Genomic DNA, 72,089 nt, shown 5'->3' with positions numbered 1-72,089 from the left:
TGATGGATATGATATGATATGATATGACTGCAGATAAATCTGAAATGAAGTTACAATTTTTAATTGTATTAGACGACTGCAATTTTTAGCTTTTCATTTTAAATTTAAGTCTGATTTACCAGAAGTGTTCTAATGTCCACAAAATACACAATTGTGGTCCCAAGTAAAATTACAATGTTTTATTCAGCAGTCAAGGATTTGCTTCATCAGAATGTTTCTGGAATAATCAGGAGAGACAGTTTCAGTAAAGAGAGCTTGTTATAGCGAAAAAGAATGTAATTAAAATTACTTATTTTTTAAATATTGAAATTGAAGATATTTGAAACTCTGCTTGAGTCAAATATAAAATTCCTAAAAATATTACTGCTATTTTACTCCAATCGTAGTTACATTCCTTGTAAATAGAGTGAAAGTTACATTGCAGTGCTTGGCTGGTAAACATGAAATAAACAGTGGTACAAATAGTATGATGATAATACTATGTGGTTTAAAAAAAAAAAATCAAGCTATTTCTTTCAATTTTAATATTCACTGTACAGTTTTAAAGAGAAATGGTAGCTAAGATGCAGGAAATCATGTCTATTTCCTTTTTGGTGCAGCCAAAAACTGCAGTAGCAACACCACAGCTTGTCATCAGCCAAATTATTCTCCTAAATCTGGCTGCTTATCTAGAATCAGTTTGTAGTTCCTTCATCCTTTGATTACTATTTTCAGCATTATGGAAAAGCAAAGAAATTAATATTATTCTTATTTGATGCCTTCTGTAAAAGAAAGACCCAGATTGGAATCTTCACGTTGAGAGGAAAAAGGAGGCCATTCAGGAAAAAACAGATGGAGAAGACACAAGCAAACTGACCTAGCCAAATCTGCATCCTCCCTAGTAAAGTATCTTTCAGATTATTATAGAAAACTTTTTTTTTTTCAGTTCAGCATGTGTCATGGGTTGGCACAATTTCGTTTTTAGGAAGGAAGGAATGAAGAGTGTTTTTCCCTGTCAGGACCTTGGAATTGTTTTTGAAAGGACAGGGTCCCATCAGAAGGCTAGTTCAGGATATTGGCATCTGTTTTGATCACTGAGAAAATTAAATGTGACTTTGGGAAGTACCCATATAAACCCTGGTTTTGTGCAGGTCAGTCTTTTTCCTCCTGGTCGGCTGTGATATATGTTCTAAAGTTAATTCGTGTTAATAAGATATAAAATGTAATACAAGCCATATAAATATAAGTTTTGTATAAACTAGCATGTTATAAGTTAAGTTTTGTTCAAACTAGCACATTGTGAATTAACTCAGGGGAAGGTGGTTCAACAAAATACAGGAATTTCTCTAGCCCGAAAAGGCATGGGAGGGACACGAGGAAAACATAATTGGAATTACCAGAAAAGGTGACAAAAAAATGCCACTGCCGAGAATCCTTAAACGGGAACAAAAGGCGACAGAAAATGGAGATGATAGCCCAGAGAACCAGATGATTACCTCAGATCAATATCTAGATCGTCCCTGTCAGGAATTAACATCTCCACACCACACCTGGACCCAACCATTAACAGTATTGTCCTCCTCCGCCGATCTAATCAGACTCTGGGAACTGAGACCTGCATGATTAATGAAGATGCCTCGAAGGAAGGACCGTCGAAATCCCGAGCCTCTCTCCATGATCCAGTGTATAAAAAGAGACTGCTGCAAACCGAAAATGTGAACTGGGGGGATAACAGACTGGCAGAGTGTGTTATCATTGTTCACCCAGCAGCGATCCTGGGCTCGACGCTGTCCTTTTAATTGTGGCTGTCCAAGACTGTTATTTTGTCTCTCAATAAAATTCCAAATTTTGATTTATCGAATTTGGTCCATTTTATTTATAACAGGCTGAACAGGTAACACCGAGTTGGGCCTGCTGCTTCCCGCCTCCCTTTTGGGGAGAGCTGGCCCTGAGGCCTGGCCGGGCTCCATCAGCTCCCAGCAGGGGAGGAGAGGTTGCAGCGTAACATCAATTACTTTGAAAAAACCCTCCCCGGAGCAGGGAGGGATCTCCGCCGGGCCCCTGATAGCAGCCATGGGCCTGGTTGGGCTGAGGGTGCCCCGATTGTCACCGAGGGGTGGGCAGAGTGCTCCCTGCCTCTGCACAGTGATTCCAGACGGAGAAAGAAAAGAGTGGAGGGGAAACCCGACTGATCAGAGGTGCATCAGAGTAGACACTGCCGTCCTGCAGAAATCACATGGCCACTGCAGGCCTGGGCAGATTGAACCCTTTCCTGGCAACATGCAAAGCCTAACCCTTCCGTGAGAGAGAGAAGACAGAGACAGAGTGGACACAGAAAAGGCACAGCATGAAGTCAGTGGAGCAAGAGTGAAAGAACTGATAAAGATTATTGGAAGGAGGGATTGAGGATGTGGACATTTTTAACTGGACTTCTCTGGTGTAAACTATGGAGAAATGGACTGTTCCTTGTAATATCCTAATGTTGTTTGGGGGAATGCTGGTTCTAGTCAAACTTGGGGAACTGATATGATTGAGATTTAAGTCAGAATCTCAAAGCCCCCCACTCCTGGGGAAGAAGGAGGTCTCAGGCTCTGAGACGAAGATGATTTTAGAGAGAAAGTAATTTGAAGTCCTCTGCTTCTAGGGTAAAAAGAGGTCTCTATGTTTTTTTGAGACAGAGATCATTTTAGAGACAGGAAAAAAAAAAAAAAAATCCTTGTTTTGTACTAGAAGAAGCATTCTTAAACAGTACCCCAGATACACTGAGAGGCCCATGAATAGCCAGGGGAAATACTGCTAATGGGTGGGACTGCACAATCTGCAAAAATTCCAGGCGCTTGCAGATTTGTGACATTGAGAGACACTAGGCTCTTGTAGTCTTGTGGTGAGTTTCTCCATGGGACTCTAGAGAGACTCCTCTCCCAAAGTGACGAAAGATTATGTTTAAATGGTGAAACTGACTGAAAATCACAGGTTGTGTCTCTATCTTTTACATGTAGCAATCTGATACATATAGTGGTAATGAAATCCAGCCCAGAGCACCAGACTACTAAGTTTAGGCTTTCTTCTAAAGCATTATTAATCAAGAAACATCTAACACTTAATGTGTGGTCTGAACACTAATATAATCTGACAATGTGTTAAAAAGCAAACATTTATTGAGGCAGTAAGAAAGATGAGCAACAATGCACCCTTAGAGTGATCAATGTCAGGAAACGGGATTGTAAGTGATGCCATGGCTCTGGTGGACTGACAGGGACACTTAGTGTCTGGGTCATTTGACACCAACAGTCAATCATAAAAAAAATTTCTTGAATACAGGTAGGAGCTGTGCAACGTCTTGGCTGTGCCAAAACCAGTGTGATTAAAGGCTTGTTTACTTGAGCAATGTGGGTAGCATCTTGCCTCTGCTGACTATGTCAGTCTGGTGGCTGAGTATCAGAATTATGTTGACCATCTGTCTGTGCTGCTGATACTGATCCAGGGAGGGTGTGGAAAGACAGCGTGTCACAATGTTAGATGTTATAACATCTACTGTTAATACACTCTTAATACAGTATCTAGGTGTTCTTCATAGCTTTGCTTAGATCGCTTATATATTTCATTGCTTATCCTCCTTGAAGAGAGATACCTATGTAAATCATGTTACTGAATATCAGAGCTCTACTTTAAAGATAAGGAATTAGAACCATCCATGTTACTTCATTTATTGTCTTATTCAAGACAATGGGTAAGGAAATATTCAAGATGGGTAAGGAAAATGGTTTTCATTATGTATAGAAGGGAGAGAAGACTTGCAGTTGCCTTCAGGTGTTACTTGTTGAAACAAAAGACTAAACATTACGGTTACATTGCTGAATGCTTCCTTGCTCTCAATAGCATATGCTCTATTCTATTGACTTGTCTTCCACAAAATACATACACAGGGAGTGGCTCTCTTTACCAAAGCATCTTCATTAAAGTTTCACATTTGAAGCTAGTTTACTCCAGCAGCATGCAATAACAACTCTTTAACATACATTGCTGCTGTTTCAAATTATTTCACATGGCTTACCCTTTCAGTAATTGCAAATTATCAATTAAATGTAATAGATGTTAACTTCACTCTTTTCTGATTACTTTCTCAGGCAGCAGCCTACAATATTTTTCATTAAAAAGAATTTGGTTGGAATCTGTTTCTATGATTTTATCCATATTTTCAGCATAACAAATTTATATTGTGCATGTCTTTCTTACCATGGTATAAATGTTTTACTTTTGTTTGGTATTTTCTGTACTGCTTCTTACTAAAGGATTGTTTTTCCATGCTTTCCTGCATCCTGTATGTTACCATTACTGGTGTGTAAAGTAAGCCCTTCCGCAGGTTTTTGTTCCTCATATTGGTCAGAAAAGGTCCTTTTGGAGTATACGTTTCTCACAGCCCCCTTTCTCACTTTGTTCTATGTTTAACAGATAAACAGTTATGATTATCCAGTAACAGCTGAAAAAGTTAGAACAACTTGTGTGATTTAGACAAAGATGCAATACCTAGGAGCATATCACATAAATTTCAAAATCAGGATTGGGAAAGAGTGGTAACTTTTTGAGTTCTAGGGTTTATTTCTTCCCTGAAAAAGTATTTCAGTTTTAATAATTTAGTTGAATGAGAAACTGAAATCATACACTTTTAGCTTATTAAAGTTTATGAAAAATCCATCCTGGCACATGCAAATGCTTTAACTACATTTTAAAATCTGATTGTTTGGGTTTATAATTTTAAACAAAGAATGCAAATTGTTTTATGCCCAAAAATGAAATAAAATAAGCTGAATATTTTTTCTTACAGTTAAAAAGAAAAAGACACACAGATAATCTTCTGAAAATATGGTCTTATTTTTAAAAATAATTCACTTTAGTCATGCTTTTATTTTACTGGTGTCCTAAAAAAAAACCCCAAAATTATTTTCATTCTCTAAAAGTCATCCCTCAGACACATACACCTTATTTTTTCATCTTTATTGTACTTAAAGGTTTTGCTTCCTTCTTCTGGTTTGATTATTTGTAATTAAGTTACATAGTTTTAAAACCACAGCATATGTACTGAGTTAATTGCAATAAATGATTCCTCCTCAAACCTTAGACAGGAAAAAAGCTCTTGTATTAGTTTAAGTTCTTCACGGTAAATAATTCAAGAGTTTTTTACAATAACAAAAATATTCTGCAATCTGCCAGAATTTACATTCAGTGGATAACATCTACATAATGAATAATTAACTTATAGATGTTTGAGTAATCATGGCATTGATACATTTTCTCCATAATCATAGCCCTAAATCTGAAAATGTTTTTTGATATTACTGCCAAGGACTAAGTAGTTTTCAACATGGAATCTATAAAGATATTAATGCAAATTATCGATTTTTAAGCTAATATTGAAGGAAAAAAAACCACCAGAGTTGTCACTGCACTGACTTATGTATTTCAAATTTAAAACCAAACCCCAATTTTTACAGTAAATGAAAAGCAGGGAAGAATTGAGGCAGGAGTATATTACAAGTGTAAACTTAGTGAGATTTGTATCTTTAAGTTTAATGTGTTGATATTTGAACAAATGTGCAGATATGCATTTAAATGCTTGCTAATTAACTTGACTTTTTCATTTTATTTATTTATTTATTTATTTATTTATTTATTTATTTATCTATGTTTCACTTTATCTTTTCAACATGAGATGCCTTAGCTAACTCTGGTTCTCCTTGATATCTTGCAATATTTGCTCATAACTCCTGTAGATTAGACTCTGAACAGTTGAAATTATAGTTGCCTTATGTTGTATAGATTAAAATTCAAGGTAACAAATCATAAAGATAATTTAAAAATATATATTTTCAATACACAAACCATTGGGTTTCCTGACCAGTCAGAAAAGCCAAAGGTTTTGCTGATGAAATATTGATTGTTGCCAGTCCTATGACAGTGGCATCACTTAAGACAGTGTAAATAAGCAGCAGTTCCAGGGTCAAACTCACCAATATTGAAACAGGGATGTCACAGCCATTGATCTGGGACTCATTAGGGTGCAGAATGAACATTACTGTGCAATCGTGCTAGTGAGATGGATCACCATTTGCAGATGGAGCATGCAGAGTGATTTTACTGTCTTTTCCGGAGAAATGTTTGCGGCTTTCCAACAACGGGGAGATTTGTGGGTACACAAATCAAATCTATTGTAGAAAGGACATTTGTCTTGGAGCTTCGAGTTGCTTTCACAGACTCTTTGATGATAAACTCTGGAGTAAAATAGAGGCAACGTGGTTACATTTTCTATCTGCAGAGCTAGAAATTGTAGCCCAAAGGTGGGATTTGGTCAGACTTTGCTCCTTTCCATAATAGTTGTTAGGATATTATTTCTGTAGCATGACGACTGTCAGGAATTCATAGGTAAAGTAATTTTTGAGTGACCAAAAGTTATTGAGGAAATTTAGGCTTATTAACCTATTCTTACTGTATATATAAAATTAATATAGTCTCAGACTAATCTGGAAGAATGTAGGGATGTGGGAGTCAAAATATCACAAACCAGTCCTCTGAGAAACCTGTGAGAGTGTAGAAATATTGAAGATTAGCCAAAAGGCAAAACCTATAAGACAGTGTCAGTGAAGACAAGAATTCAGTAGCAGGGTAGCCCACATCCTGTACAAGGGGCATAGCAAACTACACTTTACTTTTTCATTTGTATGAACATTGTGAGGGAAATAACCTTTACATCATTAAATGACTTAAATATTGATTTACTCAGAATTCTGCTGAATTTGTGGCACTTCCAAATTTTTTTTCTTTTTTCTTTCTGATACGGCTCATAGCTCCTTGCAAGCATGCCATAGATAGCCTGAGGGAGTTCTTTATTGAATCTTTGACTAGAGAAAACAATTCATTCCCAATGGAAAAAAGTAATAGCCTGCCTGATGTTCAAGCAATGCTCTTCTACAAGAAAGCCAAATCTCAGCTGCTGTATTTCAACCGAGAATGTTCAACCCTGTTACACTGGAACTGATACAAAACATTCAATTATTCACTTCTATACAATTCTTATGGGTTTGGAGTTTTTAGTCTTTGACTTAAACTATGGTAACAAGTCTCATGATGACTAATTGAAACTGATTACTTCCTAGAACAAATTAAAGGGGGCAATTTGAGAGAGGGGAAATTAAAAAAAAAAAAAAAAAAAAAAAAAAAAAAAAAAAAAAAAAAAAAAAAAAGCCTTCTGTAGAATGTGTGAGTGGGTGTATTGTGCCTGAGCAGCTGTGTTGCTAAGTACTGTGAATGCTCCCTGAGATCTTACAATTCTAAAAATTCTGAACATGTAATCACACATGTAATTGGAGACTTATTCTTCTGCATGAAGTTTAGGATTAATCCACAGTTGTTTTGGTGTTTCATCATGAATTCATTTTATTTAATCATTACTTTCTAGAACAGATCATTGGAAAGCAATAAGACTCAAAATGTATATATATATAAGTAAAAATCACCAAAAAATTAAGGGTTTTCCCAGAAAAGGTAATAAAACACTTCAAAGTTTTCCTATTATTGCCTTTTCTCCTGATCTGTTCTAAAAAGGACTCTTTCTTGGCCCCTGATGCTGATTTTTATAGATATATAGGTATATTTAAAAAGCATCACTCTTCAGTTAAATATCTGCCTGAATGGCAAGATTCAGAAAAAGATCATGTGCAATCATCCCAAATTTGCGAGACATTCTCAAATAGTCATGTTTTTCTTTAAAACGAATAATGAACATGATGAAATTAGAATGAAAGCCTGAATGTAACAGTATTTTACTGGGGATTTTTATTTTATTTTAGATCAAATTCCATATTTTTAAACATACATCACTAGAAAATACCTCCTGCCTGACATTATCACCAAGCAAATTTAAAAATAACAAGCCTGACAGTTAAAAAATTAGCATCTAAATTTTCAATGTCAACACTGTCTAATCAAGCAAACCAGAAAACAAAATATGGAATTTTTGCAATAAGAGATGGATTTTTTTTTTCTTATTGTTGCCTGCTTATCTTCACTGACTTGTTTAAGCAATACTTTTCTTGTATATTCTTCACTTATTTTATATTCCATGACAGTGTAGATCATTGGTAGCAAAAATCAAAAGAAGCTCTTTTTTAGCTAGATTTGTTGAATCCACATTTTGCTAAATCCTATTAATTTTGCATAGAAACATTTTATAGAACCTATACATTAACTTGTTAAGACCAAGTGGTCTTTTCAAATGACAGAAGATATCACAGCTCTATGTTTTTTGAAGTAGGCTGTTTTTACGCTTCACTGTCTCTCTCAGAACAACCTGTTCTTGTACAGAATACTGCCGTTGGGACTCAAGTATTTCTTCTTAAGTGTCTTCAGCATTCTTTTCTCTTTGTATCTTCATGCTCTTCAAGTTCTTAATCCTTCAACTCCAAATTGTTCATGACAGTATAAAATCAAATGGGATGTTATGTTCATAATCACTATATTTTAAATAGTGTGGCTGGTTCTGTCCTTGCACCGGGCGGACGCTGACCTCCGGCTAGCTCAGGTCAACACAGCCACAGATATTCCCAGTTCAGATGGGCACGCAGGTTATTTTTACCTGCTGGTTCAGCTTCTCAGCAGCAGCTGGACCCAATAGTGTCATGACAGCAGCGGCAGTAGAAGAAAAGGCTGGCTCTCAGCTTTGTAGGTTAAAATATGTTTATTCAGGCCCAGCTGCAGGAAGTCCGCAGCTGGTCCAAACCTCAGGCCAGGGGGGCCAGCAAGCGAGAGAGAGTGAGAATCTCCCTCCTCCACCTTATAAGCAGGGGAGGGGTTCCAGGGGGATTACAAGAAGACAACAAATCAGGGGATCCGGGGGGTAACAAGGTGTGCCCACACCCAAGCCTCGGACCACAAAAATCCAGAGCCAAAGGAATTCCCCCAGGCTACCTATCACCTGAAGCCCTCTCCCTGAGATTTTGCAATCTGGGAGGGACCCCAAAGTGATAGACGGGCTGCCCCAGAGCAGGGGGGGGTGGGTGGTGGGGCATCAGAGGGGATGGACAAGGATAGGTGGGGGGTGGGATGATTGACACAAGACACCTTATTATACAGAACACACAAAAGGGTTACAGAATTGGGGATACAGTGGAATGAACCATAACATAAACTTCTTATAAAAACCTAATAAAACAATTCTCGCACCACCACAAAATAGGTTTTTGTTCAATACTAAAAAATTAGACACGAAATAGTAGAGGAGCTATTTAATATATTTTAAACAAATATTTTAAGGATTTTAATAATAACATTTTATCAAATACCACTGATACTACTGAAAATACACTTCAAAATATTCAGTTGAGAGTGGGAATCAAGAGGTGCACAAAGCCTTAAAAGCCCTGTCTTTTTAGGATTGTAGTTTACAAAAGCAAGGGTCATTGTGGTTACGTAGGCTAATGTATTTAATTTAGTGGAACCCAGGTAGAAAAGCACATGCAACATTCATGCTATATGATTGCAAAGTTGTACCAAATTCATCAGGAATTAATTTATGCTTACAGTTATCTCTCAATGTCCCTCCAAAGAAGATTATTCCTTCTCAATAGATCATACTCATGTATGCTTGGCATTAATCATAATCCCTAAGAACCCCTCTGGCACTGCACAGTTTCTGCTATTGTTGCATACTCCCTTCCATTTGAATGTTCTTTTTTGAGGCAGTGCTTGACTTTATAACAACAGTCATTTGTTAGTATGTGCATGCACATACTTTACATCTAAGCTTTAATCACTTTCAAGGCTATGTTTTTGTTTACTGGTCTTCAGAAATTAATCACTGCTGGTTCATTGTTAAAAAGAAAAAATGAGGCATTGATGAAGTGACAACAATTTGTGTTCTCTGTATAAAAATCAGTTTATGCAGAACTAAATCAAGGACTTAAAAGATACTACTCAAAAAAGCTCCTTTCCTACTTTGCAATGCAAATGGCCATGGTTAAAGATGCAGTAATTATCTCTTGGTAATATCAAAAGAGGGGAACACTTTAGTAGATACTGGGAATATCTGCATGAATAGACCTAGCACAATCTTCAAGAAATACTGACTAAACAAGGCAGCTCAAATACGCTTTTTTAAAACTGTGATTATAAGTGAATGTTACTCTATTTTCTGTGAGAGCAGTGACAGCTAAAATCTTCTCTCCCATTTGGTTGGGTGTGGTGGTGCAGAACAGTTTTATTAGGTTTTTATAAGAAGTTTATGTTATGGTTCATTTCACTGTATCCCCAATTCTGTATCCCTTTTGTATTGTCTGTATAATAAGGTGTTTTGTGTCAGTCCTCCCACTCCTCACCTGACTTGTAACATCCCCTCTGCCCCAACCCCCCTCTCTGGGGCAGCTTGTCTATCACTTTGAGGAGCCCTCCCAGGTTGCAAAATCTCAGGGAGAGGGCTTCAGGTGATAGGCCCCCTGGGGGGAATTCCTTTAGCTGTGGATTTTAGTGGTCCAAGGCTTGGGGGTGGGCACACCTTGTTACCCCCTGAATCCCCTGATTTGTTGTTTTTTGTTGTATCCTCCCTGGAACCCCTCCCCCACTTATAGGGGGTAGGAGGGAGGAAGAAACTCTCTCAGTGTCTCAGCCTCTGAGCTCTCAGCTCGGAGCTCTGAGCCTCTCTGCTCCTCAACTCTGGAGCTAACAAACATCTTTTAACCTGCTAAGCTGAGAGCCAGCCTTTTCTCTTCTGCTGCTGTCGGCTGTCACAACACAGTTGGGTCCAGCTGCTAAGCCGGGAAGCCGAAACGAGCTGGGACCTTCTGTGGCTGTGTTGACCCGAGCTAGCCGGAGGTCAGCTCCCGCCTGGTGCGGGATGGAACCAGATACAGTTGGGGGGTAGGATTGTGTATAAAAAGGCTTAAAATCCATATACTTAAAAATGTTAGAAATCAGGACAAGAGATATTTGTGTTAGAAGGGAAGAAAATAGTTGTAAGTGTTGATCTTTATCTGATTCAGAATTTATATATTTTGAACATATCATAAGCAAAAAAGAAGAAGAAGAGGAGGAAGAAGAGGAAGAAGAAGAAGAGGGAGGAGAAGGAGGAGGAGAAGAAGAAGGAGGAGAAGGAAGGAGAAGAAGAAGAAGGAGGAGGAGGAAGAAGAAGAAGAAGAGGAGGAGAAGGAAGAAGAAGGAGAAGAAGATGTCATTCTCAGAACAGTCACTTCAGAAACACAGAAAATTGATTTCTCCTTCAATTTCTGTAGCTGTAGTGTTGTAGCAAGGTCAAACAAAAATGTATAGAAATCAATTTTGTTTATTAAATAAAGGGAAAAGTCTCAGTCAGTTTCTCTTTTCATTGTCCCAGAGTCCTGCAGTAATCTCTCTTCTGGAGATAAAGAACTTGCTTCATTTTTTAACAGTAAAAAGCCAGAGGAAAAGATAAAATTGGGAAAAGACAGTGAGAGTACTGAGGGGAAAAAAAAAAAAAAAAAAAAAAAAAGGGATCCTGGCTAGTTCGACAGATTTTTTGTAGACTGCACACCTAAAAATTTGTGTATGTGGTATTGCTATTATTTTTTCTCCCAAAAAGTAATTTAAGAATTTTGTCTTTTTTCCTACTGGGATTGGGACCACCTTTATCTCATTAATTCATACTCTTTCCTGGGTGTTCCTCTGGGAACTGCACAAAGCTGAACATCACTTTGCTCCCTTAAATAAGCTATTTGTGAGAGTCAGGCATTCTAGCTTCTAGTGACAGGAGATGCTAGATGAATAACATTTTCCATCTGTTTATCCTGCATCAATGTTTCTATGCCAGATATTTTTGTAACAGAAACAGAATAACAGTTCTGTGATCATATTTTTCATTTGCCCCCGAGCAGGGAAGTAAACAGACCAGTTACATGGAAGAATACTAGAGTACTCAATTGGAAAATTTCTTTCATTTTTTATGTTAATTTGCACTAAATGAAGAATTAAACAATAATAATAATTGAAAAAGCCCAAAACCACCCCCCCACCCCCCCCACCCCCCCCCCATATTAAGAAAACCCACCCATCTCCTCCTAATATACACCCAGAAATACGAGATATGGAATCCTAGAGTTGACATAGTTTACTCTCAACAATTTTCCTTAGCGTCTTTTCCTAAAAGTCTGGTGATTCCATCAGGATGGTAATAGACTACTTGCTTCTGACTGAACCCACAAGAAGTAACAGAATTCATTGTACACACACAGGTAATTTTCCTCTTCTGCCTGCACTTACAAAAAGCAGTACTTTTCTGCATTTGCTGAACATTCATCATTTTCACAAAAATCACTTCAGGATTACATCTCTCCACACAGTAGAATAAAAAATGCTTCATTCTCAAGGCTGTTGAATAGACAGGTAAGAATTGTGACTAGACAACAGCAAAGAGGAATACAAGGGGTCATTTAGATGGGGACTATATGACAGCTAAGTCACAGGAACCAGTGCCCTGTAGAGTGAACATTGTAGATACATATATAGCCTGACATATTCTCCAGCTGAATTTGCAACCTAAATGGACAAAGTATAAAATGAACAAAGTTAAGGATAATGCCCTGGTTTTGTTTCCTTCTTGAAATAACATCTCATACAACCGACGTCCTGTAGAATTGAACTCATGCTCCAAATCTTGCCTAGCATAAGATATGCAATTCTGTCTGATCCTCGTTGGAGGGACTGTGTAGGAAGAGAATACCATTACAATCTTTTTCTCTTCTTTGGTAGCAATGCCAGTCAGAGTCTGGCCCAGGGCCTGTTCTGGGGGAAGAACAGTCTTGGGATCTGGCTTGCTAAAATCATTAGTCTTCTTGGTCATACTCCATACATATCTGTAAAATAAAACTGATGAAAGTACTATAGAACTTCTTGCCAAGACCCCATGGGAATATCTGGGGACATTTTGAATTTATGTAATGAAATTTGCTTCAGGGGGAACAGATAAATTGTGAGCAAGAAAGCAATAGTGCTCTGTTGGCTGAAGTGAAGTGACTCAATTGTGCTCTTTTTTCTTTTATACTGGGTAAGTAAGGCAATAAGATACGAAAAAACAGAGACCTAAAACCAGAGTCACAACAGTGTTTTACAGCTGTCTTGGACTTGCTCGGACTTCAAATACTGTTGTAATTCACTGTTTGCCTGTCATAGTGCAGAGAGAGCCATCTGTTTGTAATTATGTGCTTCTGTTACTAATAATAGTCCTAGGTGCCTTAAAGGACTCTGTGGTTTTAGTTCACAACTTCCAGATTTATCTTTGGTGAAACACTTCTGCTCCTTATTCCTCTTTTTGTTTTGGTGAGTCATATTCCCAGAATAAATGAACAAGCAGAAACTCACTATAATTGATTCAATTACTGCTTCAGAATCTACAGGACAATACATGGGCTCATATGTGAGATTATACATTAATAATTACAGACTTAAAAATAAAATACACCGTTCTGTATTTGTCCTATGTATAAAGGGATGTAACAAGGAACTCAACAGAGGAAGAAATGATGGTACTTTGTCACAGATAGGAGCCAGCAGGATCTAATGAAAACAAAATAGATTGTTTTAGGATTAGTGTTTTACAACAACAGAGTGATGTGGAAATGGGAATCACAGTGAATAAAGTGTAACTGAAAAGCATGCAATAAATTTATTTTTACTAATGAACTAAACATTGCAAGTGGGAAGGGCATTCAAAAGCTGGTTAATAGATATCAGCATGATTATGATCTCTGTGGACCATTAATAAATGATATAAGGCAGTAGAGAAACTGCAAAAATTTTCTAAGTTAGAAAAAAGGATATAGACATCTTTAAAATTCCTATACATTTTAAAATCAAAGAAGTCTATATAGAGGTTTTTAAAATTCCTATAGTCTTTAACGTCAAAGAATTCAATATAGACCTCGCTAAAATTTCTATACTCTTTAAAATCAAAGAAGTTCATCTAGATAATGAAAGCTAAGACTATGAGAATCACATGGAAGGAGAAAGTAAGAATCTAAAGTTGGGTACGAAGTGAATTGGTCCTGGCAGTGCAATGGTGTGTCAGTGACAGACCATGCAGGTCTGTTTGTTCTTCTGCAGATAACTTATGACCCTGTGCTTCCAGAAATGGTCTGACCTTACCGACACATAAAGCTCCCCACACCTTTGTTTCTTCTGTTTGAAGTCTATGACCTTAACTCAAACTACAATTCCCTCAAGGACTATAGCAATTATATTTGTTGGAAAAAGGAAAGGGAAAGGCTTGGAGGAGAAGAAGACCAGCAACAAAACCAAAACCAAAAGGAACAGACCACTCAGGTGTATTTAACTTTATTTCACTAAAGGCCTTATTGCCTTCGTGTCCATAACTTTATTGGGAGTGAATTTCATATACTGAGCTGTCTTGTCAATTGCCAGTAGAAGATAGTTTCTTAAATATACTTGTATTAATTATTGTCCAGTTTTAACAATTAATCGGTTCAGCATCCATCCTGGTGTGAGAATGGAATTTGAATTTCAGAAGAGTAAAACTTTATATTAATTTCACCTGTTTTTGTGTTGGATAAACTGAAAATTTTTCCAGATTATTTGATATTTCTTTGACAAAATGAGAAAAAAGAGCATATTTTAAATTCATTGCTTGTTACTCTTTCAGTCAGCAAAATTAAAAAATTTTAAAATGGAACATCACTGGATGGACAAAGAGAAAATAGAATATTTAATAACAGAGGATGGAATTCCTCTAATATCTCTTTTTTGTTTTCTTATGCCAAGCATCTGACCTTCCTAACACTTCTCTGTTAGATTAAAAATAAATTTATTTACAAAATATTTAGATTGAAACTTCTGTTTCTGAAATAAGAAAATCCCAAACTGATTGGTGTTCGAGACCTTGTTTTTATATGGCCTCTGCATGACAATGGAAGCATCCTTAAGTATGTACAACAGATAAAAATAAATCAGAAACAGAAATCCCGTTCCCGCCTTCTCAGTTTGACCATGTCAGACTTTTTACTGAAATCTATTTCATTCATCTTCTTTACCACTGCGACTTTCCTTAAAGGACATGAAAGACTTAGTTTCCTTTATGTATTTGCCTTTTTGAGTCCAGCATTTTACTATTCTCAGCCCAGTACTATACCAGTCTTTATATTCACTTGTCATAACATACTGGCAAGAGTGTTACCATGTTAGATTCCCTTTATACTTTGGAATGGTCTGAGAGGTGGCTGGCCTCATTCCAGTCAGGATTCATTCTGTGTTGTTGACAAGAAATTGCATATCTAAGGATACTTTCTGGTTTCATTATATTAACATAATTTAATGAGAACTTAAGGATTTATGGATTTCCAGTAAGTTGTCTCGTACTGATTGCAGCTTCATCAAATGAGACCTTAGTGCTCTGTCTTTACAGAAATTACTCAGACCAAAAAAAAGTAACAAAAAAGAAGAAATTAATTGAATTAGCAAAATGGAAGCAAATGTGACATTATGTAAACGCCACTATTTCTGTTCAGGTTTTCTAAGATTGTTGGTTGGTGCTTTTAATTTGGTTGATTGGTTTCTTGGTTGGATTTGGTTTTGGGTTTTTTTGGTTGTAGTTATAAAATTTTGAATAGCTAGTTGCACTCCGAGACCTTTGATGAGACGTTCAGATAACTCACTTAAGCTGGTATTTATGTGCTTCTGAGCTTTCCTTCCTGTGCAGTTCTAATTTTTAACTTTCTTGTCTCATATCCAAGAGCAGTAGCACAAATGAGCTCTATAAAATAAACAACCTCTATTTCCTGGCACTCAAGGAAGCCAGAAACCATCAGCTCTTTTTTATGAACAGTTTTAAAGATACTCCATTTAAATACAGATATTTGACCATTCACTGCATCAGAATAAAAATATATTATTTTTCTTTATAATATCAAAGGAAACCAGAGGATTAACCATGGACTTTTCTTGAGATAAAACTCCAACATTCACTTCTGAAAGGGCTTTATAATTAAAAACAAACAAACAAACAAACAAAAAACCACCCCAAAACATTAAATTTAAGAAAAGAAAGTCTGGTATAATTTTCAAGCAAACTTAATTTTCATTTTTTACAATAGTAAGAAGGATTCTTTCACATTCATGGAAAGTGAAGGGGGGTGGAATGCTCTTTTTATTAGAGGGGAAAAAAGAGAGCATTTGGCCTTCCTTTAAGTGATATATCAGCACATACTGTAAGAAAGACATGAAAGTCTTTGGATATTTCTTTTTTGTCACTGATACTTGGCCTGCTTTTCTATTATTGTATTGGGATGAGGGAACAAGTCAACTACAGCCAATGAAGTTGCATTGGTTTTCATAATGAGACATTGCAGCAAACATTTCTCTAAACAAACTTTATTTTAAGCAAATGGTTTTATTTACTGTTTATTTTGGTGCAGTTGGGATTTTCTTTGGTTATAGCTAATAAATGTTTCAACATACTTGAGCAGCAATGTTGTCAATACATATACATATTCTGCATAGTCAAGAGACATTTTGCCACATCTTTAAGGTTTTTTGTTTGTTTGTTTGCTGATTGTGGCTCTTTTCTTTTCTTTTCTTTTCTTTTCTTTTCTTTTCTTTTCTTTTCTTCTCTTCTCTTCTCTTCTCTTCTCTTCTCTTCTCTTCTCTTCTCTTCTCTTCTCTTCTCTTCTCTTCTCTTCTCTTCTCTTCTCTTCTCTTCTCTTCTCTTCTCTTCTCTTCTCTTTTTTCTTTTTTCTTTTCATCTTTCTGAAGGCACTATCCAGAGAGAAAATCTATGCACAGAATAATATTTTAGGTGTAACTTCAATATCTAAAATGCACTGTTCAGCATAACCCTTTTGACCCGACATCTTTTTATACACAAAGGAAAATAAAATCTTACATGCTTCTTGAAATTTTAAAATCCTGGTAAGGATGAAGGAACTGCATTATATTAAAGATCTTTGCACATTCATCCATAGCTGCTGACCATGTACTCTAATATCCCTGAATTCAGGTGCCAGCATTGGCAGCTTCTAAAATGGCTGTATTGATTTTGTTTCACTTCCTCGGATTTTAGACTAACAGTTTGAATTGCATGAATGGACTTAAATCAATTTCCCCAAGCTGTGGAGGATCTGGAAAGCATTCTCATTGTATCAGCCTGTTTTGCTCTATAACACACCTAGAGGTGTTGGAATCAGAGGGAATCTAAACAGTGCATCCAGAAGAGAGTTAATTTCACAGTAATACCATTCTTAATTCCATGGCATAGATTAATATTTATATTGTAGACCATTGGAAAGGAAGCAAACATTGAGCCTAGATTATGAGTTCCAGGGAGATCTGTACATATCTTTTACTGAAACATCTTCGTGTATGCCATCCCTTTGTGGTATCCCACCATGTAGGAAGAGGCCCACAGAAGTCAGTGGACTGCAGTTCAGGAGTGATGCTGCAAGCCAGACTCCCCACAGTCATAATTGACATGAAGGCACCCTGCACTCCCAGGCAGACAAATTCCAGCTACTAACTACTCCAGGATAACTAGCTGTGTGTCTCCGCACACCACTGCACTGTACTCTGTGATGCCATTTGTTCATTACTATCACACAGGTGGCAGTGAACCATGAACTAAATTACTACTACCACCATGTCTGTCATGCTCATGGGAATTTGCCAGCCACATAGGTGGTCTACTGCAGCTTTATTCATCTTGTTAGTTAAGCTTGGACAGTACTGAAAATATGTTGTCATAAGGCATTTTGATATGTTGAACTTTCACATTACTAGTTTTCAAATTTTCACTCGTTATCTTATTTTTTGAAATAGGAAATACGGAAAAATTTATGAACTGCATGGCTATCAAGAATTTTTCGTATTGTTTGATGTGTTGCAAATTCAACATTCTCAAGAATGAGAAATCTTTGATACTAATAAAAATAAACACTTCAGAGAAAAAGGAAAATCTAGGTAGTTGTTTAATCTTAGCTACAGAGCCTCTCAAATTTCATGGTATTTTCCTCTGCCTTCTTTCAAACAATCCTATATAAACAGATTTTGGAGAATGAGAAGGAATGAGAAGCAAGAGAAATTTGTCAGTGGTATCTACCTTTTAAAAATTTTTTTTATTTTTTGTGGGTTTTTTTTTTGGTTTGTTTTTTTTTTTTTTTTTTTTTTTTTTTTTTTTTTGTGTGTGTGGTTTTTTTTTTACATATACACATACATCTCTGTAGCACAAAGATTTCCCGTTGTTGGAAATACTACTTTTGCTTTTTTTTCCTGCTAGGAGCAGATTGTATGCTATAGTAAAATCAAAAGTGTTATTTTTTAAAAATTACAAGATAAGCAATTCTGATCAAAAAACCAGATGTGTAAATGTTCGATACGCTGTATTGTTAAATGCTGCGGCAGAATCTAAGGCTGTCTAGTATTATGGCACTGCCCTAGATTCCCTTGTCTTTGTTCTAGCTATGCATCATTTAGAGCTCTCTTGGGTGAAACTGTAATACTGAGCAAATGGGAAGGAGAAAAGGATGAAGGAAAAAAGGAATGAATTCCCATAAAAAAAGGAACATAATAACTAGTGCATTGTATATTGTATATATCACCTGTATGTGTTACATACAAAAGCACAGGGCTTATACAAAACAGCCATGCAGCATTTTGACACACTAACAGAGCCTTCTCAAGCAAAAGTGGAACATATGTTTTTATAACAGAATTCAAAGCTCACAGTATATGGAAAATCAAAGTGCATAGGTATTTTTAGAATGTTGCCATTTTAAGGTATTTTCAGTACTGCCTTTTCTAACCTTTTCTTTTCCATATATAGTAGGGGGCCCTCTTCTCCACTGAAAATAGGGTTTTGCCTCAAATAATTTTTACATATCATATTGCTCTCTATTTTCAATAATTATACTGTCAAGATCTTACAGATGGCATGTCTGAGACTAGAATTTCAAATTCTCAGAATACTGTTTGTGATATGAACAAATAGGGTAGGGATTTCTCTGAGGTATGTTAAACAACATAAAGCTCTCTGTATTTAATGGTAACAGTATTAATTATTAAGTGATAATTAGTTCAATAACACTTCTGAACATTGTTGTACTTATCAACTCAACTGATCATTTAATTATATTAATAAATCATCTGATAATTTTTAATTATCATTGTCAGTGAAATTTTTTTTCATCTATACAACTTTTCTCAGTTGATGAACTGGATAAATTTAAGTTATGATAGTGGGAATATTAGAATTTAACCAGTAGGCTTATAGAAAAAAATGGCTTAAACATTTTGTAAATTTATATAAGAAGATGGAAAATAAATCCTAGTTTATGGGAAGAGTTAATAAATTATTGTTTATTTGATAAAGAGTTTACCTTGAAGAACAAAAATATTAGCCAAAGTTGCCCTGAGTCTAAAGAAAAAAAAAACACTGTACATCATGGGATAATTAAGTGTATATAGGTATGTTAAAAGACAGAGGGCACTGCAGCAGCATAAAACTACAATAGAGAGTTGCTATTGTACTGCACAGAATTACACAAGCATCTCATTTTCCCAAGCTTCCCATTTTAACAAAATGATAACTTGTAGGTTTTGGGGGTTTATTTTTTATTTTCTGTTTTGTTTTTGTATCAAACTTTTTATGAGGTCACTTTTTATCTTTGTTTGTCTTGAAAAGTTGAGAAGAAAAATCAATTCACACTGTGTCTAACTTTTCAGATTATTATGTTCAGTTCTCTTCGCACAAGTGATACAAAAATTTGGTCTAACAGTTGCCTTGCTGAAAAGAAATGCTCCTTATTAGACCAAAAGGTAGAAGACAGCTGTTACAGATGCATTAAGAAACATGGAAGTTAATAACTAAATGACCCATTGTGTAGCATTTTATTTTATTCTTAGCATGTATTAGAATTAGTATTTTGTGTTAATGGATGGATATTAAAATGAGAGGAAAATTTACTGTATAACTATTATGTTCAGCTTCATCTTCCCAGGTCCACCCCAAGCTAGACTTTGGACAGTTCATTTCGCTTCCAAGTGTAAGAATGTTTTCTCTTTAAAATAGATGAAGGTACTGACTTAATGAGAAGACACATAAACACGTAACAATCTGTTCTTAAGGACTCCTGGGATTAACTTAAATTCTTTCAGAGCAGAAGTTTGTAGTACAGCATTCAGGAAAGAAAGATGAAATAAAAATAAATTCTCCCCTTTTGCTTCCTCATTTTTCCACTTCTACTAGTGAGTCTTGTATTGACCACTGATGCATATGGAACAATGAGACTTACAGAGCTATTTTTACCCAATGTATCTGTCATGGGAAGGAGGTAGGTATTCTTCTTCTAGAGGCTATGACACACATAATTCTCCAAAAACTAGAAAACAGAAGGAAAAGTCATGCCAGTTTCCTGGGTCTTAATAGTCACAGAAAGTTAGTTCATATCCATAATATTTGGGAAAGTAGTCCCTTATGAACACTTTGTAACACATGACACAAAAGACAATGGGAGGTAAAGGGTTGTTTTTTTGCAGGTCCCATACCTTGAGCTTTTCAACTAAAAGTTTCTAAATCCTAAAATTTAAATATTGAGAACTTTCATAAGGATAGGTGAAGGAACGATATTGTATTTTTGTAGTGTACTGCTGCTACCTTTTTTAATATCCACTTTGCAGAAGACATTGAGGGACATTAGATGGAAAATGCAGAAAGCTAGGCAGGATTTAGGAAGATCATGTTCAAACTTTGAAATTATTTTCTATTTGGGGGAATGGAATCACTGTGCTCTGAGTATATTGCATGAGAAAAGGTAACATATTTTTGAGTATGAATCATATAGAATCTACAAGGACTGATTCTGGCAAGATTATCTGTATAAAAAAACCCTAAAAAAAAGAATTTAAGAAGCATTAATGGAAAACAGTAGCTTTCAGACCTTTGACTTGTCATGAAGATATGCTGCTACAAGCCTGAGAAACAATGGACATGAGTGTAGAGGAAAATACTAGACTAGGGACCCCCTTAAAATAAAATTCCTTAGTGAAGTTCTGGAGTGGGGTGGGGGGAGTAAAGGAGATTGAGAGAGAAAGAGCGAGATAGATATGCATCTATATGAGGAGAAAAAATTTACTAGAATTATATTAGAAATTTTATTTTCTCCTATTCTTCCTCTCATGGAATAGGAAAAAAAAAAATAAAATTTGCACCTGGGTTATAGCTATCTGAATATATTAACAGTTAGTGAACTGCACACAGTTTTTAGCTGTGTTTGGAATATTCTGGTCCAATTATGGAACTTCTTCAAAAGATAGCATGGGAAAATTAATCTAGTAGTTCTGAAAAAGTATGTATAGACTGACAAAAAGAACGAAACATTTTTTGAAACTTACTCATAGAGCTAAAAATAAAATTACATACTGTTGTACAACTATATTACAAGGCATGTCTAACAGGTATAGCAGGTATAGTTCTCTGATCAAGTCAACCATGTGTACCAGGTTGACTTGATCAGAGAAACCAAGCAAACCTACAAACTGTCAAACTGCCTTAAATGACAACCACTACAGGATGGAGCTTTTTCTCTGCTATGATAGCATCTGACTAAGATCCCTTAGAAAGGGTTGATGCAGAAAGAGGAATGTTTCTGTCACTTCAAATCTCTGTCTGTGTGTGTGTCTAAAAACTGAAATATCTGTTTTCTTTACACGGAACTGTAATTATATTGAAACTGATATTTCAGGCATGACTTTGTATGCAGACTGGGCTCCATAGTGGTAATAGAAAATATAAATAAAATAAAGGGATTTCTTAGATGGGCAAAACATAATTAATATGAGGAAGAGTTGCTTCTAATTGTCACATACCAGACCTGAACAGGATATCAGTGGTTAATATTTATTGAAGTTCAAAGAAGCATCTTGTTGTTTCTCTTCTTCTTTCTTCATTCTAGATGTGCTAGTCTGCATAAATTTGCAGTTTCTCCATGGATGTGTTCAGAAGTCCTCTACCTCTGTCAGGTATACTGACTTTCCATATTGAGCAGTAAGAGGTGGGCAGGAGAGAGAAAGCATGTTGGCAGCAATGTGGTGTTTCTCAGAGACAGAAAACCTGTTTCACACACACAATGCTAATGCTGTAACTAGAGACAAACTAATTACTCTCCCTACTTTTGATAGATATTTCTGACCAAGCTGACAAAAGTCTTCAGTCGCTCCTCAGTTCTTCCTCACTGGCTGTGACTTTTTTCTTTTGCAAAGGCCCAGACTATTTTCTTTTGCAAAGGCCCATTTGTTTTCACCTTTTTTTTTTTTTTTTTTTTTTTTTTTTTTTTTTTTTTTTGGGGGGGGGGGGGGGGGGGGGGGGTGTGTGTGCAGAACAAATAAAATTGCATTGACAAAAATTTACAGTTAGTTTGAGCTCTCTTTTGAATATAAACATGTTTAGTTCAAGAAAAACTAATTTAACATTTTATCACAGATAGGATAATGATAATAAATAATTAATTTTATTCAGAAATACTACACATATAAGGCTGGTAAGAATTTAATAAAATTAAGAGATGCAATTGAATCAAGAATTTGTCTGGCAGGTAGTTTTCTACAAAACAGTAAAACACTCCAGTAAATATATTTCTAGAGCTGACTTACCATAGACTATTGTAGAAGATTTCTCTATATTTGTTTATGATGGAATTTTTTTTCCTCTATATGACCTCAGCTTGCAGGGGAAAGAAGAGTAAAGGAAGAAAATTAACATCTTGTACTGAAAGGTATTTGTGTTTTAGAGGTATCTAGCAGGATCAGAGTAGGTATGACACACTAGGGGCCACATTAAATAATGTGAACCCCCAAATTGCACAGAGCCTAGGAAATTACATCATTGCTCTGAATTAAACTGAGCAATTTCTTATTGTGCTGAAAATCTTGCCAGGGAAAAAGTAATTATTTAGCCTCATTAATTAACCTAATTGCCTCTTAACTGGACTTGGCTAAATCTAAAAGAGACACTTGTGGTTTCTTAGTACTGAGTGCCCATCAAATAGAGTTGCTTTTAGGTCCCAAGGCTTTTGTGGGCTGGCAGTGAGCCATAGCAGTCTTTCTTATTCCTCATCTCTCTCTTCCAGTACAAAAAGTTAATATACTCCTGAGTATCCATCCCAAATCCTCTTACTACCCCTTCTCTCTTCCCCCACCCGCATATTCAAAGGACGTCCTGAAACTGCACCTATTGCCCTGGGAGTTTTTGCTAGAGAGAAAAGTATCAGGTCTATACCTTCATATCTGTGCTCCCTGCACAAAGAGAACATTCTTCCTTATAATTCTGCCTCCAAGTGTCATTCCCTCCCTTGCAATGTATTTATTTTTTCTACCTTTTCAGTTTTCTCTGCAGGCATATCAAGTTTGTTTTATTTTATTTACTGCCATTGCTTTTAGACTCATATCTTCCTATAATTAAGAAATGTCCTTGAAGCATACAACTTGAGTTCACAGTTTTGGCTTAGTTTTATCATTTTAGCTGGTCAGAATATAAGTTTTAATTTGGAAGACTAGCAGAGGAAGGTACCACAAAATATTTCCAATCTGTCCTCAAAAATGATTTAAGAAAACAACAAAATCTACAAGTGTTCATAACAGTGTACAAGTCAGCCTAATTCCTCAAGTTCATTATGTATACAACAATATTTCCCAGAGAACACAATGTGAAAATATTGTTAAAGCTCTTGGAATATCAGATGAGAATATATACCTGTGAGAACCTGGAGATCGAAAAAGATTGCTATGAGAACCTGGAGATCGAAAAAGATTGCTATCCAAATTTCCCTACCTTACAAAAAGTTGGGTGCAGAAGATGATGAAAGAAAGTGTTCTGAAAAGGAAGGAGTTCTTGAAGAGGCAGTCTTGCATTCCTGTTAATACTATAAATACTTCTATACCAAAAATTTGATTTTGATTTCTCCAAATACATTTTTATTCAGACTGAAAATTTGTAGCTACCTATGTAGCATACCTATGTATGCAAGAAATATCTAGAAAATGGTGAACATAGAGCAACTGTCAAATGCAAAGACAGTGAAAGCTGTGCAGTGCTATTTGACAGATTTTTTTCTATCTATCTTTAACTGTTGCTCTGATAAAGAACTGATTTTTTTGTAGTTAGCTTTTTTGTAAAACAAGTAGAAAGTGTAGTTTTAAACTTTTCCCATTGGTGATGCTGCCTTGGTCACCATTGGCAAATTGAGCAATGTGAGCAACAATTTTAGTTTCCCCTTGTAGTAGTATCCTGTGGCAGTTAAAAGATTAGGGACATGCAGCTGCTTTATAAAATCAATCCGTTTAGAAATACTGGAAGGAACTATTAACTGAACCTGCTTCTAATTCTGGAGAAGGTCTCCAACAAATTATTTTTGCAATGAGATAAGTAAAGATTAGAAATCTTCAGAACCTATCTTACTGCAACTTCTGCCATCTCTTCTGGAAATGTTCATTTACCAGAGAAGAAAACTTGCTCCATTTAAATAGAGTCTAGTAAATGTGTGGGATTAGAGCAATCAATTTCACATTTACACTGAACATTAAGACATAATCATTGAACTGAATAACAAATCATAGAAACCAGATGCTCTGTCTTGTTTTTTAGATGATGCAATACCAAGAGCCACATATATACATTCAAAACAGTCTTCTGTTGAAATATGGAATATATTTATACCAAAATCCTTAAACACAATCCACTGAGCAAACAAAAAACTTTTAGGGAGTTTGAAAAAATGTTTCTGTACTTGGGACTTGTTCTTAACAGAATTTCTAACTAGACTGAATGAACTTTTTGTGTCTGAAAGACCAGAAATGTTTTGACCTCTACCACTTGCCTCTAGTCACTAGAGCAGTATGAATATAACTGAAATAAAAAAAAAAAAAAAAAAAAAAAAAAAAAAAAAATTCACCAAAATTCTCTGTGACTCCATTTAGTTGTCTTTAACTAGAAAATTTCTCCACAGAAAGGTTTGACAAACAAGCTGAAAGCAAGTGCCAAAACAAAACAAAAATTTTACAATATGTTTTATAAGAACACTATTCTTATCTATGTCAATCCTAGTAATGACACTGTTTAGAAGCATCAAATATATACACAGAAAAAAAAAGAAACCTTCTTAAGGAATTGACTGGGAGCTTGAATTAATGCAATTAATACAATGTTGCTGGGTTATTGTCTAACACTGGACAAATTCAGATCCTGCAGATTACAGACAGTAATTTACTAATTTTTTAAATTTTTTTTTAAATCTGATTTTTAAAATAGTCAGATTTTAAAATCTCTTTGAACTTATATGATCTGGAGGGCAATCTATGAAAATAACAGAAATTATTTTTCATACCAAACTAACCCAACAGCCATGGAGAACTGAGAAATACTATTTTATCTCTCTACATCTCTCAGGAAGAATTGTTTTATTGAAACAGTTTTTAAGCATCAGAACAGACTGCTTAGGTAGGTGGTGAAGTCACCATCCCTGGAGGTGTCCACAAAATGACTGAACATGGTATCTAGTGCCATACTATAGTTGGAAAGGTGTTGATTGGTCAGAGGTTGGATTCCATTATCTCAGAGGTCTTTTCCGACCTAAATGTTTCTGTGAAATCTATACATGTGAGAGAAAGGTACTGAGGAAAGGGCTGTACAAAGACACCTGCCTCAAAGACATCTAAATGACACTTTTCTAAAGCATTTGTTTGTTTTATGGAACCAGAAAATCTATAGATATATGGAGAATTATCAAGAGGGCCGTTCCAGTGTCTAAAGTGTTATATAAATCAGAAAGCAAACAGAAAAACAAACAACAGAAAACCCCAATCCAAACAAAAACCAACCAACCAAACAACAACCCCCCAAAAACCCCAACCCCCCCCCAAACAACCAAACCAAATTACCACAACAAAAGAACAAACAGAAAAACAAATCAAACTCTTCTAACCCCTAAAATAACCATTAACAAGCTCTTCTCCCAAGCAACTAACCAACAACAATAAAACAAAAATATCACAGCCATTTCAACACAGAAGTATTTCTCAACTATGCCAAAACCCATTAAATTACAGTATCAACTGCTTGTACTGTCAGGATTGTCTGCATTGTGGATGTTACTGGTTTCAGTCCCCAGTGGACTTAAACCAAAAAGAGTTTGTATTTGCCAGAAGCATTAAAAGCAGTCTGAACATCTTTTCTGTGCCTGCCAGTCCCTGACGGCAGATATCTAAGTGATAGATACTAGTATGTAAGCTGTCAAGGACACAGCTTCCAACAACTAATGTCCTCTTGCCTGCAACTATTTAATTTTAAAGCTGAAGGAAGAACTTACATTACCCTCTAGATCTCTCAAAAAATTCCTATTTTTCCTGTCATTAGGTATATATGAAATTGATGCTTAATGCTCTTCCTGAACTGTGATTTTTAACATTGCCTGCATAGTTTAGCATAGATACTAAAAAAAGTCCTCACCAAACTCAAGTGTTATAGCTTAAATGTTCCTCGATTCTAGTCTCCTCTTTACCACTGATATCCTAGTGACTGAAATATTAGACTCCTGCAGAGACATCTCAAGTACATTTAGTCCTCATTCATCAAGAAATGATGTTGAAGCAACGTGCATACTTCACAGCACCATTCCTTGTGCTTCCAGCTGGTGTTGGAGCATTTGCCTTTTCCTGTGACCTCTTTGTGCTTTACATACTCATATATAGACTGAAATGTAAGTTATCTTCAATATAATTTTCTTGAAGGAATTGCATACATTATTTTATGAAAAGGAGTTCTACACTTTTTATCTTCAGACTGGTTTTTTTATATTCTTGTTTTGTTTTGCATATAGCCCTTTGGTTTCAAGACAAGATTAAGAACATAGCCATAATGTAAATTCCTAGTTCTAAATCACTCTTACGGATTTGTTACAGTTCTGGTCTAGTCTGGGATGTGTCCTCATTCTTTTAATAGAACTTAGAAGGTTTTCAGCAGTAAGCTGAAGTTTTCACTTTCAAAGAAGAGAAGCAGCAGAACTGATCTGATAGTCTCTGTACCACATTTGCACTTCCTTGCCCCATGACAATGGTAGATGACAAGACTGGAAGGACAGGATACTTGACAGCATCAATCTGGAGATTTGTAAGTAGTAATACCACAATGATCATCTTATGAAAAAGTGTTTCTTAGGCTTCTTGAAAAGCTGGCAGGGTTTTTTATCATCAGTGGTCACGATGGTCAAATACAGTGAAAACGCAATTTTCTTTCTCTGTGATCAACATTAATGAGTGTGAACAAGTATCTAAGAGTTTATGCTAAAGATGTTGTAGAAGAGATAGGATTTATGTAGAGAATATTGTTTGTGTGTCTATTTTGAGACATGCCTTGTGTTGCACCTTTCTATTCATATAGGAATTGTCCTAATTGCAGAAGCAGGTCCTTCTCTCTCGGCATTTCATATTTTTCCTGGGTTTCAATCTATGGCACAAGGAAAAGTTTCCTCAGGCTGGCTAAGAACCATGACTGAAGGCATGAACTCTCTGACCATGCCAGAAACCCTATAAATCCCAGTACTGAACATTAGAAAAACAGAGACACTTTCTACTATGTGTTTCTACTGGTCTCTACAATGCTATTATTGAGTTGGTATTTATTGAGGTATTTTGTGAGGTTTCTGTGCCTATTCTAGATGTGTGGGTATGACTAGTGGCTGGGCTTTTGTGCTTTCCAAAAACTTGAAACTGTGAAAGTGTTTTCTGGCAGTAAGTTTCTAGACTTTATTTTCTTAAAACACAGCTTGCTTGGTGGTTTGTGGGTTTTTTGTTGTTGGTGGTGGTGGTTTTGTTTTGTTTTGTTTTGTTTTGTTTTGTTTTCCCCAGATAATAATAAAGTATAATCCCTTGAGCAACTAATAATCACCTTATAAAGAAACCTTTTGTAATCATTCAATGTCTCCTTACTTTATCTAGATGAAAGAAATATCTTCAGGAGGCAAACATTTTCCATTTGAAGTGCATTTTAATTTTCCTTTTAAAGTCTTCAGAAAAATGTGCATACATATAATTCCCTTTCTTATTAAAATCTCTAGACAAGAAATGAATCCAGAAAAACTGTTCCAATTAAATGTAAGTCTCTATCCTATGTTTCCTGGTTCAACAGACAGTTAAAAAAAAAAGGTATCCTAAGATACCCGCTTCTATCTTGCTATCAGTAGATAATATTGTTTCTACCTCTTCCTTCTCATTTCAAACTTTTTTTCCCTCTTTTCTAAATAAAGGATAAGAAGCAAAGCATTTCTAACTTTTCTTACATTCATCCAGATGTCCTATTTAAACGTTAGCAACCGGACAAAAACACCAAACAGAATGAAAAACCCTGAAAAATCTCTACATCTTCTTTTGTGTCTTCCCTTATGTACACTATTTTGGGGTTTATTCCTATTTTCTTTTTTAAATGCTAATACCTGAAGGCCAAAGAAACCCTGCTCCATTATCCACCTGATGTTACTTTTGTACAGTCATTTTTTATATTCAGAAAACTAGTATTTCTATATTTTGCAACCGATTCAGGAAAAATACCATTATCAGTTCCTTTTTTGTCAATCCCTGAAGTGACTTCAGTTGAATAACTTGTTAGGACCCTAGGGATATAGACCGCTTTTGGTTTAGTTTGGTTTGATTTGGTTCAGAAATCCAAATGTCATTGAATTGGAACTCCCAAAGTATTACAGTTTGGACTATACCAGAAGAATAATACCAGTGTATTAGTTTGAAAGCAAACCAGTGGGAGATCCCAAGTCAGAATTAAAATTTAATAGGAAAATTAAGATAAAGGAAATGATACAGGTTTCTGGCTTAAACTGACAGAGTCAGGATATGACCTGACACCCTGTTGATCAAGGTGGTAGTAGAAGTTGGATTAAATGACAGCTGCAGTCCTGTTGGAGTGATTCTGTTGAAGTGGTTATTCTGTAGTGAGGTCTGATAGTTTTCTGGAGGGCCAGTATTGATTATGAAGCTCTTCTCCTCTGGGAATCTAGTGGGTAGTGCTGCTCGTGGTGTTCCAACCTCAGATTATATCCATTTAGGAATGCTTCCTCACAATGAGAGGATGTAATTTTTGAGTCATACAGGGAAGCATGATGGCCCATTAGCAGAGATAGCCTCAGGGAGTTATCAGGGATGAGACATGGAAGAGATAAGGAACACTGCCCCACATGTTTTAACACTTATGGAAATGGTTATAGAATACATATTTTTAGTTACGTCTTACATTATAACCTAAGACACATAGAAAGCTACAAATTTGCATTAAATGGAGAGTTAGCACTTTTCAGTGTCATAAAGAAAAGCAGAAGGGTGGTCTTCCTTCAGAAAAGCAAACCCTTGCTTTTCAGCTGTAGGTTTATATCCTCTCTATAACAAATGCTGAAAAATATTGCCATAGTTGAGCCCACTTCATAGCTTGGACTGCTAAGAATCCAGTAAATGCAAGAACCAAGCAGCTACTAATTGCAGCCCCACAGGACTGAGGAGGCTTAACTTGCCCTCTTTTATTCCTTTTTTTTTTTTTTTTTTTTTTTTTTTTTTCTTTTTTTTTTCACTCAGCTGGTGTCAAATGACTCCAATCAGAATATGATGTAGCTTATTAAAATGTACATATGTGTTTTCCAATATCTTGGGTATACAGAATGAATTTCCAAACAAAAGCTTTCATGTATATAGGATTTTGTCAGACTCAAAATGGCAAGTTTGGATCTTTACTCTCTTCTCTTTCACTGCTTTTTTTTTTTTTTTTTTTTTTTTTTTTTTTTTTTTTAATGGGAGTTTTCTGTTCTTGGCTAGGGGACAGATGTTGATTACATGTTTAACATACATATCTCCTTCTCATAGAACCAGGTACTAATTTCATAATTAGTTTACTTGCAATAAGTTCAGAAACTCTAAGTTAGAGAATTTCTTCAAAATCAGATATTGCAAAATCTGATATTACATTTTGAGTCCCTCCCAGGGTCCCAGTGGTGAGGGTCTCTATAGATCAGTATAACAGATTACAATAACTTGTTTGGTAACACACTGGCCACTGTTGACAGGTGAGCTGCATTTCAATGTCTCTGTGTATGCACCTAAGTATTTGTAAATGCAATGGAATATGGAGTATTGGACAGTGCATGTCCCTGAATTGTTAGTTGAAAAGTTTCTATGGCTGAAATAAACAGAAAAACCATGAAGGTTTGTTGTTTACATCACTACACTCACATATTTTAATGTGTTTTGCATGAGCGAGGAGCAGACAGCCATTTAGAACCGAAGCTTTGTAAACTTTAGAATCAAAGCTTTTTAAAACTGCAATTATTCCCTTATTCCGTAGTCCTATGTCTGTACCCAAAAGTTGAGTGCTGTTTAAATCTTCTCCAGTTGTTCTCTGTGTTTCTGGAGCATTCCAATTCTAGTGAGGTTTTCACAGCTCCATTCCTATGCTGAAAATATTTCTCTTCATCTGATTTATTCCTGGCACCATTGGCTCTTTGTGATTACTCAGAGCCAAAGAGTCTTAACAGAATTCTGCTTCCTCTAGTGCTCCACTTTGTACTGATCAGAAATGTTGAACATGATCCCCTGAACAAGAAAACATCCCCTTTCTATGGGAGAAACATTAAAATGAGAACATTTTACCGACAAGATCTCCCGTACAGCTGGAAAATAGGGCATCATTATCTGTCAAGAACGACTGCCATAGATCTACAGATTGAGAAACAAATGCAGAAGGGTTATATCGGATAATTTAACATTTTGGATGGCTGTACAGAAGAGTGTTGTGAGCTGAATAAGGAACTGCTGGATAATCTTCTCTCAGTAAGTGCTGAATAAATACATGAGAAATTTTTGCTTGGAAGCCCTAGCTGTGAATTTCTCGGGAACCTGTGGAGAGCTGGACCCCAAAGGATTTAGGGGAAGATTTTAAAAAGTATATAGATGCTCCTAAGATTTCAAGTCATGGAAGGTTCTAATTGTCAACATAGTGTTAGGGGGAATAAGGCACACAGATGCTTCTACCAGGAACTTGTTTTTGTTTATAGCTGGGCAACTTGGAATGAGGGCCTCAGTGCTGGGAGATCTGAAAGTACTGAACTCCAAGCCTATCTGTGGCACATCAAGATAGTTATTGTACCTTCCACTAGTTCACTCAGTTAATGCTCATGTTCGTGGGAAAGGAGATATGCAGAGGGATATTTTTGGAAACCTGCCTGGTAGGAGCCTCTTAGTAATATGCCTACTTAAAATGCATTAGATGACTGAGGCAGACCTCCTTTCACAAAAAGACAAGAGCCTGGAAAATAAAATTATGTCCACAAATAGGTATTTGTAAGGCTAGGAGATTTTTATGTCCATGTGTACCTGACACATTGACACAGTAAATTTTCACAGTATGCTTGCCTGATGCTTTACTGAACCTTCAGGTTCTCCTCACTGTAGACCAATGCTTTCTTCCTTAATTGAGAGATGTCTTCTTAACCAGTCAAGGATAACAACTGCTATATTCTGTTTGACTTGCAGTGAAGTAATGTGACCAGGCTATCTCCAAACTGAAAGAAAAACCCTGTTCAAAAGAAATAGATCATAAAAAGGAAAAAAAGAAAAACAAAACAAACCAAACAAACAAAAAAAACCCAAAAAAACCACAAAAAACAAACAAACAAACAAACAAAAAACCCCAACAACAACAACAAACAAACAAACAAACAAAAAACCAAAAAAAACCACACCACCAAAAACCACCCCACCAAACTAAAAAACCTAGCATCCAAATCCATCAACTGAAAGAAATTATAGCTTTGACCATGGGGAGTCAGGTATATTTTTCTTTACTCTCAGAGCTAGATCAGAAGTATCTAAACCATCATAAAGATACTTCTGTGCTATCCCTTGTAGTGCATATCTTCAACAGTCTACGTACATTCATGGAACAAATGGATATATTTTTAGAATGACTTTCATCAGTTTTCACTTGAATTTATCAAAGATGATAAATGTATGAGTGGAAGAATGCATTTGTTTTTAGGGGCTTATTTTGAAGATATCTACTTCCTAAGTCAATATATCAGAGAGTAAGCTTTAATACAAAACCCCTGTTGCACATTTTGAGATCTCAGAAATCACTAACACCCAGAAGTGAGCCTTTATTTGACAAATATGAAGGCAGAAAAGTGTTTACATCAGAACCAGTATTTTGATGGAAGAATTGAATGAAGGGTCCAAAGAACACTCATGTTCCAATACTAATTGAAAGTAGAATGAGTTGTATCAAAATCAGGTACTCCTTACACAGTTTTACATTAAAACCCGCATCCTTCTAAATTACCTAGAACCTGTCTATTTTGATGCTGATATGGGAGCTAAAAGCTCACAATTTCTTGTGCTTTAGTACGTATTGTAGGGATGCTTGTTCACTGCAATCATGAACTATGATCAATGAAAAAGAACCATTTTTACAAGAAGTATAAAATTTAGACCAGATGTTAAACTCAAACAAACAAACAAACAAACAAAAAACCCAGCTTTTCCCAGTGATTCAAGTAACCCCCTTTCAAGCTTCCAAATATGAATTAATGTCAAAATGAAGCCAATCCCTTCAAAGTAAGTACATTGCAAAGGGTTAGGCAGACAGCAGATTCTCCTTGGTGAAACTGCATGATTATGTAAAATGCAAGTAAAAAAGTTTCCAGCACATATGGCAGCAGAATTTGAGAACTGGTGTCTGTAGTGTGAGAAAAGTTGTTATTCCTTTCAGCTGCTGCTTAGAAGGAAAAACAGTCCTGAGGAGTTTATTCAGAGTCTTCCTGGATATAAAACCCTGTTATATAGAAGGTCCTTTCCTGCAATACAGGCCATATATTCAAAGGGGTCTGAATTTCAATTTGTCTTTTATCTACTTAATGGTTCATAGGCTTCTCTTACCTTTTTTGTTTTAATCTCAAGGAAATTATGACAAGACAGTTATCACAGCTTGGTGCACCCTTTAATATGACTGACTTATTAAAAATTATTAGTTGACTTTCCTATTAAAAAATTGTATGCAATCTTTTTGTATACTTGAAAATATTACAAAAAAGATAATTCTTTTTTTTTTTTGATATACAAATTCTAGCCAATGAATCCTCATTAATTATTTGCTATGTTATTTATAATTTAGTTTTCCTAATATTTTGTTATTTTTATCAGGCAATATTGTTCTGTTTTGGTATTGGATATAAAAACTTTGAGAGAGCATAAAGAACACAAAAAATAATCACCTGTAGGAATTGACACATTTTATATATTTAAATAAATATTTTTATACACATTAACCACTATTTGTTCTGTGTCTGTGATGACACTTTCTTTTGACAAGCTGGACTGTTGTTTACATCAACAATATGGAAATAAATTAAAAAGACACAGTATTGTCAAAATTTTATTGTGTTTTTGTATCTCAGGCTGTGCCAGTGAATACTTACTCTCAGCACCATTATTTTCAATGTTGTTTTCTGCTGTTTGCTGCCTTGTTTAATCCTAAGTATACAAGTACTCAATTATACTACATAACTTTTGCAAAAGAGGGAGTCAATTATTTCTTAAGCACACTTTCATATGAAAGGTTAACAATTGATTAGAGGCTGGTGTAAGTCTCAAGGAGTAACTACAAGTACAGTGTATACTAATTTAAAACATGATTAATAAAAGAGAAAAATACAATGCTCTCAGGACTTTTAGAAATTTCCAGTATATTATTTGACTGTTATGGAATGAGTGACTAATTTTGTCATATTGCCATAGAACATGAGGTTATTACCATATGTTTCTTTTTATGACAAACATGTAGGCAGATATTTAAGTACAGTTAAATGAACTAATTTGTCTACAAGCTACTGGTATCTTTCTTCTCTTCTAGCGCATTTATTTTCATTCAGTTCATATTTTCACCCATTGGCTTGCCAAAATACTATTTTCAATAAAGGATTTTTTTTAATACCTTTTTCTGTTCTGTTAATGGTCTTTAAAAGGTGAAATTGTTTTTTAATGTAAAGGAAACAGCCCTAGCTACTCCTGCCTTGTTTTAGTAGATCAAGAATGGAAGTACATGATGCTCAATTAAAACTGGACTAGCAACAGAAAACCTTGGTTATCATGAAATGCATAGATGGCATCAAGAAAACAAAGCAGCAGGAAAGATGCTACTTATTAATGCTATGTAATACTTGCTAATACTATTATGCTACTTAATGATTTCTTAAATAAAAATACTCTTTGTTCTGAATACTGGAAACCCAGTTCATAAAGACTAGTAAACATAACAAATTTTCTGTCATATTTGGTTTCTAATAACTGCACGTCTCTTATACTTCTTGTCCAGATTTTTCAAAAAATTAAACAGTTCCAGTAAACTATTTACTAAATCTTCAAAATAAAACCATTTTCATGGCAAAAAAAAAAAAAAAAAAAAAAAAAAAAAAAAAAAAAAAAAAAAAAAGCTTTATTAGATAAATTTCCATTGTCAGCTTGGCCTTAGAATGGAAAACTAACAAACTAGTTGCTAATTACTTAAATGTCTGGCTCCTTGGGAAACAGTTTCAATAATGCATGACTTAAACACCACACTGTGCTGTTTATCCTTTACAAAAGGTATCTGTTCCTTGCCATTGCGGCTATTCCATGGTTTGGAAAACATAACTGTATTTAAAGGAGCTACTGCTGCTAACAGCAAGCCTATTCAAGACAAATTACTCATGAAAGAGGGGATAGAGAGAAGGAATAGATGGGCTCCATATTTATTGAAAAGAATAAATCTATTGCTCTAGAAATTTTCTTCTTGATCCTGCCTTCTTTTCATATTTCTACCCAGTTGTTACCTGAGCTGTCATTATGAAGAAGATAATTATTTAACTAGGAAGGGTCCTACAACGCAAAATTAGGATAATTTTACCAGTTTAGCGGCTTTTTAATATTCTCTCATACAAAAAATCCTCATAGTAATAGAGAGGAAAAAAGCTCTTTTTATTGAAGCTTAAACCAACTATTTCTGCAAAGGCCCATGACCACACTTCACTTTGAAATTATTGTTTGGATGAGGATCAAGAATAATGGTATGTGTTAAGTGACTTTATTTTCAACAATAAATAAAGAACAACTGCAGAACAGGTTTATTAAAGCCTGGGAAGCATTAGTCCTTTCTACCAAAACATAGAATAAGTACAATGTAACTTTTATGAACAGCTGTAGTGAATATAAAATATTCATATTAAATAGTTGATGAAAGAGTAGCAGGAAGCAGAAAATTTTCTTTTTAATACAAATAATTGTTGAAATAATTTTAAACAGTGAATGAAGTAATTTCATATTGGTGAACAAATATAAAACCTGATTTCTCAAATAATCTAAAGAAAAGTCTACTTATTTCTTATTGAGTATAGATAAATTGAACCTTACACCATACTAAAAGCCAATATATTCAAGCTAATAGAATGAATTTTCCAGAGAGCTCTATCCACCATGAGAATTTTAAAATATTTCTTTAAATGTTACAAGACACATGAAAATAGAAAGATTAATTATTTCCTTAAATATTATCCATTCTTCTTAAATGAAACATAACTTCCCAAAACAAAACTGCATTTTTAAAAAGCCAGTGTTCTTCATATTTGTGTTTTATTTATAGAGGGTCTACATGCATTTCCAAACACACTCCATATCACACATGAGCTTCCACATGCATTACAAACTTTTTCTGCCCACACAAAAATTGTGACATTTACAAAGCTTCCATGAGAGATAGGTAATCTTTCTTATGAAAGTGGGTAGTTAAATAGTTTGAAAAATAATTACGTGTAAAAATGGATCAGTTTCAGAGTCTTTTTGTGACTATCCATTGTCTTCTCAAGAATTCCTGGACTCAGCCTAATGCATGAAGGGCTAAATAATATCTTCACCACAATCCAAGTTTTAGGAGTTTTTCCTGTTATGAACTTTTCACTTGCAGTCGGTCCTGAGCGTGATTCTTGCATTACAACTATACGTTGGTCACCTCTCTGTTGCCATTTTCCTCTTAGGAAATGTAAACTGAATGGTGTACTGAGCTTGCAAACCAAAATAGTATGCATTGTCCCTCAGCCTTCTAGGAGAGAGCATTGTTTGTGCAACCTTTGACACAAGTTAAAATTCTAGCTTACTACAGCTGGAATGTCTACAATGCTGTGCTTTTTTCTGCCACCAGAGCATGTGTCCTGTACAGGTGGAAGTACAGTTATGATTTGGCTGTATGGCTAGCCAGAATAAAAAGAAGGGCATTTTGTGGGTTTTTTTTCCAAATAATCAGAGGAATGCAAAGATCTTGTCAAGGTTAGCATGAATAGCATGAATAGCAAGCAGTAAAATCTTTAAAAAATAAAAATAAAAATAAAAATAAAAATAAAAAACCACCACCCCACAGAAAATCCCAAACCCTGAATGTTGAAGTTTACTCTTAAGTGATATTGCTCCCCACACCTGAGTTAATTTATTTATAGGGATTAATGTAGTGCACTGAAACATTATATAGTCCACTTGAAATATGACAAGGAAAAAACACTAATTAATTTATCTCTTAATGACTGAATGAGTGGCAAATGGTGAAGAACTTGGTACAGCCAGGATCCAGTAGACACTGAAACAGCTCTTAGAGTCTCACGGGAGTGCCCACACACATTGTCAAGAGCATTTCTGTAGTGCTCCCTCATGCTGTAAAACAAAGCTCACACATTTATACCAGCTCTGCAGAGAAATTAATCTTTTGCTAAACTGGTTGTAATGGTTTTAATTTAATAAAACCAGGCAGAAACACCAATTAATGTAGGGGTTCTAGTATTAATTTTCTTTTTGTGGGAGGGAGGGAGGGATTAGGAGAAAAAAACCAAAGCAGGCTTAAGCTTAAAAATGAAAAAAATAGTTTTATTAACATAAAGTAAAAGAATGAGGAAGAAAAAAAAGTTTAGGAAAAAAGAAAACTTAAACTAAAACAGAATGATACCTTAAAACACGCTTCTTTCCTCTTACAAACTATTAACTTTCTTATTGAACAACGTAGAAAGACACAACTTAGGGTTTTCAGTCAGTTTCACTATTTAGATATAACCACTCATTACTTTTTAGGAGAAGAGTCTTTCTAAGATCTTTTTATGAAGACGTTTGCCACAAGACAAAATAGTCCAGTGCTCCCGATGTCACACATCTGCTGCCGCCTGGAGTTTTTGCAGAGTGTGATGTTCTATCAGCAAAGCTTTTCAGTGTATCTGGGGTATTATTTACAAATACTTCTTCTAGTCTAAAATCATCTTTGTCTCAAAGGCTGAGACCTCCTTTTAACCCAGGAGTGGGGGCTTTAAAGTTCCTAAATAAATCTCAATTACATCAGTCCTTAATTTTGATTAGAACAGCATTCTACGCAACGACACTAAGATGCTACAAAGAACAGTTCATTTCTCCATAATTTACCTTAGAAAAGTCCAGTTAAAAATGTCCACTTCTTCAATCCTATTTCAATATTATTAGTTCTTTCACTTCTAATCTAACTGACATCGTGTAGTGTCTATTTCTATGTACTTTCTGTTTTCTTTCTTCTTTCTCTCAAGGAAGAATTGTGCTTTAAAAGTTCCTTGTTGCTAGAAAAGGGTTAAATTTGTTCGGGCTTGCAAAAACCACACGAGGCTGCAGGAGCTGAAGAAAATGCCAGGCTGTGCTGATGGAGGAAGCTGGTAGATGTCCTTTTTTTCCACCCCTTGGTCTCATCCAGGGTGCCTCAACTCGGAGTTGTTATGAAGCTGCAGGCTTTCTTTCTTTGCTGCTAGCGGCGATTAAGCTGGGCCATGGTTTGGCCCCTTCTGCTGCGGTCTGACCATGTGGCCAGCACTGCCGAGCTGCAGCTGCTTTTATCTTCCCTGCCAGCAAGCGAGGGAAAGGGGCTCAGCCGGCCCCGGCCCTCCCTGTGCAGGCCGCGGCCCTCAGAGGCCCGGCTGAGCCTGGCCCGGCCGCCCAGAGAGGGACAGCAGGGCCCGACCCGACCATGATGTTACCTCATGGCAGATTGCTGAAGCGAGACAGAGGGGCTGATCATCAGCAATCAGTTTCCCCCCCAAAGTCGCATTGACATTTCCCATTGGTTAACTTAGCTGCCAATATCCTGGCCAGCTTTTTGATAGGTCCCTGTCCTCCTCCCCAAACCACTCCACAGTTCGGGCAGGGAGAAAATATCTCACATTTTTCCATAACTAGAAAACAAAATTGTGCTAACCCATGATACTGGTGCTAAGTGAGACCAGTGAGTCCTGTGGTGTGTATAAAATAAGAATGCTGACTTCCTCTTAATTTTTAAATGTGTGCAGAAAGTGGCAATGACAACAGAATGCATCCATGGCCCTGCTTTCCTCATTTTCATATTACTTACTTGGAAAAATCCCCACATTTGTTCCTGTAAGAGTAGAATCCAGGCTGGAAATTGCTAATGCTTTGCGCTGGCTTTTCACTGTTAAGTGGTCTCTGGCACAGCCACCGGTTGAATGAATTTTTCCAGGGAAAATACACACATTATTACACTTAAGCACAGAAAGGTGAGCAATAATGAATTGTTAATGTGCAGCGGCCTTAAGGTACTGCTTGTTGACATAAAAAGTAGTTAAAAAAATATTTTCATTTTCTTTTTGATGACGACTGAGCAATAATCTATGTAATATGTTTAGCCATCTCTTGATAGGAAAATAATGTAATAAGGTAGCACTGAAAAGAAGAAGAATGTACATTTACATATATTAGAGGTACAGAAAAGATCTGCTGAGAATATGGGCAAATGAATACAGCACTTCTCCATTAGGGAGATGTGAGCTACAAATAAAGGGACAGGATTAAAATAAGTAATCTTCATTTATTCTAAAATATTCGCATGTTAGAGCTATATTTGGAAATGTTTTGTGCTTAATAAAGTCTGATATAATGTGTATTCTCTTTAATTTCAGTTCATAGATGGCACTCTCAAGACAACCATCAACAACCTCTGAAATATATAGAATTAAAATTTCTAAAGGCACTCACATTGTTACTTGAACTGCCACAAATTTGACATAAAACAAATGTGAAAATATGTTGGTAAATTTAGAATATGTCCACCTGAAATTTTAAGGATGGAATTAAAGAGATTTCAGGATTTAAACACAAAAAGTCCAAGATGAGGAATACATCTGTTTTAATCTCCCAGGGAATCCTGACAGAAATGTATGTTATATGTCTACTTTGTCATGCTATATGTGATAAAAGGGGTAGGATTCTTCTCCATCCCCAGAACACCTTGGTAAACAGAATTAATTTATCACAACCTTAACATCACTTATGCACCTGTCTTCTTTTTGGCAGCACGTGTTTTACTTCCCTTTCCTGGCTGCTACTCTCGTTGTGCCCAGGTTCTGGGTGTACTGGCTGCAGACTTCTTAGCACACTTAAACAGAAAAAAAAGCAGAAATTGAACTGAATCAGTGGAAAACTCAAGAAAGTCTGGAAGTCTGGTTTTGCTCCTGAAAATATACTGATAAAATATGATCAAATATCCTGATGGGATAATCTTGTATTCTCATTTAAAGTAATTTTTAATTCCTGCTGCCTGTTAATTATTACAGCAATTAACTATTTTAGCAAATGTGGACAGAAGTTATAAGCACTGAAAATCATATCTCTACACAAGTCATTAAATAAATATGTATTTTCACCTACAGTTTAGTCATTAACTTTCCCCTGCTGTAATTCTGTTAACTTCTTTCTTTTAGCTTAGGAATCATATTTCTCCCCTGACAAAACCTTAAATTGTGAATGTCCTGGATTTTTTTCTCCATCCTTTCACATAGCACAAGCCAGCTTGTGTAGCTCTCCAGAGACTGCTGCAAAATTGTATTTACAGACAAGACACCATTTTTGACTAAGTGATATCTCACATAGCCATATGATTTTGAATTTTCTTTGCTTAGTAGAAAAACAAGTCAATATTTTTCAAGCACCTAGAGTCCATTTTTGTTAAATATTTTGATATCTATCTACTTTTAAAAATAATATTATGTAGACATAATATTGATATAATTCCAGCATTTTAATATATAGAAACAACAACAACAGCAAAAATTTAATATATAAAAAAACATTTTAATTGTTGATAATAAATAAAATAACATAGAAGGAGAAGTTTAAGAGACACAGTCATTAGGAAAATTAATGTCTACAGTAATTAAGTAATGAAAGACAACTGGGAAGCTTCAAAAATTACTTAAAGAACTATATATTGAAAAATGGTTGAAATATTTCCTTATCTCACAGGCTTAGATTGAAGTCAGATACTATATAATGAATAGAATAGACATCATTACCTAAAGTTTTGCTGAAAATAGCTATCAGTAGATAACCACATGGTTTGGGACTGAATATACATGAGCATTTTGGTATTACATAGGAAAGCCCTTATATAAAAGGAAGCCCTTTTTTATGTCACCATTTTAGTTAATTTAAAATACTCTTTAGTCAGAACTTCCTTCTTTGGGACAGAGCTGTTTCAGTTAGGCAAACAAGTTCAAGTTTTCAATGGCAGTGCAAGATGCTTTTGCATCTTACAAATGGACTTGTCTTCTCATGAGTTGTAACCGAAAACCCAATTTAGAGATGTTACTTCTGATGGACTGATTCTATCTCATTGAGCATTGTGATAAACAGGGGATGAAGGATATTTTTCCGTCTCATTTGTTTCCCAAACCTGTGGGGGTTTTTAATTGACTTTATTGAAAATTCATAATGCATAGAAAGAACACTTTTTTAAAAAATTTATAATTTTAGGGTAACAGTTGAACCAAAAAGTAGACTGGTCTCTTTTTAATGTTACTTGAAAGTTGATGTTTTTTGCATGCAGTATGGGCAAGCTCACATAAGAGATGGTCACTTTTTAACAACTATGTTACAAGTTTGTTATGAAGTTTAATTTCTGTTAATCAGAAGCCAGACAAGGAGTTAACCAGTGTACCTGAGTAAATGTGCACTTCTAAAGTGCAGTTTCTTTATTGGTACCAGCAGAGTCAGGTTGCCAAAATTACACATTACAGGTGCAGTGCACTTGCTGAAAGTATTAGGATGAATTCCCGTCAAAGGCTCTGTGTCTGGCTGTTCATGGTAAACACTGTGCGTGCTCTAGTGCTTAAGGAACTCTATTAAGAATTCGTGAATAGGTGATATTAGTTCATTCAATATCCAAAGATTTACAGAATCTCCTGAAGACCCAGACAAATCGTCTTTCTTCTTTCCCTACAGACACTCTCTGTTCTCACGCCTTAAAATAAAGCTTTTTTGAGGCAGAGGGAAAAGCCTCCAATTTAAATGCAGCAGCTTTCTCTTGTTTGAGGCAATCACAATGTGTTAGAGGGGATATTTTTTCCTTTTACAATGGTCTGGTTTTTACACAAATTGACCCACATGCGAAAATCTAAAATTGTCACAAAGGTTTGCTGAGCTTCTGTCTATTTTCAGGGTAAGAAGAAAATTAGACTCACTCCCATATTTTACCCAGGAAAACAAAACAAAACTAAACAAAACAAAACAAAACAAAACAAATCCCCCCACCACAACTGACTTTTAGATGGCTTCCTCATGTTCTGCAGGTAGCCTGCATCATGAGAGGACTCAGGATGACCAGGATATAATGGTCATTCCATGTGTTCATGCAAACTTGGAGACTGCTGTCACAAGAAAAAAACAAGGCTAAATAAGCAGAGTTTTTCACTGGAAATCACAGATCTATCTTGTGTATAATCAGGGAGCAGAACTCAGTGGAAAAAAAATGCCCTCAAGTGTAAGAATGTCCTCTGGGTTATTAGTCCTCTGGGTTAGTAATCACTAGGTAAAATGAATGTTCCTTGCTTGGATTCCTAAACGTTGAGTGATCTGATTTTTCTTTTTTCCTCTTTCTTATAGGAGAAGTTAGTTAGATGGCATGTTTTGTCCTACTTAAATACAAAATCTGATGCGTCCCTCCTTTTGTCTGTCCATTAAGCCAGTGGATGAGAAATTTAAATGTCACATGACATTTTCTATGTTTATATCTAGTGAGTTTAATTATTCCACTTTCAAGATACAATTAATAGATAGTGGTTTTGTCATGGCATCTTTGATGTGAACAGGCACCAGCACCATAAATTTTCTAAAATTACTGTCTTTTTCCCTTTTGGTCAGAATAAAATGACAAAGGACTCAAAGATGGAGTGGTAAGACACCATCTGGGAAAGCTGTGCATCTAACAGTCAAGTCTGAAAAAATAAAGAGGACAAACCTTAAGGAAATTCCTACTTATGTACTTTGTTGTTTGACTCCATCTTCTCTGTTTTTTTGTTGGTGGTGGTGGTGGTGGTGTTGGTGTGGTTTTGGGTTTCCCCCCCAATACTGTCATATGGGAAAAGCTAGACTGAGCTCAGGCTTCTTTGGAAGGCTAGTCTCTGCCAATTTATGAATTTGTAAAACGTGGTGTAAGAAAGCTTCAAAAGGAATTCATATTGATGACACTTTTAGAACCAAGAAGGTTGTGGAAGAGAACCATTTGCTGGAAAGAGCACTCCCAGAGCTAATTCCAGAATAAATTAGAGCTTAGATCATAGAATGATTCTTAAACTCCATTACATGTTTTCCCTCCATATGTGTTTCTTAATTGCTTATCTCCTGAACTTTTTGAAGTAAGCGTATATGTTTCTCTAGTCTTCCTCTTTTGTATTTAATTTTATGCAATTCTGGAGCATCTGATCCATAAAAGATCTAAGTCATAAATACAGCCATTTCTATTTTATTGTGACCCCTCTAAAATATATCAGAGAGAGAGTGTTTCAGTGACTAATACTAAACTCTTTTCCTAAGCTTATGCTTTATTTCACAGAAGTCATAATATCCCCTACAACTTTTCCAAAAGTTTTCTGAAGCTTCTGTGATCCTTTGCCATAAATGATGGTCATATTCTTCACAGAAGACTGAGAACTACTTTGTGCAAATAATGCCCCCTTCCCCCCCCCACCCTTTGCCTACTGCTATCAATCTAAAACAACTGGGGTCACCAGCTGTGTGTCATATACACATGTCATATCCCCCTGGTTCCCTGTATCTGTCTTGCTTTCTAAAGCATTTTAAATTTTCTGGTTTCACCTAACTTTTTAAAGGACTTGTTGAATCTGTCAAAGGGCTCCAGTATCTTACAGCTGAAAACAACAACAACAACAAACCTAATTACTTAGTAGTTGAAAACCTTCCTGTTAGAAATTTAAACTAATCAACTGCAGATTTCAGTTTTATGTTACATATCTCAAATATGGAAAAGTGAATACTTCATTGTCATAAAAAATAAAGTCACTAATCATAATCATGGTCTACTTCACATCAATATTCACCTGTAAGAAGTTTAACAATATACAACTGAGGAAAACACTTTCTTTTTGCTACCATTCTTTTGTTTTCTTTATCTTCATAGCTCGTGACTGTGTTTCCAAACAGAGCAGAAAGTTCTAAAAATAGTTGAATATTTGGTAATTTTCAATGTTAGTGGAATTTTTTTTTTCATCTTCTCCCGTTCTTACCTCCCAGTCTTCACTCTCACTGCTTATGGTGCAAGTCTCTGGTTTTGGGTTTGTTTTTTTTTTTCAGAAGGGAAGGTGCAGGAAGGGAAGGTGCGGGAAGGGAAGGTGCGGGAAGGGAAGGTGTGGGAAGGGAAGGGAAGGTGTGGGAAGGTGTGGGAAGGTGCGGGAAGGTGTGGGAAGGTGTGGGAAGGTGTGGGAAGGTGTGGGAAGGGAAGGTGTGGGAAGGTGTGGGAAGGTGTGGGAAGGTGTGGGAAGGTGTGGGAAGGGAAGGTGTGGGAAGGGAAGGTGTGGGAAGGGAAGGGAAGGGAAGGGAAGGGAAGGGAAGGGAAGGGAAGGGAAGGGAAGGGAAGGGAAGGGAAGGGAAGGGAAGGGAAGGGAAGGGAAGGGAAGGGAAGGGAAGGGAAGGGAAGGGAAGGGAAGGGAAGGGAAGGGAAGGGAAGGGAAGGGAAGGGAAGGGAAGGGAAGGGAAGGGAAGGGAAGGGAAGGGAAGGGAAGGGAAGTACAAGTATTCTTTCATCTCTTATTGAATACTTAAGAAACAGTAAATGCATCAGTTTAATTTCTGTTGTCAAAAACAGTGACTCTCCTTTCCAATTACAGTTTTAAATTAAATCTTTGCCTGCATTAACCTTCCTGGAAAATTTATCTGCAGTGATACCCAATGTAGAATTTTAACACTTGAATCCTGTCATACCACAAGTATGGGGAGGAATTTAAAGGAACTCCTCAAAAAATACAGCAACTTTATTATGGTTCGTGATATTTAGTTTATTCATCTGGCCAGACTGTTGGTCAGGTTTTCTGTAGCTTAATCTTTATTGCACGTGCACAGAAAAAAATTTCAGCCATGGTCAGTTTCATAGTAAAAGGAAACAACCATAGGAAATTTGTTTTTACATTAAAAATTTTGTATACATTTCTTGGTATTCAGACAGTTCCAGGTCAATATCTATGAAAAAGTCCACTTTCTTGCAACCCACTCACTTTTGTGTTTTCTTTAACATAATCTGCATTCATGGGCCTGTTGGGAAGAAATAACAAGTGGCTAGCCACTTTCCCATAAGAGAAAGATGGCAAAATATTAGTCCAAAGAATTTCTTTTGATTATAGAATTGATTTGGCGCATTTTTATTGTAAAAGTTATCCAAGATCTTTAACATATGCCTCTAGTACAACAGTTTGATTTAGAGGCTTGAGTATTATTCATAGAAATGAATTCCTAAAACAACTTTTATATCAGAAACATTCCATTAGAAGTGACATTTGTGAAGAGAAACTTAGATTTTTCTTGTTCTATGACCTCACTCCCAAAAGTTTCTGCTTGTCAAAGTGATAATAGAACTCGGAGTTCAAGGTGCCTTTGACTGCATGCCAGGTATTTTGAGATGCCTGCAGCTAACACATCGTTGCATGAAAAATTATTTCCACTAACTCCTTTGGAGCAGTCAGTCAGTTTTTTCTGTTAAGCTCCTAGTTAGTAGGAGGTCTCTTGAAGATCTGAAGTGTAAGACATCATCCACAAAGACATATGTGGACAATTACTGAATGTTTTTGCACTTGTAAACCTTTCTTGTTAAGTGCTTCTGTTTGGAAATGGAAGAATTCTCCAATTTATGGAGTAGATATCTCATTTTTACTCTTAAGTTAGTATGTAATTGCTGCTTCTCACTCATTGTTATGACTGTGCTAAGTTGTACCAAATAGCATTTGAGCAGTATACCCTCTTGCTAGAATGCATTAGCTAGCAGGTGTCTCATAAGGGAAGATGCTTAGGGAAAAAAACAAAAACAAAAACAAACAAACAAACAAATATATATAGTAGCAAAAAAAAAAAAAAAAAAACTTTTTGCAAAAGATTGAAGTGTAGCTTTTTGTTCTGAAAGAAATATTGGAAGATTAATTGTTATAATGGAAAAAAATATTTAATCTCCTGACGTTATAAACTTCATAATAAACGTCCCCTTAATCATCCCTGTTGAAAAAGAATTTTCCAGAATACTGCACATTATTGTCTTAAAACAATCTACATTCCAATGTTTTCCTGAAGGGAGTGTTGGAAAATATTTGAGGGAATCAAGATCAAAATATCATGAAGGAGTATTTTAATCCTGTCATTTCATACTTAATAGTGAGTTCCATCCATTTAATGAAAGACACCAGTGTTTGTATCTTTAATGGTCTTGTTTTCTGTAGGAAAGGTTTTCTGGTGGTCGTTGTTGTTGTTGTTTTCATGTTTTGGTTTGTTTTTGTTTCTTTGTTTTTGTTTGTTTTTTGAGTTTGTTTGGTTGTTTTTTGTTTTGTTTTGTTTTAGTTTTTGGGGGGGTTGTTGTTGTTGTTTTGTTTTGTTTTGTTTTTAATTACCTAAATTGCAGAGTCCATTTCCTTCCTTTCTTCTCTTATCAACAGGCATCAAAAAGTTGCTATGTGGGAACAGGACCACAAACATCTAGGACTAGGATCTTGCAAGATGTAGGACTTACCAAGAGTACATAACTCACAATTATTTGCATTTACATTACAATTTGTGCAAGAATGTTCTTGCACTAAATCTATCACTGTAATAACTCTGCACCTTTCAAGTTCACAATTAAATAAGATTACTGTCATTTGTGATTTTTTTTTTTTTTTTTTTTTTAACATTATTCCCTTCTGTTACAGAGAGTAGTAGGAATAGGAGGAATTTAAATTTGTTACCATTTAAGAAGCAGGGTCACATAGGGAAGTTTTGAGTTTCATATAAATGTGGGGAGATTTGTTGTCATAACCAATTCCTATAGGAATTTTAGACCATCTGAAAACAATACCAAATCCTTCTAAACTCTGCAGAAGAGATTCATACTGGAGTTAGCTGAGCATCAGAGATTGTTAGACTCCAGTGAAAGATAAGGTATATTTATGCTGTAACTGTACTTTTTTTTTACCCAAGAATGAGAAGGAATTGCAGGAAATTGAAAGAAAATAAAATTGAATTGTAGGGAAATGAAAAGGGGTTAGACAAACATTGTGTGCCTTCAATGTATGTGTGTCCAAAACATCCTGCCAGCCATAGCAGAATATGTTATTCAAAGATTATTCTAGTCCAAGCAGGGGCAAAAAGTACTCTAAATCTCAACTGGAAACCTCTTTTCTGAAGACTGCTGGTTGATATTTGATAGCATAAGCATTTCGCATAGATTGCATCCTTAAGAACAGGTTTTTATCAAAACCAGTTTTGGTCTATTTTTCAGAGTAAACATACTTTCTTCTATGATGTGTACATATGTAACATTTACACAAACTGAAGGAAATTTTTGGGTTTTATGTACCCATATAACAGATTTCCCTACAGCATAGATTACTTGAAAGCATCACACATGGCTTTCCCTTTTTACATGGTTGCCATATGGAAGATAGACAAATTTGCAAATGCTTTCCTTGTCTTTATGGAACTCAGTAAACTATGCACAAACTACTGCAAAAATAAACTTTAACCCTGCAGTGAAAGCTGGTGTCAGTACTTCCCTTGCTTTAGCACAGTGTATGTTTGTTCTCCATGATTAAATCCTGGTGTTTATTTATTCTTATAAATAGCGTCCCCTGGGCATTGAGGATCAACAAGATCCCGGCTGTTATCTAATCTAGGTACAGGGATGCTTTCTTTCCTGATCCTGATTTCTAATGCAAATCCATTGTAGCACATTCTGGAAATCTCCACAAATACAGGGGGAAAATAATATAATTAATAAATAAATAAACCTCCAGTGTTCATTTTCTTTCTCTTTGAGAATAAAAAACAAAAGAACAAATAAATACAGAACAGATGTTAGCCATGCTACTTAATATGCTACAAGAAGGCACGCTGATGTTTCAGTAATTGCAGACAGAGCTGAACCTGAATGGAATGAAACAGACATTCAGCAGAAGTGTGCAGCCTCCACAGAAATAAACCTGTGGGATAGATGGAAATATTAAACAAAGTTGGTTTGAAAACCATATTTTAATTATTAAAATTATTTTAACCAATATATTCGTAATCCAGAACTTTTATAGTTCTCAGGTTTTGCACTCTCAGGACCACAATTATATTTATTCATAAATATAATTTTAAAACTTCTCACAGACTGATCCAGACAGTTTTTTACCATGCAGTATAGCTACATGATAGTTTGCAAGAATGTGTCAGGTGCTAACTTGAGCCAGTTGGGAAAAGGCAGCCTTTTTTTTATTGAAGCTAGTAGATCATCTAGTTATTCATCTTATCCATAGTGTCCTTTCTTGCCTTTAGATCTTGAGAAAATGTAAATCAAAAGCTTTTTGAATTATGGTTCTGGATGATTCACAAGGTAATCTTGCAAACACAGCAAGGAAATATACGATTTGCAAATTGCTTAAATGACATCTTTGCTATTACCTTAAATTATTGTTGCAGTAAATCCTGTTTTACAATATTTCAGCTTGATAATATTTTAAAACTGTACCTTTATCAAGACAAATACTTTTTATTTGCTTTTTTTTTTTTTTTAACTTTATGCCTACTTAAGGACAGAATATTTTATCTCAAAATCACCGAAGGTTTATTTCTTTATGCCAGAATCTATGTATATTTAAACTATTTCTAAATCCTTAGCTAATGCCAATTTTTTATCCACAATTACACTAGGATTTGCCTGAAAATTAACATTTTTGAATTGCTAAAGATTTCAGGTACAGAATAACTTTGGATTAGGCATAATGATTGCCTAGGTTTCTTAAGAGTACATTGCATTACATTACATATTACATTCCTTTCCAATTCCTAAAAGCAAATAACAATTTTTTAACTATTTCAGCCCTTGTACCTATATTGTGAAGTAACACCGTCTGATTTGTATGGGAAATACTGAAGAGATCCAGTTGGTAGTACTGTGTTTTATTTAGCTTGGCAAAAAGGCAGTCTAACTTCATGAAGACATACCTCCGTTTTCTATGTTAAATATAAGACACCTGTGAGGTTTTGAGGTTATAAAAGGCTAAAACTAACCTTAAACATATCTGGACCTGCCTAAATTATAATAACTTTTAAAAAGAGTGCTTACTGAGGCAGTTGCTTTCAAGTAATTATTGCTTATTGGTGGTGGCATTGCTTCTTGGTTTTATCCTAGAGAAAGTGCTGTGTCAGTGAAAGTTCTTGTAAGACCAGAATGTGCTTTCAATGGATGGATGTCTTTCAAATAACAACATTTTTATTACTTTTAGGAATCCTAGTAATTTATATATTTGGTATGTGTAATGTATATATATTTAGTGAAATACTTAATATGCCATATGAATTTTAACTTTTATTTCTGCTTTTATTATAATTTACATAGGAATAACACATTCAAGCATTATTCATCCCACAAGAAAAGGCTTAGTACTCAACAATTGCCTACATGTCTGGAGGCACTATTTAATGCCATTCTTTGTGTCACTTGAATTTTAAAATCTTCTGCACAGATATATAAATATAAAAGAACATAATGCTTCTGTGAAAAAAAGAAAAATCATGTACAATTTTTGGTATTATTGTGAAGGTTGCTTGAATTGGGGGTTTTTCATTTGTTTGTTTTGTGTACATTTAGAATTATTATCTGAATGATGCTTTTTAAAAGCAATTAACCATTTAATCAGTAATTTTTGGAAATAAAGCCCTTAGACCTTGCAATATTTATGAGCTATATATGTTTGGAACTACACATCCTAAATTATCATTGTTGGTTGGTTAATATACTCCATTTATAATGGAACCCAATCCAGGGATATAATTCACATACAGGACTGAGACAGCCCCTCAACATTGTAGATAGAAGATATGGATTTCTTATGTTTGTGAGTTATTTTCTGGAAGAAAATCAGAAAAAAAAATATAAAGATAGTATAAAAGCTCACATTAAAAAAATGAAACTGTGAAAGATAATCTGTGTTATCTTTACAAGTTTTTTTCTTTTTTTTTTATGAGGCAAAAGGAAAAAAAAAATTAACATGAGGAAAAGTCCCATGCAAAAGTTTCTAACAATATAAAGTGAAAGTGACACATTTCAAGGAAATTTTCATTCAAGTTAAAAAAAAAAAAAAAAAAAAAAAGGCAAAAAAACAAAACAAAAACTAAAACCCAAACCCAAACAAAACCAAACCACACCAAACAAAAACAAAACAAGAAAGGAAAAGTAGTGGTTTTTGCCTTTTTTTTGTGTAAAGATTTTCAAGAAGGTTTGATGCTAACACAACTCCTAATGACAAATATTTTGTAGTTAAAAAGCTCTCTTACATCCAGTTTTGAAAAATAATGCGCAGCTTTGCACAGGCAAAGTGACCCTCTTTTACAAAGACACCCAGAGAGCTCCTTTAACAATGCATTGAGTAAAATTCAGGACTTTCTGGACGCATCAACAAGTCATATAGGGAAGCTGCTACCCTGATATAGTCCTTTTCCCTGAAACCTGTTTTCTGTGGGCAGGTGTTGGGAAAAGGGTGCATAATTTTACCCTAGGAGTTAAGTAATATAATGAAAATTATATGCTGACAATGTCAATGCTGACGGCAAGAGTAAATTATTGTCATTGTATTACTTAATTATACTGAAAGGGATCAGTTTCAAAGGATTTTCTCTAACCAGAAATGTAGTTATGGAAGGGCATGAAATGTATTGAAGCTAATGGTTGTAAAAGAACAGACTTGAAATCCCACATTGTGAGCACCATTCCACCCAGTAACTAGGTGGGAGAAAGGTATTTTAATGAAAGCAAGATAAGGGATTTCTAAGGTCCTATCCATTATGACCCTTATCTCTCCCAAGTGTTCAAAGTATCATACTTATTTTACTGAACGTATTTGTTCTTCCTGTACTTTTCTGAATTTTCTGTATTTAACACAGCATAAGACTGATCCTTCTCTTAAAATTTTAAACTTAATTAAAATCTGTGGAGGAAGATTGTTCCCTAAGCGTCTCCGTGAAAAGCAAAGGTTAAAGGGTTAAAAGCAGAGGTTAAATGGCTAGACTTTGCCAAGTAATTTAAAGAAGTGAAATTGCTGAAAAGACCAGGAAAAGGAAAATTCCTTCCATTGAACCACTGATGTAAATATTTGGAATGTGACAATGTCTATGAGACATTTCTAACCATAGCTGTAATGGTCACTGGTACTAGTTCTACTGTTTTGATTATATCTACCATACTGCAGGTGAGGTCTATGTTCTGGTATTCTCACTAGTCAGCATTATATCTGCAATTTTATGTGATATTCATGTCTGACAATCCAGGGCTCTTTGGGACTGTACTTGTACTACCAATGAAATGGAAACAATTGATAGAGGGCAAGTGTATCCTACATGGTTTCAACACAAAGAGGTATTTCCAAAAAGCAGGAACCTGTGGAAGGAGATAAAGTTTTCCCCTTCCCCTTTCCCTTCCACTTCCCCTTCCTCTTCCCCTTTGCCTCCTTCTTTTTTCCTTCTTCTTCACCATATCTTTCTCATTATTTCATGGTTTTCTGGTCTAGAGATGTGCTGAAGCACTAATTTGGTTCACTGATTGGCAGCTGTTGTCTCTGTGTGATAGCTAAAATATTCTCTATGTATTTTAGCTCCTTGTTATAAAGCTATAAACCTTGGTTAAATTAGGTTTTACAAAAATGTATGAGATATTGTTTGAAATTCTGGAGATGAGGGCACCATAGATATGCCAAAAGCCATAACTATCACCAGTCAGCTCTTTCTGAATTCTTCAGATGACTACATTAATGAAGGGATATTTGGGAATTTATGCATCACTGTTCCTATTTTCACTGTTGGTGACATTGTATTAATAAGGTATCAGTGGATACAGATGTCATTGCATTTATACTAGATTCAGACTACAGGTCAATGAACTCACAGTTACCACAGCAGCTTAACATCCGTTCTTGTTTTAATCAGTTTTATCTTGTTTTAAAAAGGCAAGTTTTGTTGAACTGAATTGTGACAGAAAATTGATGAAAACCTTACAGCCCATTAATTATATTCATCCATAAGATATTTCTACTGTGAATACACTGATCCCCCCCCCACCCCCCCCCTCCCCCATCATCCCTAAATTCTTCTGTTCTTGAATACTTTGGTTTTCAAGATCTTTCCAGTGGTCTGAATAGTCAGTTTTCAAACATTTTTGGTCAGAATTTAGGAATTCATATTATCTTGACTATATTTCAATGATGCCTATGTACCTTCAAGGAGGATCTTTGAGAGCTACATGATATGATTCTTATCTTATAAAATTCTTCACTGGGCTGATGTACACTGTGAAATAGAAGCAAAACTAACCCTTGAAATTCCTACTGGGGAAGAAATATTGTAAGCCTGGACAAACCAATGTAGTGCTTCATATCTCCAGCAGAAAGGCAAATTTTTTCAGCCAAAGTAGAGGAGATTTAGAATCACATTTTCCAGAAGACAGCAGGGAGGGGTGCTCTTCAGGGAAAGGAGAACCAAGGGCATCTCCAACAGAAGGCAGGGCAGGGCAGGGCAGAGCAGGGCAGGGCAGAGCAGGGCAGGGGATGAAATGACTCTAACAGGTGCAGTTCACCCTCAAGGGAACAGGATGACCAGGCCATGTCCCTTATGGTGACCAGGGATGGTCACGATTCTCATTGAGACCAAGAGGTCAAGTCAGAGAGTTGAATCTGTGAGTCACTTATCTGGATCAGCACAGTATGTCTCCACGCTTCAAAGGCTCCTACAGAAGGTGGGGGAGTAGGGACATTCATAGCCCTTTCTCAAAGCTATACACCAGGTTCAGGCAGCCTGATCTTGTCAAAGATGGCCTTGAGTGCAGGCAGTAAAACCCTTATGGTCTCTGCCTAAGTGTGTATGCGTGTGTGCATGGAGGGAGGTGCAAGGTTGTTACAAAAACTGTTAAACTTAGCCTAGCAATGAATTAATCACATTGTTGTCATCGTCACTAAACAAGAAATAAAACCTCTTTCAAGGATGACTCACCTCTACAATTTCTTGAGAATAAAGGCAAGGATTTGACAGTCTTCTGAGATGTCATCAGATTTACACACAAAGGCAGAAGGTAATTCTTGAAGTGATCTCAGTATGTTTAGTTTATATGGCAATGTCACATTAAGCTTTGACTAGTGAAAAGTACCTGCCTGCCTGCTTGTCCTCACACCACTATTACTGCCCATCTAGCATCTCTGTATCCCTTTTTCCTTTGCATTTCTACTGTTAGTCTGTCTTCTGTCTCTCTATCCATTCTTTCCCCACAGTCCTCTGTCCCGCATGTTTCTTTGGAATTTTTTTCCTTCAGCCAATTCTAAATTATAAACTTTAAAGGCATCATTCATAGCACCTTTCCTCTTTCACTTTTGGAGTACTTAGTAATATTGACTTTGAAGCTTTATTATTGTAATATTTTTTCAAGGAGAAAAAAAAAAATAGATGCTGAGAATTCAGAGTCCAGAATCTCCTATTTGCAAATGGAGGCAAATATCTTGTTTCTTTTTTATATTGTGTTCACATGCAGATTTTTTCCTTATTTGTCTAGGGGAAAAAAAAAACCAAAAACAACCAAAAACAAGCAAACAAAAAACACAAAAACCTCCACCCCTCCCAAAAAAAACCAAAAAACAAAACACAAACAAACAAAAAACAACCACACCCAAACAACTCCTGACCCCCCATTTTTCTTGAACACCTATCTTATTCTTAAACCCTGATGTCTTAGCTTAAACTAGAAGGCAAATGCCATCAAGGAGCACATCAGTTAAAATGTGACTAGCTAACCTTCAATTCAGTTTGGGCTTGAATCAAATCTGCTGTACTAACAAGAACAATTGTTTGGAACGATTTATAGGTATCACAATGATGTCAGGGCTACTAGCTTGCTACATCTACTTCCTCCACTTAGGACTGGAACGAACCCAGGGTTGGAGTTGTTGGGTAGGAGCAAAGTGGAATGACTTGGTCAAAGCAATGTTGTAAGTTTGCATCCTCCATAGCAATGAATTTGTTTGCAGGTATGAAAGACATGTTTGTTTTAAACCCCATTTTCTTTACAAAGCGCTTATTTGTAAAGGGCTGCTTCTATTTACTTTGAATTTACTTATCACAATGATAAGTCTTGCCCCTAGTAACATCACTCACTACACAGTCACCATCTGATATCCATGCCATCCATTAGGTGAAATCCTGCTGGATAAAAGAAATAAAGCTGTTGAAGGAATAGATTTACTGTGCAGCAAGGCAATGAATTAAGAAGTCTCCATACTCTCTAGTGTATTCCATATTTCTTGGCCATTTAGCACATCTCTTAGAAAATAAACAAGAAAAATCACTTTCTTCACCCCAACTTGTAAACGCAAATTGAATCTAAAATAAAAATAAGATGCATAAATTCTTTTTAAAAAATGCTGATGCAACACCTCTCTTCTGATTTTTTATCTTTTCACTGTCTCGTAGCAAGAGAATGCATTCACTGAGAAAAGTTTATGGTGTTGTGCTTATCCTGAATTTCTGTGCATGTCAAAAAGAAGTACTATGCCAAAATTCTAGAGATGTAGGTTCAGTTCTAGGCACTTTGATAGACTTCTTATGTGACCTTGTATAAAGTGACATGGAGACAGATTTGATAAAGTAGTCAGGATTCATCACTAAAGTTAGATTTTTCATATGCTTTGGCTTAAACTTTTGAGATATAGAATAAAGGAAATGTCATTTTCTTCCTTGGATTCTGAACTACTCTGAAAACCAGGCCATACATTTCACAGAGCAAACCATTAGAGACTATTATCTTTGAGTGCTACCCACGACAGCACCTGTTTTCTCACAAATCTGCCCTTGGCCTTTGGCACCTATCATTTTGTGCCACAACCTGCCACTTACAAAATGAACTTCCATTTCACTTTCCATCCCTCCATTTCTTTTGAAGCCTGTGAGAATCTGTTTTCAGCTAAATGCATTGGCTGCACCTAGTAGAATTCTTTCAGTTGTTGTCATTAGAAGCATCTTTAGTATCAAAAATAAAGAAATTAGAAGTCGATGATTCTAAAAGAAAATGAATAGCGCATATAAGCAGCTATCAAACATGAAATCAGACTGCTCTAACTGAATATATTGAATACTCTTAATGAATACTTTAACTCATCACAAAAGGCAGGAAATATATGTTGCATTGTCAGAGAAACCTTGACTTTTAAAATGTATTGTATTTTAAGGAGGGCTGGTAGATTCACATTTACATTTCTATTTAACAACAAATTTACATTTTATATTGCATTATTCAACAACTCTGTGTTGCATTTATTTGTATTAGGTGTACTACCTAAGATTACTCTAGTGAATGAATTAGCAAGATTGTCCGAAATGTATTAATGGTTGATTGTGCAAACCACTCATATAAAGTGCCCTAAATTAGAAACCATCAGTATCCACATCATAAGCCTTCCTTTAGAATCTACCTTTGAAATATTGGACTTTTGGCAAGAAAGAACTATCTTGCACACGAAACTCACATAGCAGCTAAATCAGTATATCCCATGTTCTTAGCTGACTCTGATGTCATATGTTAAAACCCTTGAAGTCAGGACTTTTGCAGAATTGTTCTGGATTTCCCCAGCCTGGTAAATCCCTGGAGTATCTGTAGTTCTGTTATACACCCTGTTTTCATCTATATGTTACATTGTCCAAAACACATTTTTATCAGTCCAGTACCTTATGAAAGAAAATAAAGATTAAGGTAACTCTTTGCTTAATTGCATACATATTCATTGTATTTACTGACATATTAATTCACTTGAATGTGAGGGGGTTTTAAGGACTTAAAGTACATTAGTATTTAAGTCTAGCACTGGAAATAAGAAATTAGAATAGTCCGTGGCTGGATAATTCTTCACATTCATTTTTCTTTTTTAAATATTAGAATGTTTTGTTAGTGTTTTGTGCTTCCTTTTCAAGTTCCTCTAAGTAGATACTGGTACAGCTGAAAATATAATTCTGACTCAGTTGTTTGTGTGTATTTTTCAATACAGTACATGATGGTGAACTCTAGAAGTGAACCTCCAAACTGAATTAACTTTAATTTGTTTAATATTAAAGTTATATTGCATTGAATATTTTAAATTTTCAGAAAAAAATATTTTCAGTGTGGAAAAAAATTGAAGAAGAAATTTAGTGATGAGAATAGCTAGCAAAAGACACAATTACTTTCAAAAATACTTAAAGAATACCTCACAGAATATCTCACAATCAACTAAAGATATTTTAGAGAAGGTATTGGATGGCAACATTTCACATTTTTAGTTTTTAGTGCTGCTGCCTTGCATCAGATGTATAAATTGTGTATTACTAAATCCATGGTTTAATCATCCAATAACTGATTTTTGAACTGTGCAAATTTATTTTTTGTTAAACTTCATATAATACTTTGATAAGTGCACTCTTCACTGGGTGAAAAAATTGCTGGTCCAGTGAGTAGTGGTGTATGGGACTAAACTCAGCTGGTAGCCATTGACTAGATTTTTTCCAGGGCTGAGTATGGTAGCCTGACTACTTTAACATCTCTCTTGGTGATTTGGATGAGGGGGTTGAGTGCGTTCTCAGTAACTTCACAGATGACATGAAGCTGGGTGGGAGTGTTGATTTGATGGATCATAGGAAGGGTCTATAGAGAAATCTTGTAAGACTGGATTGGTGAGCTGAGGACAACGGCATGGGGTTCAATAATGTCTTGCCTTTAGGTCACAACAATCCCAGGCAGAGCTACAAGCCTGGGGTCAAGCAGCTCCAGAACTCCTCAGCAGAAAGGGACTGATTGAAAGCTAGCTGGATACAAACCACCAGTGTGCCCAGGTAGGGAATAAGGATGAAGTCATTTGAGCCTATATAAGCAATAGTGTAGCCATCATGACCAGGGAGGTGGTTGTACCTCCGTACCAGGCTACAGGGGACCACTTTAATTTTGATTTTTGTCTAAACATTATTTGATCAGCGATATGGGGGGGAGGGGCTGCTCCACTTGCAGGAGGCAGCTAGGCAAAGACGGAGGGAAGTCCTATCTCTGGGGAGACTTTGCCTGACAGCCATTTCATATCCTGCGTGGATAATAGGCAGTAATTATCTGTGAGGAGGAGAAGATTGCCAAGGACACTGTGTTCTCTAGGGAGTTTCTCTAACCGTCTGGCAAAAGGTCTCCACTAATGGACTGCAATCTAACACTTGAGCAGCCAATGGTCTCCTGCCAGCAAGCAGATCTTGGGAGGAGCCAGATCTTGTGTGACTGAGTCACAAGCTTCCTGAGGGACTCTTGCCTGGAGGCACTGCTTCCAGATGCTTGGCTGGATGCTTGGCTTGGCTTGCTGACTTTGCTTTGCTGACTGACAACGTGGGACCACTTCTCAGCCTTGTGCCTAGCCTGTGCCCTGCTTTTACACTTCTTCTCCCTTGCCTGCTCCAGCCCTTGCTTGTCCTGTGTCCCTGTGCTCCTGCCCAACGGCTTTATCTCCTTCATCCCTGCCTGAGCCACCTGTATCCACAGTGCTTCACCAATCCAGCCCACCACTGTGATCCCTGCTGCAACCCTGCTGGATCAGAGAGGATGTTCTTCACCTCCTGCCCAATCCCCACTCACCTGTCTCTCTGCCCATTGCTGCAGGAGCTCTGCCTGTGCAGCCATGCCTCTTGTGGAGCTGCCCAGGCTCCCCTGGCAGGGAGCATGCACCCTCCACCAACTGCTTGGATGGTGACAACACACTCCAAAGCTCACTCTCCTCTCTCTCTCTCTCTACTCCCCTCTATTATTTTTTCTTTCCTTTTCCTTCCTTCTGTTCTCTCTTTTCTGATCTTCTTTATTAGGGCAATGAACATTTGGTTACCAATAAGCAGTTCTCAGATATAATATTTGCCTTGTTTGGCTTAATTCCCTCTTAGAATATCCGTTTTAAAAGAACTCGCTGTGGTTCCCTACAGCAGAATGCGACACTGGTACTGGTGAGGCTACACCTTGAGTAATGTTTTCCGTTTTGAGCCACTCACTACAAGAAATACACTGAGGTGCTGGAGCATGTCCAGAGAAAGGCAAAAAAGCTGGTGAAAAATCTAGAATATATGTCCTATGAGAGGAGAAGAAGTTGTTTATTCTGGACAAAAGAAGAGTCAGGGGAGAAATCATAGCTGTTTACAAATACCTGAAAGAAAGTTGTAGTAGAATGGGGGTCAGACTTTTATGCCATGTCTCAAGCAAAAGAAAAGAGTAAATGGCCTGAAGTTGTGTCAGGAGAGGTTCAGATTATTCAGATATTAGAAAAGAAAAAAAAAAAAAAACACTGAAAGAGTGGTTAGGCACTGGAATAAATTACCTAAGGAGGTGATGGAACCACAATCTCTGGAATGTTCAAGCCTCTAGATGTGGTGACTGGATGGTTTAGGAGTAATCATGGTACTGCTAGGTTGATGGTTGTACTATATGATCTTTAAGGTCTCTTTCAGTCTGGATATCTGTAAATATTCTGCAAAAAGTTGAGCAAGTGTGGATGAACTTTTCTGCTAAAAAAAGAGTTTGAAACAGAAAGTGCCAATGAGATTTCCTGATTTTTTTTTTTTTTTTTTTTTTTTTTTTCAGCTTGGTGTTAGAGGAGAAGCATAGTTCTTACTTTTAAAGAAATAATTGAATTTTCAAGAGCTTGTTCGGTGTTTGTTATTATACATGCACAACGAAAGAGATTTGTGAAACTGGGGAAAGAAACAGGAGATTCCATTCCTTCCTCTGAGGAGACTATAACTTCAACACAGCAAGGATTCCCAATAATGACCATATATGGGTTTCTGATATCAGTGTTATCAATTACATGCATTCACATTTTATTTCACTTTGCACAAATAATTAAATGGTGAACCAGGGAATAAAATCTGATTATCCTTGCTCCCAGATGAAAGTCCAAACTCCCAGGCTGGAGAAAGCTTCTTCCCTTTTCATGAACATAAATATTTATTTATTTACAATGATGTACTGAGAAAATTGAAACATCCAATCTTATTTCAAAGATTAGGGACACTTCCCAGGGAGGAGGAGGAAACCAGAAAACTGACCCCTTCTTTAGCACAGCCCATATATTGGATTGTAAGAGAATGACTGTTGCTATTGATCAAAGCCTCTCGTGGATATAGTGCACTGACACATTCTCTGGGGTTTTGACTTTTTTCTTCTTCTATAAAGCATTTATTAAATGACAAAGGTCTACATAATAAAATATACTTGAAATATTTTGCTGAATGAGAGATTAGTCTGTGTATAATATGATCCTGTCAATATAGAGCTTCATGTGTTCCCTTATTCCCTTTTTCATCTGAACAGAAATGTCTTTCACTTTGCTCAAGTGTCTTCATGTTTACAAGCCAAATTCATTGAAGCTTTTCTTTCTAGCTGCCTTTTTAGATACACTCAATGCCCTAGTTTTCGCAAATGAAGGCTTGCCTTTTCACTGAGCATTCATTTTTTCTTTCATTTACTGACAGATTCATTTATTTAACATTGTTTAATACACTTACTCAGCATTACTGGTATTAGTATAAAATAAATAAATAGACCAAAGTCCCCTTTCTGCAAGCATGTTTTATGTCCCCTAATGAAGTTTATGTTTATCACTTTCATGGGTGATATTAATACTTTTCAAAATATATTTTGTTCCACAGACAAAAGATGCATTGATAAAGGTAAAGAGAGTTTTCTCATATGAGTTCATTAGAATGAAGATGGAAACTGAATTGGGAAAATAAAATATCTAGGCTGTGAAATAAATTATGGGCTTTACTTAATTAAAAAAAAAATATTTTGTCAAAAAAATTACTGAAAATAAACTTTTTATGTATTCTATTTGGTGTATTAAGTCAATTGCTGGAAGCATTTTATAAAATATTTTTTCACCCCTAGTTACAAACCATGTGTCAGAATACAAGAACTGCTTTCTGTTCTCTCACAGAAGCTCTGTTCAAGCAGTGTGAGAGGGTTTCTAATGCTCATTGAACCTCTTTTGTAATTGTAGATTTTTAGTTAGTAATAGGACTTTGGGCTTTTCTTTTTCTCACTTAAAATGTATAACACTTAAAACACACCTGGCAAAGTAGTAATCTGGTTACAAAAATAAATAGGCCCTACTTCAGCATTGTGTCTTTAGTAGATCTTTAAGATCTCTTTTAAGAGAACTGTCATGGGAGCGTCAGATGTTTACTCTTGGCAAAGAAATAAACAAATCTGACAACCTGCAAGTGATATGAAGAAAAGGTGGAGGCCACAGTATGCTATAAATAATTCAAAATCAAATTTGTAAAAACAAAAACAAAAGCAAAAGGGCAAGATTGAGAAATAATATTGCACAGCATAAAATGTCTGTTTCAGGATAGTACAGTCGCTTACTTAAGAGGCACTTAAGTGTTTCACTTAAATATGTCACATACTGATTTTTCTTAGTGATTCTATCATGGAGAAAACATAATTGTGAATTTTTCTATAGATGTTTCAAAAACGTTTTTTGGAAATAAGAAATTAACTCTTGTGTCATGCTTGGGTGTCATACTTGTCTTGTTTGTAAATAAATGTGTCTGCACAATAAATAACACACTGCAGTTTGGATAGAGTGTGGTGTTTTATATTTCCCTCCTCCCCCCCCCCCCCCCCTTGCAACTGGGAACTTCAAATATGCTTTTCATTTGAAAGAAATATCTATTTTTAAATAATTATTTAATTAATTCTACAAAATTCAAGCTTGCAGAACATTGCAGTACAGAAGAGATTAAATCATTCCAAATAATAAAATCATTACATATAGCCTGCTCATGGAGTATATCTTTTACACTTAATAAAGGGTAGAAATAAGCACAAAAAATTATTTATTGTTCAGGGAGCGTTTTTTAATGTTTTATCTGTGTCAAGCAGATTTTTAACCAAAAGTCCTTTTCCAGGTGATTTCTATGGTGTAAAAAAGAGACCATATTCCCCCCTCAGCTTTATACTTTCAAAACCCCAGAGTAACCTGTTCCTTCCAAAGAAATATTCCTTTCAAATGACTGACATATGCAGCTTGTAAGTAATTGATGACTGGACATTTTAACTGAAGCAATGCATAAAGTGGCATTATAGACGAGCTGAACAATTCAGTAGTTTGTGCCACTAGTGATAATTAGATGTTACAGCTCAGTGGTGTGGTGAATTGTTCAGCTCCAAAAGGTATTTCACCAATACAATAATTCTAGATGCATATCTGTAGTGTCCAAATAATTGTCTGCACTTGTTCCTCTAGAAAGGGGTAATGGCAGAAACAAACCAGTGAAGAACCAACAGAATTAACTCAAGAGATAAGCAGTCGTCTGCATTTCAGGAAGATTGCCATAGAAATAAATTTTTCTAAATCCTGCTTGCAGTGCTCTACTCATAAATGGGAGAAAAGTGGTTGTTCCTATTCTTTCAGTAGAAACACAGCATGATTTTTCTTGAAGCACAGTATGCACCAAACTATTAACTTACTGTATCTCTATGTCTGTTAGATGAAATTTTTTATGTAGTGTGTGAGGGAGGAATAATTTTGAGTGTGAGCTACCCAACTATGTCAGTTAAGGAATTAAGAGAGCAGAAGTATTTTAAAACTATTAGAGCTAATCGTACAGCCTCTACCTGGCCAAGAACAAATATTCAGATGATTTTCCATCAAGCTTGGAAATGAATTCATTGTCTTATTCCCTATTTTTGACAGGATTTATGAGTGTAGCATCAATAATAGAACTACTGGTTTCTTACAGAAGATTTCTGTGTTTCTGCTGTGAAAGGTATCATGCACATTTAGAGAAATCATTGAAACACATCACAATACTATAGTCTATGAGATTTCAGAGGGTTTTGAATACCAAAACTATTTATGTCCCTTACAAGATTTGCAGATTCTATCAAATCTCAATTGCTTCTGGAGAACAAACAGCAGATTTACTGTATAAAACGCTAGTATCAGTTTCATAGGCCCTGGACTGGTAACAGATTTTTTTTTGGAATGAAGAAAATTTTTTTATGAAGTTGATCAATTCTCTGAGTTATTTAATGACTGATTATTTATTGTGCAACATAGAAATATGAGGTGCCTATTGAGTGTGATTCAATTGTTCGTTGTGAAAAATAACAGCTTTCTATAGATAATTTTAATATCTTTTAGAAATTGCTGTCTTTCACAGCCATGAATTTTCTCTCTGATTATTCAGGGAGGTTCTTGAATTCATGATTCAAGAATCATAGAATGGTTTGGGTTGGATGGGACCATTAAAGTTCCAGTCCCACCTGGCACAGACAGGGACATTGGTCTGGGACAGACGAGAGCATGTTGCGCAAGGCCCTATCCAATCTGGCCTTGAACACTTCTAGATTCTTGGAGCACTGTTCCAGTGTCTCACCACACTTACTGTAAAAAAAAATCTTCTTTATATCTGATCCAAATCAACTCCTTTTCATTTTAAAACCGTTAGCAACAGTCCTGTTATAACAGAGACTGGTAAAAAGGTATTCCTCATCATTCTTGTAAGCTCCCTTTAAAGGCCACACATCCTTTACATAATCAAAGTTTGAAGAACTTTAACTTTCTCATCCTTTAGACACAGGAGGGTTGTTCTAGTCCTTTAAGCATTTTCAAGGCCCTCTGGACCCCCTCTGTCACATTCATGTGTTTTTTAGCCCTGTGAGGCCCAGAGTTGGATGCAGTAGCCCAGGTGAGGTCTTGCCAGTGCAGAGTAAAGGAGGAAAAGCATCTCCCTCAACCTACTGGCCACATATTTTTGCTGCAACTCAAGATACCACAGTCTTTCTTGTCTGAAAATGCACTTTACTGCCTCATGTCCATTTGTTCCTCCGTCAGTATCTCCAAGTCTTCTCCAAAGGGCTGCTCACAATCCATTTCTACCCCAGGTTGTCTTGATATTGGGGATTGTCTCAACTAATGTGCAGTACCTTTCACTTGTCCTTTTTCACCTATAAAGCTGTTTACTCACTTCTCAAGTCTGTCAAGATCACTCTGCATGTCATCCCTCTAGTATATCAACTGTACTTCATCTTGGTGTAATCCATAAACTTTCTGAGAATGCAAATAGTCTCACTGTTTATGTAATTAATCAAGACATTGAACAGGATTGGCCCAAGTACTGACCCCTGAGGGACACTATATATATCACTGATCTCATTTTGGACATTAAGACTGCAACAATTTTGGATAGGGGCATCCCATCAATTCCTTATCCATCAGTCATTTCATCTGTCAAACCCATATCTCTTCAACATAATGAAAAAATGTGGGTGGCATAATTTCAAGTCCACCTAGAGGACATCAGAGGTTCTTTCCTTATATGCCAGTTCCATCATTCTGCATAGAAGGCCATCAGTTTACTCAGATAAGATTTCCCTTGGTGAACCCATGTTAGCTGTTTTTAAGCACATCTCTGTCTTTCATGTGCTTTGCCTGGCTTCCAAAGTGGTCTGTTCCATGATATTATAAGGCATAGAGGTCAGGCTGACTAATCAGTAGTGTCCAAAGTCCCTTTTTTACACCCTTTATAATAATGGGTGTTGTCTTCTCATTTCCAGGCACTGGGAATTCATCTGATTGCCATGACTTTTCAAATACCATGGAATGTTCCTCTTCAGTAAAATTTTCTAAATTTCTGATGCTTGTTCATGGTCTCAGTATTGGAAATCTAAAGGTAATTATGTACTGACTCTTCACAGAGAGAGAATCTGTAAGTGTAATTGGAATATGCACTACTCCTCCAAGTACTTTCCCAAGCTTACTATTACACAGTAGGTAGCTGTGCAAATGTTGTATCCCTGTTCTTCATCTCCCTACAAGACAGCTGCATACTTGCAGGTGGGTTGAAAGGCTATTTTCACCTTTTTTTTTTTTTTTTTTTTTTTTTGTAATATGGGTAGACAAGGCCAATAGGACTGAAAACAGCAACTTACTCCTGAAAGTAAGATTCCCATGATTCAGAATAATAGTCATCCTGTATTTTGTTGATTAAGACTAAGTGAACAGTCATCTGAATATTTTTTTCCTATTTTCTCATTTGGATGTACCACTAGAAAGTGACAAGATAAAGAACAGATTTGTTGCAAAGTTTATCTTCTGTGCAACACCAATGGAGGCTGAAAAAAATAAACTTCTGAAAATTTTGGGTTTCTCAAAATTCAAAATACATTGTGAATGCTATTTTCCATTTGTCAGAATATTCTTGTCTTTAGTAGACCCCTTTAGAATAGATTAAATGTTTAATGGAAATGTATTATTTTATGTTAATATTTTCTGAAATTTAAGTTCAAGGTTCAAGTAAACTCTTGAGGAATTACTAAGTATTTCAGCTCACCCAGCTGGGCTTGCTTTTGTGCCATGTTTTATGTTACAAATAAATTCAGGTGGTACTTGTCAGTCATATGAAATATTTAACAGAAAAGTTACTTGGAAATCTTCCAGGGAAAAATACTACTACTTTCACACAATTTTTTTTCTGAATTTAGCAGGTTGTGTCTCAAATTTAACAGCAATAAAACAATAAAGCTCAAAAACATTTTTCTTGCTTCACTGTTGTACTTTTATTTGTTTGACTACATTTATTAGGGCTCAAAATTCAGTACTGGCACTTACTCATGTTTATGTAGTTACCAGCAGAGCAAGGGCTCGTTAACAAGGTCATATCACATTTCTCATTTTTAAATAATATTAATAATAGATAGGAAATGGGTTTGATACTAAACTTGCATGTCTTTTATTTTTTCTTAAAGAAAACAAAGACATAAGTCTTCTGTCTTGGCAAACATAGATACTCTCAAAGGATACCTGCAAAGGTAGCAGGTACTAAGTAGCAAAGTGGAAGACTCCCAACCGCTGAAGTTAAATTTATGCTTTCAGATTGAACATTTCTCTTGGATAAATTTCTTCATTTCTCAAGTGAGTCACATGGCACTGAAATAGTCCAAAGTATTTTAGAAAATATGTGAAGAAGTGGAACTGAGAATTGTGTGCATATTAAACTAACAAATGATTCAGGAAATAAGAATCTAAATGTCAAAGATCAAAGAGCAGGGCTACCCGTCAATAATAACAGCCGAGTAATGAGTAAGGCTCTAATGTACTATGAAAAACTATTTCAGACTAACTTTCTTCATTAATTGTATGCCCTTTTTGGTTTTACAGAGTGAGATTCTAATCCAGGAAATCTAATCCATGTATCTTACATCTTTCAAAACCCATACTAGCACACAGTCACTTTACTCAAGTGATTGATCTCTAGCATTTTGCCACTTGGCCAGTTACTACGGAGCCTATTACTGGGAAAACATCTGTGCTAGTTCTTTTTGTCTGCATCAGCATATGTTGGGCAATGAAGCACAACATTTGCAAATAGTATCGTTAATTTTAATACGCAATTGTAAACTACACTCTGCTTTTATCATCTTTCTTCCCTGTGCCCCAACCCATGTAAGTATTTGGTTGCATTTCAGAGCTCAAATTCAGAGGAGAAAAATGAAAGCCAAATATTTAACTCTGAGCAATAGTTCTCCATTACTAAGGTTGTCTGGAAGAATATATGAATATATAAAGGTGACTTAAACCTTAGCAGAAAAAATGTTCTGTATACAGACAGTGTAATTAGTTTCTTGAAGTCTTGCCTCTAGTTTTATACTTGATCAGTTATTTCTTCAATGAAGTAATATTCTGCATGGTTAGACAAGGTCTTTAAAGCAATTACAAAAGGTTAATTGCACCAAATTAGCATATCTAATATGATACTAATGCCACAATATGTGGTGAATACCTGTAGTTTTACCCACCATATATATTTAATTTGCATATGTATTTGTCTAAGTATTTCTGAACACAACCTCCTAAATATCTGCAGCTGAATAGTTTAATTATTTTTGGCAATCATTATTTTCTTCTAGTAATTGTGAATATTCAGTTTCTTTCTATCCTGCACAAACCTTAACACATCTGTTAATATGCAATTGTATTTCTACAATAAAATAGTACAGGTGATCTGGCCATTAAATCTTTGAGCTCTTGAATATATATATTTTTTAAAAATCTAGCTGACCTGCCTATTAATTTCAGAGGTGGCACTAGGTAGGCTCAGTGAACTAAATTTCACAATGTTTAAGCTGGAGGCTTTAAGCATCCTTTAGCATGGGCTTGTTATTTTGTATTTTTTAACCTTAATCTGAGAAAAATAAATTATAATTTATTAAAAGATATTGGCACCAGGAAAACCCTAAACTATATTCCTTCTGGTATATTAAGCTAATCATCTGATCATATCCCCAGCAATAGCCATGGCTAAAAGGGGAAACTGGGAGCTTGATGTGATCATAAAACAATAGTGAAACACAAACCAAGCTTTTATTTTGCAAAACTGTATTAGCCATATGGGAATTCTAGTTTGCCACAAAGGTTTATACCTGTGATTTTCACTGTATTTTGAAGGATGGTAAAAAAGGTAAACAGTAAAATTATTTTGAGCACCAAAACTTATTAGGAGGTGAAGGGGAAGGGACAATGACAGTGGTTGTTTCTTTAACTGGGAAAAAGAGGGTTTTCAGATTTTTTTTTCACAAATATCTTTGGGTATAAAGGAGAAGTCTAGATGAAGTAAGTTCAGATCAAGAACAACACAACTGAGAAGCAGAGAATGAGAAATTAATTTAAAAAAAACAAAATCAATTAAATACTGTAGATGAGATGATGTTTCAAATAAGATCAGAGGAGTTACAGAAATCAGAGAAGGCAGGAAAATGAAAGAAAATTTCCTTTAAGTGAATTTTGATTTAAAAGATGAGGAAAAGGACAAAATATAGTTTGCAAATAATTGTTTTCAAAATATAATGCATAATGTAATGATACATCATACATTATATTTTGTATATGAATGTAATGAAATTAGAAAAGTGTTTTCATAACTTTTGAGAGGCACACTTTGTAACTTATGACAGGTGCAGGTGAATGTACTGCAATCAGCAGCACTTTAAAATTCCTCTATTTTTACTAGGAAAACTAGGGCTAATAAGCCACCAGCAACTGTTCATAATGACAGTTGTGATCCAAAGAATCACAAAGACTTTTTTGACGTTTCTGTTACCTGACTCTATTCTGAGCAGACTAATAGAGCCATAAGGATTCCTAGATCCTCTTTCATCCATGATTTGTGGCTGCTGGAAAGGCACCAACACAGAAACAGTCCCACAGAAATTACAAGTTTAAAGAAGAGCTTCTACAAATGAGATTTTAGACTGGATTTTCACCTGGGACAAAATGCGTTTACACCCACTCCATGTCTTAATTATTTAAAATGTAGATTAGATGTTTTAGATGAAGGTACTTGCTGTGAAATTCATGTGATTTTTTAACTATGTTGCATAGTAGTAGTGGTACGAGGCATGATAATGAGGGGTAGTGGTAACAAAGACACTCATGCTGGATGTGAGGAAAAAATTGAACAATGCAGAAATGTCTCTTGCAGCCTTATCTACCAAAAGTTTTCTTTGCTCAACTGCTTAGACGTTTTTAACTAATCTTTGTAAATTTTAAAGTTGTGATTATAATGGTATGTTTTCAATCACGTTTTCTGAAAATGTTTAATACTTACTCATTGACCCTAGTTTATACAAAAATATAATTTACTTACATGTCTAAAAAAAGAAACTTAATGAAATTCAAAACTACTTATCTATTATTTTTTAATTTCATAAATGATCTTTTGTATTAATTTTACCATAAATTCATTCCGTTTGAACTAATTTTAAAATATGTAAACATGCTTACACTCTCTCTCTTCTGTCATAAAAGAAGTACTGTGTCTAAATTGAGGTTTAAAGTACTTAGCATCCTGTATCTTCTGTGTTTTAGAATGTTATAACTGAATTGCTGAGATATGGATGTGACAAGTTGACAACAGCACGAATGATGAAATTCTGAGTCAATGTAAAGGTCTGTAATTAGTTCAAGTTGATAGAAAGAGTTAATATGCAGGAAGGCAGGTTTGCAGGGGGTCCTGGACAGACTGGAGAAGTGGGTGGTCAGGAACATTACAAGGCCCACCAAAACTGAATATAAAGTCTGATGCCTGGGATGAATAAAGCCTTTCAGCTTGACAGTGGGGGCTGACCAGTCAGAAACAGTTCTATAAGTAAATAAATCTGGCGCCTCAGGGCGCCCGGTTGGAGGGTTGGACCGAGGCAGCAAAGCCTCCAGGCAACAAAGTAGCCTCTTGCTTGCTGAAAGGGACACTCCCGCATGGTCTGTAACCTCAGAGATATCTGTTTATATAGTTGTTTCTGAAGGCTGTGCCCCCTTTGTATGGGGAGGACACAGATCTACTGATGGAGAGTATGATTTCTGGTCCATAATCCAAGCTATAAGGCTTGTAACAAAAATTTGCAAGGGAAATTTCACCACAATCATAATGTGGGTAGGAAGGGATCTTCAGATTACCAACTAGGTCACCAACACCAGCCCCTGCTTGAATCAGCTCCAATGACAGCAGGAGGTTTAGGATCATGATCCGTGTGTTCCTGAGTATTGCCATTTTTAGTCACCTCTGCAGTTCCCTTTCCAGAATTCAGCCAGAATTTCCCATGTTCCAGCTTTTATTTATGTTTGTTTATTTGATCATGATTGCTGGTACTTTTGTGATGGGCTAGATTAGTATCTTTTTTGTCCTCCATTTTTTTTTTTTTTTCTTTTATTTTTGCTAAGAAGATTTCACAGCTGTATATAGTTTGAACTGTGGCAATAATGCTGCTCTTGATATATACAACCACCAGAGCCTCTGAATGTAATAACGAGAAAATGCTGGAGGAAAGCATGGAGTATTGTTACGATATTGCCTCCAGCATCTAATGCCCTAGGAATCCATTTACAATTGGAATCCACTCCATCACTTATGTTTTAGCATTTATTAGGAACTTGAAGATCAATTCATCAAATGCAGTATGCTGCTGATAAAAAAGAAAAGAGGACACTGCTCGAGGTTCTCTGCTTTATTATAGTGGGACATCAGCAGTTAAATGCTTGCAATATAATCTGAGACTTGTAATTAGTAATCATTCATTACAAGCTGAAAACACCATATAGAGCACTTACAGCCCCAAAGGACTTAATTCTTAACTGCAGCTAGTGTTGTTTTATGATTGCAATAACTAAAATCTATTGACTGTGATTTTATTATGGTTTGTAAAGAAAGAAATTGTGTGTCTCTTCCATTTTCCTCTAGCCTCAGGCAATTGCTGTCTATTTTACTTTCTGTTACCATTGGAACTGAAAATCTGGAGAGAATTACATTTCTTTGTATTAGATGGCCGATGGAAATTAGCAATGTGAAAGGAATTAATGATATTAAATTAACATATTTAAACTTGAGTATCAAGCTGTAGTGCCCTGTTCATTAATATACTTAAAACCATATGGTTGCTTTTGTTTTTGGTGTCAGCTTAGTTGGGTGGGCAATGCTTAGGCACAACATAAGATACACTTATTGATTCTTAAAAGGTCTTCATTCACACTTGAGTCAAAGCAGCTGGTAGAGGGCTAAAGAGTATTCAAGTCACCCAAATCTCTAGATATTGCTTTCTGCTGTACCATCTGTATACTATTAAATATTCTTGACTTTTGCCAAGTTTGGCCAATTTATATGTTAAATCGGTTGCTGAAAACAGGATCCAAGATGCTTGTGCAGGGAAAAAACCCCTAGTATTAAATTGCAAACTCTTATACATTAATCATTTGTTTTGGAAAAATCCAATTCAAGTTCTGCTGCACAAATAATGGCAGTAAGTTGTCAGATTTCTTAGTCTCTGAGACAAAAATAGGAGAGCAAGTGTAATTTCAACACATTTTATTCCCAGGGAAGGGTATCATCTTCAGACCTGAGAGAGGATGTTATCCAATTTCTTGTTGGGAGAGCCAAAAACCACTAGTTCTGTGAAGCAACTGTAGAATCACTTGCATATGTTTTTTTCATCCAATATATGCTGTAATCAAATGAGTCCTAAACTGTTTAACTACTGATATTTCAATACCTCATAATCAACTAAGTACTGAAGTAATCCTCGGTGCCATACATTTAGTGTTACTAATTGATGATGATAATCTTTATGCACGCCAGAATTTTAGTCTTCTATTAATTTAATTTATTGAATTAGGAGGTCAAAAGTCTCATCTCCAGATAAGATATTTTTCCCATAAATTGAACACCTGGTGCATTTTGTAACCATCTATTGATTTCATGTCAGGCAGCTCACTGCAGAAGTTGGAATCTGACCATCTCACTAAAATCTACTTAAAGCACTATTTTTTTTTCTTTTTTTGAGGGGTGTTGCTTATAAAGATCTGCTGATTCCTGGCAAAAAGAGGAAACCCCCTCAAAAACCTTAAAAATTCACTGTATCTGATTTTGTATCCCTTTTTTCTTCCTCTATCTAATTTTATTTTTTATTTTAAGTTTTGTCATCTCAGACATTGGCACCCTCAGTGCAGGATTAGTATATATATTGCCAGTAGTAAGATCTTGCCAAATTTCTGAAAAAATAGTTTCAGAGTCCCATTCTTCTCCCTCAGTAATACCATGCAGCATGATTTTTTTTGCCATTTCTCATTCTTATCTTGAATGAATGTGCATTCATTTCAATGAGAATGCTTCCCTACTGAGATTTGATGATATGACAATGTAGCCTAACTTCAATGTTAAATCAGTTACTCAAAAAAGTTAAATAACAATGTAGATCATTTCTAATGCATGCAAGAATGTAAAAAATAATTGTGCATTAAAATACTGGGTACATTGCACAATCCTGTCTCCATGGTTCTCTATTTTACCTACGAAGCTATGAGAAACAGAACACTCAGGTCCAGAAATTGCAACTACCATTAATTTACTTTAAAATAAATTTCAAATTGATTCACTTTTTTTTGGTTGGTTGGTTGGTTGGTTGGTTTCGGGTTTTTTTTAGTTTTTAGGGTTTTGTGGGGTTTTTTTTTTTTTGTAACTGCTACTTTTGCCCTGTCCTACTTCATGAATACAAAAGCTTTCTGAATCGGAAAAGGTTGTCATGTTTATTCAAAAAGAGATAAAAATAAAATAGTTTTTTTCCATAATGATGTTTCACAAACTCTTCCTACATCTACATATCAGTCAAGCCTGTACTTGATAATACTGAGTGGAGTAAAACTGAAACGTATTGACATTATTTATTTGTTTTCATTTTTAATTGCTTGGTTTGTTCATATATGTGTGTATCTGTGTGGTTAGTGAAAATGCTGCTGAGCTGCTGCATTCATATTAAAGGGCTAAACTCTTCTTTCTAGTGTCCCAGATTTAATTGCCATAAGTGATACACAGAAGACTTGTTTTTCTTATTGGATTTTGGACTGTTCATAACAGATTCTTTATATAGAACTCATCCAGATGAAAATATAAATCTTGAAACCTATTTGCAAGTAATGATTTCTGAAAATAATGATTAACTTGCTAATTGGTAAATAAAATTTATTTTCATCTATGTACAAATTATCAGTAACCAAGAAGTGATGACAACCTTTCCTTTTTAAAACTCAAATTAGGGAAAATAAATCTTGAAAAAGCAGTAAGTGTTGAATTACTCATTTGGCTTTCCAAATGGCAGGTCAAATATTTCACAGGTAGTTCCAGTGCTCCATGTCAAGTGATATAACAGAATTCATTAGAATGATGCCACTAGCTCATTATTAGGTCTCAACTTTCTAAATTAAATTGGAGTTTTCAGCTCCTTTCATTAGGTGATGATGGCTAATTTTCTGAAATTTGTCATAACTTATTTGATATTTATAGAAGAATTAGGATGTACTCATATGAATGCCATATCTGAAATGAAATCATGCTAGGATTTTTGATCTCATGTACTACTTCTGCATGATTTTTTTTTATATTATTTAATTTTTTAGAAATCATAACATTTTCTCACAAAAGTGGAATTGATTTAAATCATAACGGAGGAATAATTTAAAATCTCTTTATTATCTCTGTGGGACATGGATGTGCCATAGCATGAAGCAACTATTAACATCTTATCATTACCTTGGCATTCTGTGATCTAACAGCTGCTGCCCTTAAGTAATGTTTACTATAGTTTTACTTGATTAGTTTTAGGTGTTGTTTAAAATTATCTCTGATATTGACCTTTAAACAAGCAAACAAAGAGGTTCTAAACTGCTGATGTACAACAGTCTTTTTTAAGTTTGAATATTTCAATGTAGATTTCAATGAAAGCAAATAGATGAAGGATGAGGTGTTGTAGAAACAAAACTTTCAGCTCAGAAATATCTAGAAAAACCTTGTTTGCTAGATACTATAAACTTAAATGGCTTTCTTAATTATTTGGTTTCTGAGACCAATTACTTTACATACCAGTACTTTTGGAA

The sequence above is a fragment of the Hirundo rustica genome, chromosome Z (genome assembly GCF_015227805.2).
Source record: "Hirundo rustica isolate bHirRus1 chromosome Z, bHirRus1.pri.v3, whole genome shotgun sequence".
In the NCBI taxonomy this organism is placed as follows: Eukaryota; Metazoa; Chordata; class Aves; order Passeriformes; family Hirundinidae; genus Hirundo; species Hirundo rustica.
Note: the sequence above shows the minus strand (reverse complement) of the source record.